At 34.0% G+C, this 70,921-nt stretch overlaps 10 protein-coding genes and 1 non-coding gene across 11 annotated transcripts; 2 read left to right on the top strand and 9 right to left on the bottom strand.

Annotated features, from left to right (window-relative positions):
* The first annotated feature begins 10,687 nt into the window (after positions 1-10,687).
* Positions 10,688-10,794, top strand: LOC131176779 (small nucleolar RNA R71). The gene has a single exon (XR_009146679.1). It is a non-coding gene; the product is annotated as a small nucleolar RNA R71 (small nucleolar RNA).
* Positions 10,795-16,131: 5,337 nt separating this feature from the next.
* Positions 16,132-18,238, top strand: LOC110660230 (ankyrin repeat-containing protein BDA1). The gene is made up of 3 exons (XM_058141815.1): positions 16,132-16,206; positions 16,295-16,971; positions 17,252-18,238. The coding sequence occupies exons 1-3, from the start codon at positions 16,152-16,154 to the stop codon at positions 17,843-17,845; spliced, it is 1,326 nt and encodes a 441-aa protein (XP_057997798.1). The 5' UTR covers positions 16,132-16,151; the 3' UTR covers positions 17,846-18,238.
* A 14,467-nt stretch (positions 18,239-32,705) lies between these two features.
* On the bottom strand, positions 32,706-34,675 carry LOC131168754 (60S ribosomal protein L23a-like). Its single transcript, XM_058141814.1, has 3 exons — positions 34,577-34,675; positions 33,145-33,508; positions 32,706-32,939 (listed from the first exon to the last, which is right to left on the bottom strand). Exons 1-3 carry the CDS (start codon positions 34,590-34,592, stop codon positions 32,855-32,857), a joined length of 465 nt encoding a protein of 154 aa, XP_057997797.1. The 5' UTR covers positions 34,593-34,675; the 3' UTR covers positions 32,706-32,854.
* A 1,150-nt stretch (positions 34,676-35,825) lies between these two features.
* Positions 35,826-36,886, bottom strand: LOC110660220 (auxin-responsive protein SAUR62). Its single transcript, XM_058141806.1, is given in 1 exon segment — positions 35,826-36,886. A coding segment is annotated over 1 exon segment (447 nt). The 5' UTR covers positions 36,884-36,886; the 3' UTR covers positions 35,826-36,436.
* A 2,526-nt stretch (positions 36,887-39,412) lies between these two features.
* On the bottom strand, positions 39,413-39,981 carry LOC110660217 (auxin-responsive protein SAUR68-like). The gene has a single exon (XM_021818432.2). The coding sequence runs from the start codon at positions 39,979-39,981 to the stop codon at positions 39,538-39,540; it is 444 nt and encodes a 147-aa protein (XP_021674124.1). The 3' UTR covers positions 39,413-39,537.
* Positions 39,982-40,933: 952 nt separating this feature from the next.
* On the bottom strand, positions 40,934-42,922 carry LOC131176776 (auxin-responsive protein SAUR68-like). Its single transcript, XM_058141810.1, has 2 exons — positions 42,678-42,922; positions 40,934-41,150 (listed from the first exon to the last, which is right to left on the bottom strand). Exons 1-2 carry the CDS (start codon positions 42,920-42,922, stop codon positions 40,934-40,936), a joined length of 462 nt encoding a protein of 153 aa, XP_057997793.1.
* A 468-nt stretch (positions 42,923-43,390) lies between these two features.
* LOC131168743 (auxin-responsive protein SAUR68-like) lies at positions 43,391-44,443 on the bottom strand. The gene has a single exon (XM_058141808.1). The coding sequence runs from the start codon at positions 43,922-43,924 to the stop codon at positions 43,478-43,480; it is 447 nt and encodes a 148-aa protein (XP_057997791.1). The 5' UTR covers positions 43,925-44,443; the 3' UTR covers positions 43,391-43,477.
* A 152-nt stretch (positions 44,444-44,595) lies between these two features.
* On the bottom strand, positions 44,596-66,648 carry LOC131176774 (uncharacterized). Its single transcript, XM_058141807.1, has 3 exons — positions 66,599-66,648; positions 44,970-45,621; positions 44,596-44,834 (listed from the first exon to the last, which is right to left on the bottom strand). Exons 2-3 carry the CDS (start codon positions 45,594-45,596, stop codon positions 44,736-44,738), a joined length of 726 nt encoding a protein of 241 aa, XP_057997790.1. The 5' UTR covers positions 45,597-45,621; positions 66,599-66,648; the 3' UTR covers positions 44,596-44,735.
* LOC131176775 (uncharacterized) lies at positions 53,868-54,767 on the bottom strand. Its single transcript, XM_058141809.1, has 3 exons — positions 54,618-54,767; positions 54,227-54,550; positions 53,868-54,074 (listed from the first exon to the last, which is right to left on the bottom strand). Exons 1-3 carry the CDS (start codon positions 54,765-54,767, stop codon positions 53,868-53,870), a joined length of 681 nt encoding a protein of 226 aa, XP_057997792.1.
* Positions 59,341-60,627, bottom strand: LOC110660226 (uncharacterized). The gene is made up of 3 exons (XM_021818445.2): positions 60,550-60,627; positions 59,809-60,476; positions 59,341-59,642 (listed from the first exon to the last, which is right to left on the bottom strand). The coding sequence occupies exons 2-3, from the start codon at positions 60,454-60,456 to the stop codon at positions 59,544-59,546; spliced, it is 747 nt and encodes a 248-aa protein (XP_021674137.2). The 5' UTR covers positions 60,457-60,476; positions 60,550-60,627; the 3' UTR covers positions 59,341-59,543.
* Positions 65,965-66,453, bottom strand: LOC110660215 (auxin-responsive protein SAUR68-like). The gene has a single exon (XM_021818431.2). The coding sequence runs from the start codon at positions 66,451-66,453 to the stop codon at positions 65,965-65,967; it is 489 nt and encodes a 162-aa protein (XP_021674123.2).
* Positions 66,649-70,921: the final 4,273 nt, after the last annotated feature.

Here is a 70,921-nt window from a genome sequence, read left to right as displayed (position 1 = left end):
GAGATGGTGACACATGGCATCATGGTTTGTCATTTGTCTTCCTATCATGCAAGATGATCAAAGTCAAGATTAAGTCTAGTTTTGACACTTGGCTTAATGTGATTAAGTCAATTAAAATTAAGATGCAATCAGGGGATGACATGTGGCTAGGGTTTTAAGCGATGACCTAATTATATAATGTGATGTTATGAAAGAATAAAACACATTCTATTTTTTTATCTCATAGGTGCCGCCACCTCTATGCCTTCTTGCTCTCTTCTTCTTCTTCTCTCATCAATTCAAAGTGAATTGCCCATATTCTCTTGAATTAAAATCGCTAGAATTGTTTCTAGTATCCTTTATACATCTACAACCACTCTAAAGGCAAATCTCTAATTTCTAATTGGTTGGCAAGGCTTGAGAAGCTGTTCAAGGGGCTGCCATTGGTGATCTTAGTGTGTACAAACTAGAGGGACAACATTTGGGGTCCTAGGCGCTTCACAAAGGTACCAATCACATCTACAGTGCATCAAAAGGTTAGTGCATATATTCTTGTATCAATCTAGGGTTCTAATGAATTAATTTGTTAATTCTAAAATCTTAAATGTCAAATGTAGATGCTAATACATATTAAAAGTGTTTTAATATGCAATTGAACATTGAAATCAATTAGGTATATAATGAATCTTGCATGATGCATGAGACCCTAGAAGAAAAATTTTGAATTCAATGTTCTAATTTAATAATTTTCATGCTTCCGATCCTTCATTGACAACTTCTTTCCCCCAAGAATCATTCTCATTGTTCTAATTGTTTACACCATTACCACCACAACCAATTCTAACTCTTTCCTTAACCATTTCTATTTCAACTTTAGCTGCTCTCAAAGCTTCTTTTCTTTTTCTAGTTTCTTTCTTATTGGCTCTATAGAACTTCTCAATTTTAGGATTATATAAAAGAGATGTGTCACTTGTGCTTTTGGCTTTTCTCATAAAAGATTAAAAAGTACCTAAAAAAATATTAAAACATAAAGGAAAAAGATAATATAAAAATAAAATCCATGAACAAGTAAAATAATCAAGAATTCAACCTTAAACAAGCAACTCCTTGGCAACAGTGCCAAAAACTTGATGTAGGCCAACCGCAAGTGCACGGGTCGTTCAAGTAGTATAGAAAAGTTATCGTTCCGTCGAAGATTTTTATTATAAATTCTATTTTTGATATAAAAATATATTAATCTAAACTAAATTTGGACTAACAACTAATTAAATGAAAAGGTTGAGAATTAAAATAAATATTTGCGAATTTAATAAAGAAATAGCTTAAGTGGGAAAATTCACTAAAATTATGAGAAATAAATTGAGCTAAATGAAATATGCCAATAATAAAGGTGTTAAGCACTTAAAAACAATTAACAATTAATAATGGTAAAAAGCGATTATGGAGTTTTGGAATTTATATTTAAGCTATTTTGGGATTTTAATTGGTTAGCCAAACATATGATAATTATAAGTTTCAAGGAGATTAATTCTCAAATCCTTTGAAAACTTTTTTGAGTGAGACAAAGAGTGCCTTGGTTAATTCAATTCTACTTTTGCGGAGTTTAAAATTAACCAAGACCCATTAAGTTCTTTAATCAATCTATTAATCCTCTTAATCCTTTGTTTATTTCTAGATCTAAGTTAATTACATTCAATTTCTTGATTATCTATCACTAGGTTTTTTCCTTTTGGTGCTTTAACTAAGGATTAAGAACATAACTTAGTGGGATCTTATACTAAGCATGTCATTATGTATACAAGAAATGGATAAAACTCCATAATAACCATAAAATCTGGTCTAACCAGTTCAAATCCATAAAATATCTTAAATATTAAACACCCAAATCCAGAATCTTAAAAAGAACTACTCACTAATCATGTTTATGCAAATATTCTAGCAAAAGAAGAAGTAAAAGATGAAAAGAAAGCTAAAACTAAAGAAACCCGATGAAGGAATGAAGAAGGCGGAAAATGAAGAAGAATCGAAGCTTCAGATGGAAATAATGAGGTTGTCGGCTCCTGCTCTCCTTTTTTCCAAATCTTTCTTCTTTTAGCAAAAATGAGGTAATAATGCTTTTATATCCCCTAACCTAAAATGGACTAAAAATGGTGTATGGTGAGATCGTATACACGTGTGACAAAATCTTGCTTCATCAGCCAATTAATGAGAGAGTGCATGGTCAAAACTGTGCCCATGCAGCATCTTATACGAAGTCAGAACTAGGGACAATAAGTAAAGACAGGTTTGCATGGCCATACAAGTTTTTATGCATGTTTTGGTAAGCTTTAGAGAATTTTTGTGAAGGTGCATAGGTTATTTGGAAGGTTATGCACATTTGGGCAAGTCTGAAAGATTTTTCAGTCAACTGCGTAGGCTATTGCATAACCTATGCATGAAGCTATGCAAGTTTCGGCAGGTTTAAGTTCATCCTCCGTGAAGGTGCATAGGCCATGTAGGAAGCTATGCACATTTTGGCAGTCTTGCAATATTTCTCTGGTCTCTTATATAAGATGGTGCATAGCCCATGCACCAGGCTACGCAACTTTCGGCAGCTTAAGAATTTCTTGCATTTTCTGAATACAAACTGCATAGGCTATGCAGCTCCTTAGGCAACTTTCGGCAGCCTTCAAAATATTTAATTTTTAGGCTTTATTTTTGGCATTTTTGGATCTAGAATTTACTCTTCACTCTCATAATTATCTTTTAGTCCTTCAAGAATACTATTTTACTTACAAAATGAAATAAAATTATGAATTAATCCAAAAATAACCAATAAAATTAACTAAAAATGGCTAACAAAAGAATAAAATAACTATGAAACTTAACCTAAATGACTATATAAAATGCTTATATCATTCTCAATCTTCTTCATGGTAGACTCAATAGTTAGTGGATACTTAAGAATCTGATAGTAGTCCAACTTGTTTCTTGGTGGTGCCCTGATGCGAGAATACATTGGGTTTCTCTTCTTCGTCAATGTCTTGGGCTGGTGGAATGTGACCTTTGTCCTGATCTTCTTAGCTTTCTTCTTAAAGGTTGGTCCTGATTTTATAGCCTTGGCAGCTTTCACGGCTTGTGCCTTTGGATTAGTCTTTTTGGTAGCATCAGTTTTTGTAGCAATAAATAAAAACAAGATACATAATACATATTTTTGAGATTAAAGGAGTAAAAAGCAAACATGAGTACAAGAATGCATTTGAAAACTCCATGTCCAGAGCCAACAAACTCAAAATCACTATAAGCAGAATAAACAATTCCATTGAGTTTTTTTTTTTTTTTTTAATTTTGTCTAATATTATAGCCTATGGAAATAAAAAAAAAAATTAATTTTAGAAATAATTGATGTGGCCCAACCGCAAGTGCACGGGTCATACAAGTAATATAGAAAAGATATCGTTCCCACGAGGAGTTGTGTTAATGATCAAATTTTTGATATAAAAATTGACTAATTTGAACTATTTTTGAAATGAAAGCAATAAATTGATAGATGTTGAAGTGTGAAATCTATATGTGCAAAATTAATAATCTATTCAACAATGTAATGATTTAACTAAATTTGCATCAAATTAAAATAAGCAAATTGAAATATGGCAAGATTTAAAATGACAAGTAATTAAATTCGATTAGAAATTCACAATGATAAATGAGGCGATTTCGGAGTTCGAGGGTTCATATTTAAGCTATTTTGGGATTTTTAAATTGGTTACCCAATCTTATAGAATTTACGGGTTTTAAGGAGATTAATTCTTAAATCTTTTGAATACTCTTTCGAGTGGGACAAAGAGTGCCTTAATCAATCTAATCCTACTTTTGTGGAGTTAAAATTAATCAAGACCCATTAAGTTTCTTAATTAATCTATAAATCCTCTTAATCCTTAGTCTATTTCTAGATCTAAGTTAATTAAGTCCAATTTCTTGATTATCTATCACAAGGTTTTCTCCTTTCGATGCCTCAACCATGGATTAAAAATAATACTTAATGGGATCCTACACTAAGCATGTCATTGAGCACACAAAAAATGAATAAAACTTCATTAAAACCACAAAATATAGATTACCCAATCAAAATCTATAAAATATCTCAAATATTACATCCTCACTCCAGAATCTAATGAAAACTACTCACTATCCATAATATTTACAATAAATTCTGAGTTAATATGGAAATAAATCTTAAATCTAAGCTAAGAACTAAGAAACCCAATATAAGAAAAGTAGAAAAAAGGGAAGAAAGGAAGAAGACTCTAAATCTGGTCTAGAAATTGAGAGGTGACGTTTTGCTCTCTATTTTTTGACTCTTCCCCTGCTGTTGCTCCTTTTTTGTCTCCTCCCTTTCTTCTTCTTGCTAAAATGAGATAAGGGCCTATTTATATCTTTTTCTAACAAGTAGCCCTAAAATGGTGTGTTTGAGGTGTAGTTTTCATGAGAAAATCTTCTGCCAGCTCATTATGAAGACTCTATGAAACTGCATAAGTGGACTGCATAAGTTATGCAGTCCCTTATGCAGTTTTCGGCAGGTTTTTGGGCCCTCTGTGTGAAGCTGCATAAGCAAGGAATAAGTCTGCATAAGTCATGCAGTGACTTATGCAAATTTCGACAGGAATGAAAAAATTGCTTCTTCTCCCTGTGCAGAACTGCACAACTTATGCGGCAAGTTATGCACAATTTGGCCACTGTATTCTTCAACTTTTCAGCTTTGTTTTTGACATCTTTGGCTATAGGAATCACTCCTCACTGGCATAATTTCTTTTTAGTCCCTCAAAAATACCATTTTACCTACAAAACAAAGCAAAAATTACAATTTAATCCAAAAATTGATAATTATGAAAAACTATCTAAATAACGAATAAAATTAGCTAAAAGTGACTAACAAATAAATAAAATGGCCATGAAATTAAACCTAAATGACTATGCAAAATACATGTATCAAATACCCCCAAACTCAAATCTTTGCTTGTCCTCAAGCAAACTTTAAAAATATAATGCAATTTTAGGGGGTGCCTTGTCCAAAGAGCTATGAAAAATCACCTATTAAAGTAACTTAACATACCTTTAGCCATACCAACAATCCATATACCCATCCTTCAAGATGCAAAGAATCTAATGCTTATCCAAGCTTTCACCGCTTAGCCATCAAGTCAATTATCATCCAAAATTCCCAAACCAACCAATCAAAAGAGAGAGTCATGCTCAAAAAGAATTCTAGAACAATCAATAGCCAAAGTGTCTCTATATAGAATGATGGAATTTAATGAGTGAATGAATAAATTTCCAATCCCATAGGCAAATTCCCTACTCCTATCTCCACTAATGTAGCAAGTACTATCAAGAGATCAAAGGTCTTTTTAGGAATGTAATGGGGCTATGGGGTTCAAAATGAGGCTAAGAAGAAAAAGGGTAAAAAGGATTCAAAGCATGAGAATATTTTCAATCTTGAAAACATAAGGTACACCTCTTATTACCCCTTTTTTTTCTCTTTTTTTCTTTTTTTATAAAGAGGAGAGAAATACACAATGAGAATTTTCAATTGCCAGCATATTTTACAAAATACATAAAATGGAGGGACACTTTGATACTTTAAGCTTGTATCTTGTATCTTTTCTTGATGATTGTCCCCAAAAATACCACCCCCAAACTCATTTCCTTTAATTACTTCGGGTGAATTTCTTTTCATTTGAATGATAATAATGAAAAGTACATACATACTTGCATTTTTACATCATGATAAGTATTTCTTCTCCCTTTTATTATTATTTTTTTCCATTTTTTTTGTTTTTTTTATTTTTTTATTTTTTTTATAATGTACCTAATATTATAAATAATTATTCTCATGAAAAGGGTTAGAGTGTTTGGTTCATTGGCTAGGTAGCAATAAGGGTTTCAAGAAAAATTATGAATATAAAGGCTTAAAGGGTTTTACAAGAGTTAGTTGTAATAAAGGAAAGGTTAAAAGTTTAAAATAAGAGGTTTGCAATCAAAGAATGCCTAATCATCTCCCTTTTCAAGTACAAGCTAGTATTTCGCCTTGAAAGGTTTAGAAAATTTGTTTTAGGATTGTTGAGACATCACTTGACTACCTTTTATCTAATAACTCCCTCTAAACACTCCAATCTCTAAAGGACTAGTTGGGTGGCTTTTTGGCTAAGAAGATATAGGCAAGGGATAAACACTTCAAAACTTTGCACCTCTTAGGAAACTTTCGATCCACAAACCCAACTTAAGATAAGTCGAGTCACTCTCATAGGCAACTTCTCATTACTCAAGGGATTTGGCAAAAGATTTTATTTCATGATGCATGATTCCTAAAAATGAGCAATGCATTAACTAAATGGACGAAATCTATTTGTGTGCAATGTGTACAATTTCTAAGTGATGTATAATGTGTATGTGCATGTGTTATGTATTTGTATGTATGGATGTGTATGTAAAATATTTACAATATATATATAAATGGAATGGGATGAGATGTTCTTATACTCAAAATGTGAAAAATGTAGCAAAAATCAAAATGCACACCCCCAAACTCAAAATTGGACATTGTCCTCAATGTCTAAGGCAGTGCAGCATGAAAACTCAAAGCAAAGAGGAATAACCAGGAATAGTTAAATTTAAAAGCAAAAAGAAAGAGTTACCTGGTATAGAGCAGTGTTTTATCATCTAAAATGTGAATTTAAAAGATGATGGTGATGCATAAGAAAGCTGCACAAGTTATGCAGAATAAATGCTTTACAGAACAGGTGCATAAGGAGAGTGCATAAGCTATGCAGTATGGCATGAGTTGCATAAGGGACTGCACAGGCTATGCAGAACATTTGCATAAGGAGTTTCACAGCTTGTGCAGTATATTGAAAAGCTGCAGCATAATGATATATCAAGGAAAAACTTGAAAACACCAGCAGAGGTATGTAAATATATATAATGTATTGACAAGTATGCACAAAGGGGCAGCAAAGGCAATGAGAAGCAATGAAAAATCAATGGAATAGCCATCCAATTGTATTTCAAGAAAATAGAATTCAAGACAAACTAAAATTATTCCAGCACATCTAAAAAGAAAAGCTCCTAGAAGTTGAACAAGAGCAAGATAAAAATTAATCTATTTCTATGGTTTTGCCCTTGTCCAAAGGTGCTGCTAGAGGACTGGATGGAGCTGGCTGCTGCTGAAGGGGTGGTTCTGGAGGAGGTGATGGAGGTGGAGGTGGCATACCCAGAAAAGCCATGAGCTACTTCATCATCTCTTTTAACTCTTGAGTAATGAGGAGGACGTGAACAGTAATGATGGGAAGTGGGAGGTGGGAAAATGGGTAGTGCAAAAATTTTGATTTGCACAGGATGTGCGAATTTGTGCACAAGGGGAAAATGATGTGCATAAGTCATGTAGGTTCTTATGCAAGTTTTGGTAAGAATGGGGAGTCTGAAAAGTTGGTCGTGCAAAAGTGCATAACTTATGCACTCTCTTATGCAAGTTTCGGCAGAAATGGAAATCCCAGAAAATTTGGTTATGCAATAGTGCATAAGCTGTGCACTTGGTTATGCGGAATTCAGGAGAAATGAAAATGCAGGATTTGAAGTTATGCAAGAATGCATAAGTTATGCACACACTTATGCAAGTTTCGGCAGAAAAGAAAAATGGTAAAAAATTGTGGCGGTGCAGAATTGCATAAGTTATGTACTCTTTTATGCAGTTTTCGGCAAGAAATGAAATGACAAAAATTTGGTTATGCAGGATTGCATAAGTTATGCAAGAGCTTATGCAGGTTTCGGCAGAAAAGAAAAATGGCAAAAAATTGTGATCTAAAAGCTGCATAAGTTATGCAGTTACTTATGCACATTTCAACAAGATTTAGATTACAATAAAAAAGGCTTTGCAAGTTTGAAAAATACATGAGAATGAAGAAATGTAATCCTGTGAAGCATAAATCATGAGAAATTATCATAAAAAACACATCAATATATGCAGAATCCATCACAATTGCACCATACAAGCTTGTAGAAGTAAGTTCTGCATAAGAGACATTTGTGAATTATGCCATTTCAACTCAAACCCTGCAAATTAACATTCTAGCACATTAAAGCTCAATAAAAATCTGCACAAAGTTGTACTTATCCGCAAAAGAAAATAGGCTCCTCAAGTTATGCCAATAAAATGCAGCATGTGCACATTGAATCACACAACCCAAATAAGTTCAAAACCACTAAAATGACCCACTTACCATCATATTAACATGATAAGCACAGATATATAAAAGATACATGCCCAACCTCAACAAAGAAGCAAATAGCATATGCTGCAGACCCTTTTTGCTGAAAATTTTTTTCTGCATAAGCCAAGAAGGGGTCCTGCACAGGAAGCAATGAAAATAAATCAATCTCAGAAGAGTTAATGGATAAAATATCAGATTAAGAGTTACTCCCCAGCAGTGCAACAACCTTCATCCATTGAAATACATCTACAAAAGACAAAATTCAACAATGTCAAAAATTGAATTTGGGGAGATTTAAGACAAAAACAAAAGTAATGCAAATAAAAGTAAATCAACAAAAACAAAATAAAGAACTTGGGGTGCCTCCCAAGAGCGCTAATTTATAGTCCTTAGCTGGACTCTTGTCATGTTTCATGGTGGCTGGAATTGGAATTTATTGCCTCTGTTTCCAATAGGTGCTTCAATGAATCTATACTTCATTTTCTTTCCATCACATGAGAAGATCCTTGTTGCTTTGTCTAAAAATCTGACCATTTCTTTCTTGACAACCTTTGGTGCATCTTTTTCTTTGAGAGATGGTTGCTTTACTTCACTTTTCTCCACTTGCTCAACTTGAAAGATTGGTGCCATAGGACAAGGTGGATTACTATTCAAATATTGTGCAAATGCAGCCTCTTTTTGATTTTCATCATTGATACTCCCTTCATGGATAAGACAACTTTCAAGAGAAGCCTTCGGATAGCTCTTTCTAAAGTGCTCTTTTACTAACTCATCAACTATATCAATTCTCAAACAAGAGTCTACATCTTCATGTTGCTTCTTCTTATCATTGCCAATGTTGAAGACTAAATGATCCTCTCCGACTCTGAGAGTAAGCTTTTCACCTTTCACGTCAATCAAAGCACCAGCTGTAGCTAGGAAAGGCCTCCCCAAAATGATTGGCATATGAGAATCCTCTTCCATGTCCAAAATGACAAAGTCAACTGGGATGTAGAATTTTCCAACCTTCAGTGGTACATTCTCCAAGATCCCTTCTGGATACTTAATTGATCTGTCTGCCAACTGAAGAGAAATGTGGGTTGGCTTAAGATCTCCCATGTTGAGCTTCTCATAGATGGAGAGGGGCATAAGGCTTACACTAGCCCCTAAATCACATAAAGCTTTTATAGAACATGATTCCCCAATGTGGCATGGAATTGAAAAACTCCCTGGATCCTTGAGCTTTGGAGGAAGTTTCCTTTGGAGGATAGCACTGCATTCCTCAGTTAAGGCTACAGTCTCATAATCTTCAAGTCTCCTCTTATTTGAGAGAATTTCTTTCAGAAACTTAGCATAAGAAGGCATTTGGGAAAGAGCATCAATAAAAGGCACATTTATATATAGCTTCTTCAAAACCTCTAAGAACTTCCCAAATTGCTTATCAAGCTTGGCTTTTTGAAATCTCTGTGGAAAGGGAAGCTGTGGCTTGTAAGGCTCTGGAGGTATGTATTTCTCTTCTTTCTCTTCAACCTCCTCTTTACCTTTTCTTGCACTCTCTTTTTCACTCTCTTGTTTTTCATCTCCCTCAACATCTTCCTCATTTTCTCTCTTCTCAACTTTTTCACTCTTCTCATTATGCACTATTTTACCACTCCTCAGTGTGATGGCATGACATTGCTCCCTTGGATTTTCTGTTTGACTAGGAAGTTTCCCCATAGATTTGGTACTTGATGAGCATGCTTGTTGTGCAATCTGATTTTCCAGCATCCTATTGTGTGTTTGCATTTGTTCCAGCCTTGCTTTCATCTCTCTCATCTCTTCATCATGCTTAGTTTGGTTAGCAAGAATTTGTTGTAATAAAGCTTCTGTGGTAGAACTTTGTTCTTGCTGTTTTGGTGGAGGATTCATGTTTCTCTGCTGAAAATTAGGCAATGGTTGCCTATTTTGCTGATATGGAATTCCTTGTTGCTGTTGTGGTTGAAGATTCTGATTTGGGACTTGATTTTGCTGATTTCCCCATGAAAAGTTGGGATGATTCCTCCAAGTTGGATTATAAGTCTAAGAGTAAGGATTCCCCATTTGTTTGTTTCCATAATTACTAACATATGCAGCTTGCTCTCCATAGTCTACTCCACAGCTGGTAGTTCCTTCTGCATAAGCAACTTGTTGTGAACTTCTAGATGGTGATGATGAACTAACCAGCATACTTAAATCTTCCATCTTCTTAGCCAAAACATTTGTAAGTGCATCAAACTTTGCATTAATCATGTTGAATGGATCAAGGTCATACATTCCAGCAGCTTGCCTCTTTTGAGTTAGAGCTGGTCCTCTTGGACTACTCCAAAGATGAGTATTCTTTGTAATTTTCTCCAATAGCTCATAAGCTTCATCTTCATGCTTCATAATAAATTCTCCTCCTGTTTGAGCATCAATAATCCCTCTAATTGCAGGAGTAAAAATTATAATTTATCATCCATTTTGGAATGGCATGATGTGGGCATTGTCTCTCTAATTCCTTCCATCTCATCCATGATTCATAGAGAGTTTCATCTTCTCTTGGTCTGAAAGCTGTCATTTGATTCCTCAATTCTTGAGTTTTTCCAGGTGGAAAATATTGTGCAAGAAATGCATCAGTGAGTTGCTCCTAATTTGTAATAGAGTTGTGAGGTAAAGAATCAAGCCAATCCAATGCTCTATCCTTCAAAGAGAATGGGAATAGCTTCAATCTTGCTGCATCATCAGATACTCCAGGTTGTTTTTGCATATCACAAATCATTGCAAACTTCTTTAGATGTGTGTGTGGATTTTCAGAAGGATGTCCCCCAAATTGGGAATTTTGAATCATTTGAAGAACTCCAAAATCCATCTTGTAGCTATTTGCATCAATTCTTGGTCTTGCTATACTCTCTCTCAAGTCATCAAAATGAGGAAATACATGATCCATCATACTTCCCCTAGGCACATTAGCATTTACAACCTCTTCACCATGAGCTGCATTTTCATTATTTCGATCATTTTCAGCATTACCTTCACCAATTCTAATTCTTTCATCAGCCATTTCTATTTCAATTTCAGTTACTCTCTAGGCTTCTTTCCTTTTTCTGGTTTCTTTCTTGTTAGCTCTACAAAATTTCTCAATTTCAGAATTAAACAATAAGGATGTGTCACTTGTGCTTCTAGCTCTTCTCATAAAAGATTAAGAGTCCCTAAAAAGAACAAACAAACACAAAATGAAAAGATAACAAAGATAAAACTATAAACAACTAAAATAATCAAGAATTCAATCTTAAACAAATAACTTCCCAGCAATGGCACCAAAAACTTGATGTGGCCCAACCGCAAGTGCACAGGTCGTACAAGTAATATAGAAAAGATATCGTTCCCACGAGGAGTTGTGTTAATGATCAAATTTTTGATATAAAAATTGATTAATTTAAACTATTTTTGAAATTAAAGGAATAAATTGATGGATGTTGAAGTGTGAAATCTATATGTGCAAAATTAATAATCTATTCAACAATGTAATGATTTAATTAAATTTGCATCAAATTAAAATAAGCAAATTGAAATATGGCAACATTTAAAATGGCAAGTAATTAAATTTGATTAGAAATTAATAATAATAAAAGAGGCGATTCCGGAGTTCGGTGGTTCATATTCAAGCTATTTTGGGATTTTTAAATTGGTTACCCAATCTTATGAAATTTACGGGTTTTAAGGAGATTAATTCTTAAATCCTTTGAATACTCTTTCGAGTGGGACAAAGAGTGCCTTAATCAATCTAATCCTACTTTCGTGGAGTTAAAATTAATCAAGACCCATTAAGTTCCTTAATTAATCTGTAAATCCTCTTAATCCTTAGTCTATTTCTAGATCTAAGTTAATTAAGTCCAATTTCTTGATTATCTATCACAAGGTTTTCTCCTTTCGGTGCTTCAACCATGGATTAAAAATAATACTTAATGGGATCCTACACTAAGCATGTCATTGAGCACACAAGAAATGAATAAAACTTCATTAAAACCACAAAATATGGATTACCCAATCAAAATCCACAAAATATCTCAAATATTACATCCCCACTCCAGAATCTAATGAAAACTACTCACTATCCATAATATTTACAATAAATTCTGAGTTAATATGGAAATAAATCTTAAATCTAAGCTAAGAACTAAGAAACCCAATACAAGAAAGGTAGAAAATAGGGAAGAAAGGAAGAAAACTCCAAATCTGGTCTAGAAATAGAGAGGTGACATTTTGCTCTTTATTTTCTGACTCTTCCCCTGCTGCTGCTCCTTTTTTGTCTCCTCCCTTTCTTCTTCTTGCCAAAATGAGATAAGGGCCTATTTATATCTTTTTCTAACAAGTAGCCCTAAAATGGTGTGTTTGAGGTGTAGTTTTCATGAGGAAATCTTCTGCCAGCTCATTATGAAGACTCTATGAAACTGCATAAGTGGACTGCATAAGTTATGCAGTCCCTTATGCAGTTTTCGGCAGGTTTTTGGGCCCTCTGTGTGAAGCTGCATAAGCAAGGAATAAGTCTGCATAAGTCATGCAGTGACTTATGCAGATTTCGGCAGGAATGGAAAAATTGCTTCTTCTCCCTGTGCAGAACTGCACAACTTATGCGGCAAGTTATGCGCAATTTGGCCACTGTATTCTTCAACTTTCAAGCTTTGTTTTTGACATCTTTGGCTATAGGAATCACTCCTCACTGGCATAATTTCTTTTTAGTCCCTCAAAAACACCATTTTACCTACAAAACAAAGCAAAAATTACAATTTAATTAAAAAATTGACAATTATGAAAAACTATCTAAATAACGAATAAAATTAGCTAAAAGTGACTAACAAATAAATAAAATGGCCATGAAATTAAACCTAAATGACTATGCAAAATACATGTATCAATAATATCTTGATATTTCCAATTCTTCTTTCTCTGAACAAAAACTGAAAACTAGCTATCATGATAATTTAGTAATGAATAGTCCTAATACAACATCTTCCTTCTCCTTTTAAGATTACCAGTTCGACTAACACCAGATGTAACACCCCAATTTTTCAAAAAATATAAATATGGAAATAAAATTTATAAAATTTTAGGGGGATAAAGTAAATTTTGGAATTGAAATTAAAAGTAAAGTTTTAAAAGGTTTGGGTGAAAATGGAAATTTGAAAGAGTTAAAGGATTAAAACTGATATTTTATTTAAAAGGTTGATGGCTAGCCCAACCCATGTGATGGTCTCTCTAGAACGTAAAAGAAAAAAAAACAAAAGGGAAAGAAGAATTGAGAGAGAGGAAAAGAGGCGAAGAAGAGAAGGAGGAAGGAAGGATGACCAGATTGTTTAAGAGTTTTTTCGACAAGAAAGGACACCAACAAAAACAAAACAAGGATTTTGGTCAGGGATACAAGAAATTAAAGAGAAAAATAAAGAAAGAATGTGAATAGGAGCAGAAGTAAGAGATTTATCAGAGTAGCAGTTCTTTCTTTCATTCTGGTGAGTTTGGTAGATTTTTTACCATTAATTTTTGGAGATGTTTAAGATCTACATGTATAGAAATTATGGTCAAATTTTGGTAATTTTTCATTGGTTGGATTTGGAGATTTAAGTTATTGAATCTATGCTGTTTGGATTAGAATTATGAATTTTTGTGCTACTGAAATTTGAGAAAATTAAATAGTTAAAATGCTTAGAAAATTATGAAATTTTGCAGAGATGATATTTAGAATGTTAGGGCTGTTGTATTAAAATTTGGTGATTTTGGACTTGTGGTTTATGAAATATAAATTGTTTTGTACGAGTTATTTGAGTAAGAATTATTTTAAAAATTCAGAATTTGAAGGGTTTGATAGATATTTAGATATCTCATGATGTAAAAATAATATGATGCTAAAATTTTTTTTACTGATATTGTATTTGAATATCTTGTACATATGGTTTTGAAATTTATCTAACAGTTAGAATATTATATATAAATTTGAATATACAAATTGTAATATTTGATATTAAGGATTAGTTTAGGTTGAATGCATTATTTTGATAGAATTAAAATTAATTTGAGATTGATATGGATATTTTAGATTTTACCATTATATAGCATGTATGTTGAAATTGATTATCTACTTTATTCATCATGTCCTAAAAAATTTATTATTGAATTTATTCATGTAGTTTTTTGTTCTCTAGTTTCCTTTATTGCATAATGTGTATTGTAAATGCTAACTTATCAAACTTTTCCCTAGAAACTCACCCGTCCTAACTTACCAGTTTTGCATGTGATATAAGTTGAAGTTGAGTCTCAATTTGATAGTTTTAGATGCTCTGATTGGCTACACTCCATGATTCTAAGAGGCAAAGCAATAATTATTTTCAATTGAAATAAGAGTGTTACAGTAGATGTACGCTTGTACAAATTAAATAGTTAAGACAATTTTTGTTATAAGCTAGAGGCATATTTTTAAGATTTAAGAAAACCATATAACAATTAGGCTGTGAAAAATCATGAGCTTGTGTTTAGATGGATGGATCTGAAATTTTGAGTTTTGAAAATGATGATGCATGATTTTCTTTTATTCATTAGATTCACAGAAAATATAATTAATATTACCATAAAATTGACTCATTTACAAAGTGAGTCAATGCGCAGCATCCTTGAAATTTCCTCTTAATTTCCATTTGAATTGATTTCACATGACACAATTTTTAATAAAATTCTTGTAATAAGAGAGATGATAGAGTACCAAAAAAATTAATGATGTCAATGTCCCTATCTATACTTAGTCAACTATGGAGTTGGTGGTGGTGAGAGTGTGCCTGAGTGGGTTATATAAGATTAAGGGCTCTGTTGAAATCATCATAATTTTAGCAACTGTCCAATGTTATCCCTAACTAATGTACGTGTGTTATTTCCTTCAACAAAAAAAAAAAAAAAGAAAAAAAAAATCTATCAAGTTAGTGAAGACATATGTGGGAAAAGAAAAATTATACAATAAAATTGATACATATACAATAATTTCATTATAACTATTGAATATGGTGATTTTTACATAAATCTTATCATGATTAATAATTATAATTAAATCATTATATGTTCAATAATAATTATTGTACTAAATAAAAATTTGTGAGAAAGGGGACAAAGTGGAGATATTGTCTTGAACAATATTAATAGAAATGATGGGTAATTTAGTCTTTTCCAAGTGATTTAATGGCAATTATATTAAATTTTGAATGAAAAACTAATTTTTTTGATGGAATAAAATATTAGAAAGGCAATCATCAGGCTTTAAAAGCATAAGATCGATTCGTGTATTTTAACACATTTTTAAAGCTAATTTATAAATTTTTTATAAATTATAATCATTATTTTAATTTTATAACTAAAAATTAGACTTATTTGAATTTAAATAAAAAAATGAATTAATTAGGTCTAAAGAAGAAATTAAGCTGAATTAGGCAGGCTAGTATGTGGCCATTATTTTTTTGTGAGAAATATCTATTAAATAACTAGTGTGTTGCTGTGATTTTTATAACCAGAGTGTGTGGCTATAATTTTTCTTTGTTACCAATAAATACCACTCCCCCTATCAATCAAGCAGAAGTAGGAAGAGTGAGGCGTGTGAGAAATGTCACACACTAATCTAATTCATTTTATAACTAAAAATTAATCTAATTAGAAATGTCATACATTAATCTAATTCATTTTATAACTAAAAATTAGACTTATTTGAATTTAAATAATAAAAATGGATTAATTAGGTTTAAAGAAGAAATTAAGCTGAATTAGACATGCAAGTGTGTGGCTATCATTTTTTTGTGAGAAATATCTATTAAACAACAAGTGTGTGGCTATAATTTTTCTTTGTTACCAATAAATACTACTCCCCCTATCAATCAAGCAGAGGTAGGAAGAGTGAGGTGTGTGAGAGGAAATAAGTGTATGGTGAGCTTGATTATAAAAGTTATTTTGATACTTGATAATAAAAATTCAACAGGTTTTTGCTGCTTTCACTTTCTCTAGTTCTTTTTTTCTTATTTTCTTTTTGTCATTAATTAATAGTGATTCTTTTTCTCCCCCTTCAGCTTGCTTGCTCGATTGGTTCATGAGTATGGACCAGAGGTTGACTGAGGCGGCTCAAATACAAGATATTGGTGAGAGATTGAGGCAGGCCGCTCGAGCAGGAGATATTGACGCGTTGTATGCTCTAATCCGTGAAGATGCTCGTGTTTTGGAACGTGTCGATGAGGTGCCTTTTGTTGACACTCCATTGCATATAGCTGCATCTGCAGGACATATTCAATTTGCTATGGAGATAGTGAACTTGAAGGCATCGTTTACCAGGAAGCTAAACCCAGATGGGTTTAGCCCCATGCACCTTGCTTTGCAGAATGAGGACATGGTAATGGTGATGTGGCTCATAGATGTTGATGGAAGCCTCGTCCGTGTCAAAGGAAAAGGGGGTTTCACTCCTTTGCATCATGCAGCTGAAAATGGAAACTTGTCTATTTTGAGAGAATGTTTTACAGGTTGCCCCGAATCTATAAAAGATGTTACCTTCCAAGGCGACACTGCTTTACACATTGCAGTAAAGAAACACCAAAAGGATGCTTTTGAATTTTTGTTGATGGAATGGCTTAGGAGTTCTTCATTCGAAGATGCAGATTTTTGGGAAGTAGAGCTCCTCAACTGGAAAAACAAGGAAGGTAAAACCGTTCTGCACATTGCTGCTTCGGAGGATAGATGGGAAGATCGACATCAGGTGTGCCTAGCTTCCAACCAAAATTTACTACTCACATTGGGTTTGAGTTTTCCATATATAAAAATATAAAATCTCTTTTGTATATTTTGTTACTGAATTAATTAATTAATTAATTAATTCTTCTTGACTTGCCAAAGATATTTTGGGGAAAAGGAGATTTTATTGATAGATAGAGTGAATTGAACAGAAGCTGATATAACATTACATAGGGTGCAAATATCCAACCCATGAATTAATTATGTTGTTGCATATCTTTGACTAAATAGCAATGTCTGTGTAGGTGCTAAAAATGTTGCTGGGATGTCATGCTAGAACTGATATAAAAGATCTTGCTGGTTTGACGGCTATGGAAATCCTGAAAGGCCAAGTTGGATTAACGGAAAAACAAATTTGGAATATGCAAGTAGCCGGCGCAAGATTATCGTTTCCATTAATATTATTACATATATTATATAAAAGAGTAATATCTTCATTAATATTATTATATAAAAGTGTGATATCTCCTAGACATTCAGTCCGTCAGGAAGCTCGGACATCGAGATTGAAGTCAAGGTCTTGGGTGTGGAAATTATTTCGGCGTAGGAAATGGAAATCAAGTGAGAGGCGCAATACAGAGCTGTTAGTTGACACGCTGATTTTAACAGCCATGTACCAGGCATCACTGAGTCCACCTGGTGGTCTTTGGCAGGGCACTGCAGATATTAATTTGCCTATTCGTGTCAGTAATTCTTCTACTTCTGTGGCAACTTCTCCACACTTCACGGGTACATCAGTAATGTCTCGGACCAACCTTCTTACATTTTGCATTGCATTCACTGGCTTGTTCACCCTTAACAGCTTGGCGAATAATTTCAAATCTTACGCAAGACTATAGCGAATTATCGTTTAGCATTTTTTCTGTTTATTGGTTGATGGGTTCCTACACGTTTTCAATGGTAGTCATAACACCGCCGAAGGCTGATGGCAACTCTAGCTTTAGAATCTTATTTACTTTTTATTACTATGCAATATTTTTGCTTGGAACCCTCATAGGGTTTGTTCTTTACTACTTAGCATTACCTAGTGAGCCTAGAGTAAAACGCAGAAGACCTCGTCAGACAATTCTTGGCAGGAAAGAATGGTGGTAATAGATATACAGATATTGGGACATTCTTGTATTGTCTAGTGTACTGTGAATTCAAGATATAATTTAAAATAGGCAAAATCTACATGTTCATATATTAATTGGCGATGGATCAATTCTAAATAAATTTTGTTATAGATCTCAGTTTTTTTTTTTTTTTTTGGGATAAGCAAGGTTTTATTGATAATTAGAAATAAAACATTAAAATGCACTAAGCTGAGGCCTAGATGCCAAATCCATGCCAATAGGCATATCCCTTACACCCACACCTAAAAGGCACAAACAACAAAGTGCAAGCCAAAAAGCACAACACCAAGACCACAAATTCAGCAAAACAGTCCGTGTAAGAAGTAGAACAAATGACAGAACAAACTACAAAGACAAACAACAATACCCAGAGACGAACAAAACCAATACAAAGAAAAAACAAGTAACGCTACCAACCCAAAGAAACTAAAAGAAAGCAATAAACTCAGTATCACGAATCTCTTGCCACTTGGAAGTACCTCTGTAAGATTGAGATCACTAACCAATGATTGAAAATTAGACATCCCAGTTGACGAACCAATCCCATTCTTCCTATCCGAACTTCTCAAGGTTTGGTCAACAATCAACAAAATAGGACCCGAATTGAGCCTTAATTCATCAAGAATCTCCTTTCATAAAATCTTCTGCTTATGGTAATCACATGGGGCATAGGCAAAACCCATGGATACTTCAAAATTACAAGGTACAAGAATGCCAAAGAGTAAAATACACCAACCAAAAATGCAGTGATGAGTGACCATAACAAAGTCTTTGTTCCAAACAACCAGCAAGCCACCCAAATGGTTATCTGCATTCACAATTGACCAGTACCATTTGCCTATAGCCCAAGCTCTCCGAATATTAACAAAGGATAGAAAGTTGCTTTTTATCTCTAAAGCAGCAGTAATAACAACTTTGTGCGTGAAAATTTGAGAGTTGTGACTTCTTACTTGAACCACCTAAACCTCTGCAATTCCAAGATAAGATAGAAGACATGATAAAGGATCACAGCCAAGGAAGATACCCTAGCCCTCCTGGTTGTGGCCTAGAAAACGCCTTCAAGAATGATTGCTGAAAAGAGCAAGATCACTAGAAATATTATCCTCAAAATTACCAACCAAAGCTCTTTCTTCACCTTCAAAATTTAAACCAAGTTCTCTCCCAAATTGTAACGTTAAAGCAGCTTCTATGGTAGGTGAAAGAGCCGTTTAAGAGATTTGCTTGGCTAAGTTAATTTTATTCATCTTTTCTTTTTTTTTTCACTATCTATGGAACAATGAACTTTACAAGTACAGTGGACTCTTGAGGCTTTTGGGCTGGTTTCCTTTTGGTTTTAAGTTTTCCCTCTGATGCATGCTTTGGATAAAGATCCCAAATATCGTTAATAGGCCTATTTTTTCTCCTTTATTTTCAGTTTCAACGCTCTTTTCAACTTGAAATGAGATAGAGGAACCTCCTCTTCAGTCTCTGAAATCACTTGACGGGCTTGATGCTTGGCCCATGGGAAGAGCTAGAAATGGAGTTTTGGTCCATACAATTGGATGAGTATAGATTAGAGTCTTGCCTAAGATGCTAGAAAGGTCCTGACATCACCAAGCTGGGAGGTTCTTGACGTATTTGGTAGCGCCAGCTCACTAATATTTAAAGCATTAAAGTGTTCAGCCGGTGAAGTGTATAACATCCTCAATTCAAACTTTGCACATGCTCCCTCTTTTGTTGTGCCAATCATTCTGGCATTCACTCCCCTAGCATCCTGTTCTCGAATGGGAGACAAAAGCATTGGAGAGATTGAAGGAGATAGTTGGCCTTCCTGTTACACCGCAGTCTCTTAAATATCACCATGCATAGAGCAGACATCACTAGCACCATCGTTGATACCTTCCAGGTTTGTGGTACCAAGTGTATTATGAACTCGTTCCATGCCACCACATTCCTCCACATCATCATCTTCCCCAGAGGAAGAAGCAGGAGAGGTGTTTCTCTTACGTAGCACTGAAACTGGAGGATGAAAAAGTTCAAAACATGGCTCTTCAAGGGCCAAGATGTTATGTCGAAGGCTGCCAATATCCACACTCATGAGCTTATTGATTTGTTCTCGAGAGTCTATGACCATTAATCATCTTGCAAAATCAAGTCTAGTTTTCATTTGAGTTATTCTGTCCACGGAGATAAAGTTGCCACAGAGGTTTCCAACCCATTTGAAGAAATCCCAGTTCCAAACTTTAAGTGGAACACCCTGAAGTCGAAGCCAAATTAATCATTTGGATGGCGTAAAAGAGGGATCCCACGGCTTACAATCAATAACCTATCGATCCAACCATTGCTCTACATGGATAGAAAACATTCCATAATTTCTAATGACTCAAAGGTCAAAAGAACCATGTCACCACTACGGGGGAATATTGATATGGATAAGACCCTTTCTGCCAGAAAATGTGCCTTCAAATTAGGAAGAAAGTGAATGTCTCGAAGAGCGCCAATTTGATCTATTAAGCCATTCAGTGTTTTCATTTTTAGATTTCTTTGGTGCATTAAATCGTCCTCCTAATATAAGGTGTGTATGACTGGATTCAGGCAGTGGTCAGCCAGGGCAGATGTCAAAAGCTCCCACCCTTGTATTTGGCTCTTTAGGTTGTTCAGATGAACTACTCGGATGATCGCCAGAAGTGTTTTTTTTTTTTTTTTAACCCGCTAGATTTGCTTGCTTTTAGGAAGGCCACCAGCATTGTTGTACCTAGAACTTTTTGTAGAAATAACGGACTTTTTGCTCTTAGTTCCGTTCCCCTATGAACTCCGTCTACTTGTTGAAGAGTAACTCCTCGCATACCTTGACTTAAATGCTCGAAGTTTAAAGGACCCAATCCAAAGACCATTTAAATCCATCAACAAATCTGTTAAGTGTCCCATAAAAGGCACACGATAAATCCAAATCTTCTTCGGAATGAAAACATCAATAATCGTTCCAAATTGGGAGAAAGAATCACAAAAATCCTAAGGACTCCAACATGTGGAAAATTTTCAAAATTTATTGTAACTAGGAAAGTTTCCTTTCTACCATAGGCATTGATTCTGCTTGCGATGATGATGAAGATTAGGAGTTTGACGGCGGTTTGAGGAATTTGGTTGGGATGGTGGGTGGGCACCATACTTTTTTTTTTTTTTTGAAATTTGCTTGTGATTTAACAATATATATCATCATATTGTTGACGTTCTTCTATAAATAGTATCTTAACTAATTAGCTTTCTTTGTAGATGTCAGCAGGATAATATGTATGTTAGTAAACATAATATGAATTGCCATATATCTTGGAGAAATTATATTTGAAATTACAAGTTATTTTTGCTATGGAGATTACATCGAACTAGCAAATGGAAATCGAGCGAGACGCTCAATACAGAGCTAGTAGCTGATATCATAGTTTTTAAACCTAGTCCGGCCATAGAACCGATGAAAATATAGAATTAAGAGCTTGAAATTCAATCGGGATTTAATTAGGATTTAACCGGTATACTATTAAATAAATATTATAAAATTATTAATAACAATACTTTATTATAATTAATAATTTTATTTATTTTTAAATAATTATTAAAATAAATTTGGTTAAATTTTAATATACAAATACTGTTTTAAAAAAATGTTTAAGATTTTTTATTAAACTTTTAAATAATAATATTGAATTATTTATAATAAATAAATCTTTTAAATTAAAATTTTTTATAATAATTTTATACATATCAATGAAAAACAAATATTAAATTATTAAATTATATAAGATGCTAATAATAATAATAATATAAAAAGATAATTCAAATTAACATACTAGTATAATTTATTTTTCTTTGCAAACTTGGACTTGTTTGTCCTAACAACTTCCCGAATGACCTCATATCTTATCCAAGATGGCAGCGGAGTATCATTTGCTTTTGTATTTGTTTATTGTTTAGTAGGTTCTTACTTGTTTTCATTGGTTATCATATCACTGTATAAGGATAATAAGCAAATTAGGTTCTTACTTGTTGAACTACTCGCCGAATTCATCTCCAAAGCACATAATTTACTATGTGAGGACCAAGTGCTAGTACTTAACACTGATAACTCGCAGGTGATGGAGCACAAAAAGTGAGTTTTTGATGGCAAAAGTATATCCTCCAGAAGGTTTGACCCATCAACAGTCAAAGCAACCTTGGAGAAAGCATAGAATGCACACAAAGGATTCAATGTCATCATTAAAAAGGTGAATACCTTTATTTTTACTTTTGAGCATGAAATAGATGTCAAATTCATTCTGGAAAATAGACCATGAAATATTCAAAATCAACATCTAGCTCTACAAGAGTGGCCGCCTGACTTGAGTTTTGAGCAGCTGGTCTTCACTCACTCACCCTTTTGGGTTCAAGTACCCGGGCTACCACCTAATCAAGTAAACTCTCCTAATGCTCAAATTATCGAAAATATGTTGGGGAAATTAGTGGAAGTAGACTTAACTCAAGAGGGACTCATCGGATATCCAATTTTTCTTAGACTCCGGGTAGAAATAGTAGTTGATAAACTATTCCTTATTGGGTTCTACAATAAGAAGGAGGGAGGACTAACTCAGTGGATCAACTTCAAAAATGAGAAACTCCCATATTTATATTACTCTTGTGATGTAATGAAATACATTAGTAGAAGTTGCGCTTTGGTGATTCAACAAGTCTAGGAGGAGGGTCCTTAAGAAGGGAATTTATCTACTCACAAAAGCATATTTGGTCTTAAGTTGCGTGCACTACCTATCAATCCAAAACCCAAAAATGTCTTAACCTCTCCAAATCCCCTTGTAGCCTAGTCCAATAGCAATCTGGAAAAACACACAACAATAGGGGACACATCATGCTCACAAGCCCTTCTCTCTTTAAAGACCGATCTTACAACTTTGAAAAAACCCAATCCCCTTCTAACCCACCCTATGCCGAAAACATCACTGCAAATCATGCCCCATTTATAAAATCCAAACCAAAATCAGCTACAAGCAGCAAATACTTCATCTTTTTTCCAATCGAAACCTAACAACCCAAGTTTTACTTCTTCTGGAAAAACATCAGCCAAACCCTCACCACTGTAAAGAGCTTTCCTTACTAGTATAACCTCGAGCAGTGTAATGTGTTACACCCTCATAAATGAGCTCCCAAAAGTCCAATTTTTTACTACGAGGTTACCTGTAGAGTGAGGTTCGACGGGTGTAATTCCTTATGGGGGCAAGAGGGAGGTACGTGTTGATGGCAGGCAACACGGTCAGAAATGGAATTTTTAGCTAAACAGGCCTACCGGGCGAGCTGGAGAGCAGTTGGCCTGCTGTAGGAGCAAATAAGGTTAAGTCTGCGAGCTAAGCCCCAAAATGAGGTTCACTGCGGGCATTGGGCCTGCTGGGCCGAGGAGCACCCCAAAATGAGGTTCAAGAAGGCCTAACGCGGGCCCGAAGTCCAATCGGGTGCATGGGAGCAACAAGCAGGCGAGCCAGGCCCAAACGAGGTTCACCCGTGCTGGCAGCCCGCCAAAACGAGGTTCACCGCCAGTTTTCTGCCAGCTAGCCCATTTTCAAATTTTGGCCGCCAAAGGAAGTTCCAACTCGACCGAAGCACTATAAATAGGGGTTTTGGGGCTCATTTTCATGCATAGAGTGATTCACAAAGCTCCTTGTACACTTAGGCAATTTTCTAGCTCTCTTATGAAGCTTTATAAAGCTATTTTTCTTGAGTTATAAAATTACTTCCCTTTTGCCAAATTGTCCCAAGTGTGTTTTTCACTTTATTATCATACTCTCACCATCTTTCACCTTTATCACACATTTTAGTCTATTTCATATAGACTACTTGAGTTGAGAGGCTGACTTAGTCTTGTCAATTGACTAAATGTCGCACTGTTTAAGCCTAGTTTGAGGTGAGCAAACACTTACTCCGTGACAAGTGGTATCAGAGCTTCAGTTTGCTATTGGGGTGATAATGTCTGACCCAAGTGAGGTTATTCCCGGGACCAGTGTTGCTCCTGGAGGAGAGGAGCAAGGAGGCGGTAGACGGAAAGGGAGAGGCAAGTCAAGGGATCCTGGCCGAGCTAGGGAGGAATTGGGAGACTTTGAAGCTCATCTCGCCAAAGTCGAACTGCACCTCATAGAGGGAGAGGAGAAGTTAGAGCAGATGGACACCCACCTGGAGGAGCTCGATGTGAAAATGGAGGAGCTTTGCGAGGAGTTGCATGGTGCCTTAGACTCAGCAGTCGACAAGTTAGCCAGTGAAGGTAAGTCCTTACGCCTTTCTCATCTAAATAATTATGCTGCTTTAAGGGATGAAAATAGGTCCCTTAGGGAATAAGTAGATAGGGTAGAAAAAGAGAATACCCATCTAAGGGGAGAGTTGGATAAGGTGTTAGGGAAGTTAAAAGAGGTAGAGCAATAAGTCTCTCTTGTTGCCATGGCCGTAGTACAAGGAGGAGGGGCCAATACTTTGGGGGTTACCATGGCTATGCCCTCATGCGTAGAAGTTCTTAAGCCTAATAGTTTTAAAGGCTCTAGGGATGCTAAGGAGATAGATAACTTCCTTTGGAGTCTTGAGCAGTACTTTAGGGCGCTGGGCATCGCTGATGATGCTAGGAAGATAAATCATGCCCCCCTGTATCTAGTAAATACTGCTATGGTGTGGTGGAGGAGGAGACAAGCAAATAGAGAGAAGGGCTTGTGTAACATCAACACATGGGAAGATTTCAAGAAGGAGCTAAAACGGCAATTCTACCCCAAGAATGTTGCTAAAGATTCTCAGGCCAGACTTAGGCGCTTGTCTCAGAAGGGGAGCATACAGGACTATGTCAAAGAATTTTCAGAGACGCTCCTGGAGATTCCAGACTATCCAGACCAGGAAGCCTTCTATGCTTTCCTTAATAGCTTGCAACACTAGGCCAAGATGGAAGTGGAGAGGCGAAGAGCTGACAACCTTGCTTCAGCCATTGCAATAGCTGAGTCCTTGCTGGAGTACAAGAAAAGTGACAAGGACAAAGAGAAGGACAAGGGCAAGAACAAGCCATACAAGGGAAAGAGTGGGGGAGATTTTTCACACAACTCATGCCCCACACACACCAAGGAAGGAGGGTCCAAGAAGTTCAAAGAATTCAAGCGGCAGGAGGGACCTTCTAAAGGCCAACACTTCAAGAAGAATGGAGACAGGCCACCACTCAAATGCTTCCTATGTGACAGACCACACCGGGCGCGGGACTACCCAATGAAGGCTGGTCTTTCTGCACTAGTGGAGCAAGTAAATGCCAGTCCTTAACCAAAGGAAGGTGTCAGCATGGGATCTCTACAGCTTGCAGTTGTTCAAGCAAAGCCGAAGGAGACTATAAAGGAGAAGATGGGACGCCTCTTTGTGCAAGCATCTCTTGGAGGAAAAGTGGTAAGAGCTCTAGTCAATACTAGTGCTTCTGATAATTTTCTTAAACTTGAGGAAATGCAGCGCTTGGGGATTCGATTCACACCAGAGAGGGGTTGGCTTAAAGCTGTCAACTCCAACCCAAGTCCAATCCATGGAGTAGCTCATGGTGTGCCAGTTAAACTAGGTGAGTGGCACGACAACTTGGACTTTTCCATTATCTCTATGGATGATTATGCTTGTGTTCTTGGTGTGGATTTCATGGATAAGGTTAAGGCTATCCCCATCCCCTTTGTAAATAGTATGTGTATCTTGAATGAGGGAGGTTCATGTACTGTCCCCCTATCAAGGGGAAAAGTGGGGAATGCCACCCTTTCGGCTATGCAAATTGCTAAAGGGATTAGGTGTGATGAGCCTACTTATTTGGTGGCATTAAGGCATGATGAGGAGCCACCAAAGCCTATCTTGCCGAGGGAAATTGAAGTTGTTTTGGATGAATTCCATGATGTTATGCCACAAGAGCTGCCAAAAAGACTTCCTCCAAAAAGGGAAGTTGATCATCGTATCAAACCCTTATCATTATAAAGAGCTTTCCTTACTAGTATAACCTTGAGCAGTGTAATGTATCACACCCTCACAAATAAGTTCTCGAAAGTCCTTTTTTTTTTCCTCAAGGTTACCTGTAGAGTGAGGTTCAACGGGTGTAATTCGTTGTGGGGGCAAGAGGGAGGTACATGTTGATGGCAGGCAACATGGGCGAAAATGAAATTTTTAGCCAAATAGGCCTACCAGGCGAGCTAGAGAGTAATCGGGCTGCTGATGGAGCAAATGAGGTTAAGTCTGCGAGCCAAGCCCCAAAATGAGGTTCACTGCAGGCATTGGGCATGCTGGACTGAGGAGCGCCCCAAAATGAGGTTCAGGAAGGCCTAACGGGTGCATGGGAGCAACAGGTAGGCGAACTAGGCCCAAACGAGGTTCACTCGCGCTGGCAGCCCGCCAAAACTAGGTTCACCACTAGTTTTCTGCTAGCCTGCCCATTTTCAAATTTTGGCTGCCAAAGGGAGTTCCAACTCGGCCAAAGCACTATAAATAGGGGTCTTAGGGCTCATTTTCATGCATAAAGTGATTCACAAAGCTCCTTTTACACTTAGGCAATTTTCTAGCTCTCTTGTGAAGCTTTAGGCTTGTAAAGCTATTTTTCTTGAGTTATAAAATTACTTCCCTTTTGCCAAATTGTCCCAAGTGTGTTTTTCACTTTATTTTCATACTCTCACCATCTTTCACCTTTATCACCCATTTTAGTCTATTTCATATAGACTACTTGAGTTGAGAGGCTGACTTAGTCTTGCCAATTAACTAAGTGCCGCACGGTTTAAGCCTAGTTTGAGGTGAGCAAACACTTATTCCCTGACAAATGGCATTGAGCTATGAGCCCAACCCTTCTGAATGTCTGTCCTTATACCAAATCCCTTACCATATGCAAAATTATCTTATTGAATGTGGAATGCACAATGTCAATGCTATTGCCCTTCTCCAAAAAAATCCATTTTATCCCATCTCTTTCATTTTGGAACATTAATTGTTGTACAAGACCTCTAAGAAACCACTCACTCCTCCCAAGTTCAACCTAAAAATAAAGAAGAAGAGGGTTCAAACAAAAGAAAGGAGCACATGAAGGGCTTTAATACTTCTTCCCAATCTCTGTTAAAAGAAAATGGGGCCTCGGGTGTTGATAAGTTAGGCCCATCTTCGAACCCAGCAACTAAATAAGCTACCACACAAGATATATATCGACCAAACACTCAACTATCTATTTGGGCTAGTAGGAAACTAGAAGCTGACCCACCAAATGATGTTTGCATTTCACTGCCTGATATCTCATTCGAGACTTATCTCCCTTTGGACACAATGGTCCATCTTGCAATTGATCTCTTTAAGCCCACATTTGGTGCCCACCTGAAGTCAATTCCAGAAGAAGAAACACCATTAGGAAATGTAGAACCTTCATCCCTAGACCAACATATTCAATCAAACAACAAGGTGCAAGAGAAGCAGAAATGGAAGAGACTTGCTAGGACAAAGCATTCGACTGTGGAACTTGTGGAAATCCAATCATCTATTGAGATTGATACAGAAAGATCATGCGTGGAAATAGTTTAATGAATGAGAAAAGAAATAAGCAGGAGGAGGAACCTGTGGGGGAACCGAAGAAGTAATGTGTGAATGATCTAACTACTGACGAGGTAAAGGTAGCCAACCTAAAATGGCCCAAATAGATTAATAAGAATGCTAAGTTGGAATTATTAGGGTTTGGGGAAACCCCTGACAATCCACACACTTAAAGGAATCTACAAATTCCATTCCCTTAACTTATTCTTCTTAATTGAGACAAATAATAAAGAACCTTTTATCAAGAAGCAAACGTGGAAATGCAATCTTCACAACCTATTTATAGTAGAACCTCATGGGTTAGCTGGTGGACTTTGTTTGGCATGGAATGATGATTCTGATGTGGAAGTTATTTTCTTTGATAATTTCTTCATCCATGTAAAAGCCAAATTGGCTAATGTTTCATTCAATTGGGACCTTTTCTTTTTTTGTATATCAGTTGCGAAAAGGAAATTATGAAGGATCAATTTGCTTATCTCCTGGATTATAGTTCTTGCTTGCATGATGCTATTCTTTTAATTGGTGATTTTAATGCTATTTTATCATTAAATGAGAAAAGAGTTGAGGATAGTGGTGCACGCACAAAGATTAATACTTTCCAAAACTTTGTGACTAGTATGGGAAAATTGGATTTAAGTTTCACTAGTCCAGCTATGACTTCGAATAATAGAAGGAGTGGTCATACCAATGTGAAAGAAAGAATTGATAGAGCTCTTGCTACACCCTCTTGGATTCAATTCTTTTCTAGCTTAATAATTTCTCACTTGGAGGATAGAGATTCAGACCATTGGCCTATTCTTCTCCAATTGTACTAGCCTTCTCCTAAGCCAAACAGAAATTTCTATTATGATGCTTGGTGGTGTCATTATCTCAAGAAGCTTCAGATTTGGTTTCTTCTGTATGGATGGGCAATAATTTTGGCAGGAATCTATCTCAGGTGCATGCATAACTAGAGACTTGTAAAAAAGCTCTCTGAATTAACATAGATGAAACAATCAGAATTCAAACTCCCATATCCAAGCCTTGGAAGCTCAGCCAGATGAACTAAAGCAAAATATGGTATCTTGGAATGGGGACCCGGTGCGGCAGTTAGAGAAGGACTGAATTAAAAAAGGAAGAATTATTTTAGGCTCAAAAAGCCAAGCAAGATTAGCTTGTGCAGGGGATAAGAACACTGCTTTCTTTCACTCAAAAGTGATCCAAAGGTAAAGGAGGAGCTCCATCACTGTTTTGCAAGATAATTTCAGTATATGGGGGTATTCATTTGATGAAATCAAATCTATTGCTGTTGATTATTTTCAGGGAATCTATACATCCTCCAAACTGAGCAATTTCTTTCAAGTTACTAATGGGATCACCCCGCACATCACGTTGGAGATGAATGACCAGCTGATAAAACATTTTCTCGAGGGGAAACCAAAAGGGCAGTATCTTCCATTCTTCCTTGTAAAGCTCTAAGAAGTCATGACATCACTAGCCTCTTCTTCCATAAGTACTGGAACACAACTGAGAATGAAATTTACACTTCTGCTCAACATTTTTTCCAAACTAGAGAGATGCCGCAAAATGTTAATCTCACACTCATATCTCTCATACCTAAAGTAGCTCAGGGATCATCTATGAAAAACTTACGCCACATTGGGCTTTGTTCTGTGTTCTATAAAATTATTCCCAAAGTGCTAACTTTCATATTATAGCCAATCATGCCTCACATTGTTAGTAAAGAACAATGTGTTTTTGCTAAAGGGAGATTGATTTCTGACAATATTCTGACTTGCCATGAATTGATGAACCACCTTAGAACAAAGACAAAGGGTAGAAATTATGAAATGGCTCTGAAATTAGACATTAGTAAAGCTTATGAGTGTGTTGAATGGAATTACTCACAGCACATTATGAAGAAATTGGGTTTCCATGATCAACGGATCTTTTGGATTCTAAAATGCATTACCACTGTCACATACACTTTGTAGACCATTGGCCACAGAGCGGGACTCATTCGCCCTTTTAGGGGATTGAGGCAGGGTGATCCCCTCTCTCCCTATCTCTTCTTATCATGTGCAGAGGGGTTTCTCATATGCTTGCTTCTTTTAGTCTCCAAGGGATTTCTATTGCCAAACATGCCCCTTCGATTACTCACCTACTCTTTGCTGATGATTCAATCATTTTCTCTAAAGCCACAACTAGGGGTGTGCAGTTTTCGGTTTTAACTGAAAAACCGAACCGAACCGATTAATTCGGTTCAATCGGTTCGGTTTTAAAATTTAATCGGTTCGGTTCGGTTTATAATTTTGATAATTTCGGTTAATCGGTTGATTATTTTCATAAAAAATCAAAAACCGAACCAAGAAATTATTAATATATATAGGAAATCAAAAAAATCGAATCGAACGATCGAACGAATCAAATCAAAGAAAATCGAACCGAACCTAAAGATTTTGAGTTTTTGATTTAATTTTTTTTAGTTTTTATGTTTTTATTATTTAGATTTAATGTTAAAAATATGAAATTTTATAAATTTCGGTTTGATCGGTTTAAAACCGAACCGAACCGAAATTTATCGGTTCGATTCGGTTCGATTTTTAAAATTTTCGATTTTCGGTTTTCGGTTTTATCGGTTCGGTTCGGTTCGGAACCGAACCGACCGTTTGCACACCCCTAGCCACAACTAGAGAGTACACTGTATTTTGAATATTCTTAATGTTTATTCTAGGCCGAGTGGGCAATTTATCAATTATAGCAACTCATCTCTTTTCTTTAGTAGAAACACCTCTCATGGGGTTTGAATGGCTATTTCTCATGTGTTGCACATCCAAAATGTTGGTGGCTTGGATAAATTTCTAGGGCTTCTATCCATTGTTTCTAAATCTAAATCTCAAACTTTTGCAACTATATATTAAACAAAAGATTAGGAACAAATTGGCTGTGTGGAAAAAAAAATTGTTATCTCAAGGAGGGAAGGAAGTGTTAATTAAATCGATGGTAGCTGCCATCCCAGTATATGCTATGGCATGTTTTAAACTTCCTATCTCTCTCTGTTAGGAAATTAATAGTTTAGTGGCAAACTTCTGGTGTGGCCAAAGAAAGGATGAAAGGAAGCAACATTGGGTCTCTTGGCAGAGTATGAATGTAAGTAAATTTTTTGGAGGTTTGGGGTTTTATGATCTTAATAGCTTTAATCAAGCCCTCCTTGCGAAACAGGGATGGTGTCCTTGCGAAACAGGGATGGTGTATCTTAAGGAACCTAATTCTCTTCTTGCTCGGGTTCTTAAGGGGAAATACTTCCCTTACTCTTCCTTCATTCTTGAATGCTTCAACTGGAGGCAATGCTTCTTGGGGTTGGCAAAGCCTTTTTTGGCGCAGAGAGCTTCTAAGTCAAGGTATTGGATGGCATATGAAAAACGGTTCCTCAATTTTGCGTAAGGAACAAGTGGATTCCCGACTCCTTTCCTAGTGCCCCGAGAATTAGAGATAATCTTAACCCGAGTATTCATTGGGCTTCTCAGTTGGTGGATTGGGTTCAGTTTCAATGGGACACTAATGTGCTTCGATAGATCTTCCAAGATGAGGAAATTCGGAATATTCTTGCAATTTCTATCAATTTGATTAACAGGGAAGATCGTATTGTTTGGCATTTCACAAAGGATGGAACCTGCTCAATGAAATCTGGTTACCACCTAGCCCAATTTTCTAAAATTGATCACTCATTTTCCTCTCTGGCAGGCCAAGTCCAATTTCAATTATGAATAATGCAGCCTTTTGGAAGCAAATTTGGAGACTTCGTCTCCCCCCTAAGTTGGCTGTGTTTTTATGGCGCTTTCTGAAAGAGAAGCTTCCAATAAATGTAGTGCTAAAAATCATTTTCCCCATTTCTCTGATGAATGTCCAGCTTGTGGAAGGAAGGAAACCTTCAGGCATCTGTTTTTTCTTGCCCATCTACAATAGCAATATGGCTGCATTCTTCTAATCTTGCAAGCATTTCTATGATGGATTGTTGGTGTGAAATATTCTCCGAAATTGCTAATCGTGTGCAAGGACAGGAACTCATTCAGCTGTCTGTTTTTTAACTAGCAAATTTGGAAAAATAAACGCAAGCGAATTTTCAAGGGCGATCCTCTCCCTTATCAGCAAGTCATTCAAGCTGTTCAAATGCACTTTGATGATTTCCTTACAGCTCAAGATGGTCCCACTCAACGGATTCAATCCGATCGTCATGACCATATCTAGACTCCTCCAATGGGTATGGTTAAAATCAACTCTGATGCCACTACTTGCATCCAACGCAACTTTGGAACCATAGCTGCCGTTGCTAGAGATGATGACGGCGGGCCTTTTGGATGGAGCCGCAAAAAGATTAAAGGAATCACTGATCCCCTTATCCTGGAATGTATAGCGTGTAGAGAAGCTACTATTTTGGCAAAAAGCAGACATTTTTGCAGAATCATGGTGGAAGAAGATTCCCAAGTGGTTATCAACAGCATAAGTGGAGCCTTGATCCCTCAAAGTATCCACGGTCTCGTAAACGATGTGTTATCTGTGTCTCAAGATTTTAATTTTGTATCTTTTGATTTCATTGGAAGGTCGGGTAACAAAATGACACACTCTTTAGTAGCTAAATCTCTAGCGTATGATTCCTTTTTGTGTAATCCAATGGCCCAAATAGTCTTTATATTTTCTCTTCGGCTTACCTAGACTGTTCAATGAAAGATGTCCTTTTTAGAAAAAAAAAAAAAAAGGAAAAAAAATCACGTGACGCCTCGCAATAGGAAAGAATGGTGGGATTGTTGACGTTCTTCCATGGTACCATAACTCTTATGTATGTGTTACCATATGCATTGGAGAATTATATTTAGAACTAGAAATTATTTTTGTAAACAGGGATACCTATTATTTCTTTTTTTGGTTTATATAATTTTCCTTTTTTTTTTAGTTGGCTTTTTCGTTTATTATTACCAATCTTTGAATGCAGCGAACAAAGATTGAAAAATTGGCCATATCAAATAAATTTTAAATGAAAGAGTTAAAACAGAAATTATAGTTCTCAAAATATTTTAAAGAAAACAAACGTGATATTGGGGCCCTAAATCACTTAATTACTCATAACAAAACTGTCAACAAAACAATATGTTGGTATCACTTTGCTGGTGATCTAACTCACAAAACCATAATTTAGATGATGCCAATCTTGTTTGCCACATCCAAGGCATCATAATCTGGAGTCAACCTTACATATGCCTTCTTAGTTCCATCAGGCCTGCATTAGAATAAGAATTGGTAAGGATACAATTGAGAGGACACTAAATGTAAATCATGACTCCACATCTCAGCCATTTAAACAAAAGAATAAACTAATTGCTAAGTTCCTAAAAAGTAGGAATCAACAAAGCAATATCAAGCTAGTTTTATTAATTTACTTCCAATAATACCAAAATGCTTCAGCATACAAAATACATAGTTACCTGATCAAAGTATTGACTTTCTTGGTGTGAATGTCATACATCTTCTTCACTGCATCTTTGATCTTCTTCTTGTCAGCACGAATGTCAACAATAAACACAAGTGTGTTGTTGTCCTCAATCTTCTTCATGGCAGACTCAGTAGTTAGTGGATACTTCAGAATCTGATAGTGGTCCAACTTGTTTCTTGGTGGTGCGCTGATGCGAGGATACTTTGGGTTTCTCTCCTTCTTCAATGTCTTGGGCCGGTGAAATGTGACCTTTGTCCTGATCTTCTTAGCTTTCTTCTTAAATGTTGGTCCTGATTTCACAGCCTTGGCAGCTTTGACGGCTTGCGCCTTTGGATCATTCTTTTTGGTAGCATCAGCTGCAAGAAGTGAAGACAAGTTTTTGTAGCACCAAATAAAAACCAGATACAGGACGCATATTTCTGAGATTAAAGGAGGTAAAAAGTAGACGAGCACAAGAATGCATTTGAAAACTCCATGTCCAAGGCCAGGCCAATAAACTCAAAATCACAATAAGCTGAGCAAACATCAATTGCTGTGGCAAAAATGTGCATTCTACTGAGATTTCTTTTTTTCAAATTTTGTCCAATATTAGAGCCTATGAAAACAAAAAATAATTTTAATTTTAGAAACAATATCTTAATATTTCCAATTCTTTCTCTACACAAAAATATAAGACTGGCTATCATGATAATTTAGTGATTAATAGTTTCCTGTCCTAATACAGCATCTTCCTTCTCCTTTTACGATTACCAGTTTGGCCAACACAGATTACACTTATAGCCTTATACAAATTAAATAGCTAAGACAGTTTTTGTTATTCATTTTAAAAAATACTATATATTGATGCATTTAATTAGATTTAAAGACACTAGGTTAAAATCTTAAATGTGAATAAAAACCTCATTTGAATATGGATTAGAAATAGCTAATAAAAAAGTCATTACCCCAAATATGACACCAATCTCATTCAAGAATTTAATTAATTAACAAATAAGTTAACTTTCAACTACAAATTTAAATCACTAACTTGAAGTCTTTCCATTCAAACATAGCACATCCATTGCATACAACAATCGGGCAACATTCAAGGAATTGTCACCATATAAAAACAGCCCCAACAACTAATAGACAGGCAACACACTACTATTAGAAACTAACACGCTACCATTGGAAACAACCAAGAAAGCCAATTTACACGGTCAAGAATACACCCTTAATAAGCAAAAACAAGACTACAGCTAGGGACATAAAATATAAATTATCCGAAAAAAGGCTAGTCTTTTGAAGTCCTAACAGAAACCCAAACCTCAATTTCTATTAAGATCAGAAAACTAGCTCCATGCGAACATATAGACAATATAATAATGCACCCAAATAGAAAATTAAAAAAAAAAAAAAGGCAAAACCAGAAGTAAAGAGCGTACCTTTAGCCGCACCCATGGATTAAAATTCTTTTTAAAGAACGCCCAATCCTGGTAAAACCGAAAATCAAAGCTCAGCATCAAAGACACTTCAAACCAAATAAATATTTAGGTATAATCAGCTTAGATCCATACTGACTTCAATTAATTTTAAGCAATCAATAGATCTACAAACTAACTTTTACACTAAAGAAAACTATTAAGGGTTCATATAAAACTTGTATTGCTATCAAATCACACTTAGATGACAGAGAAAGCAGTGAGCAGTGGGTAATAGACGGATTAAGGAGCACAAATGAAGATAATTCACAGAGAAAATATAAGAGAACTGACCTGAGAAGTTGCAGCCCTGTCTCGTAGGGTTTTGAAAAGAGACGATAAAATGGTACCTTATAAGGACTACCGAAATTACCGTTTCACCCTTAATGGGTTATGGGCTGGGTTTCTTCATGAGGTGTTGTGTTAGGCCTGGCTTTTTCATATGTATTTTTTATTTTTATTTTTTTTTTACTATTTTTCTCAATTTATACAAAAAAAAAACCTTCAATAATTCATCAGAATTATTTAAAAATAAAAGAAATTCAAACAATAAAAATTTGTATTGTATATTATTTGATGGATTTTTAAAATGTTATGACTTTTTAATTCTTAAATTTAACAACATTTTAATTCTTAAATAATTTAAGTTAACCAAATCAAATTTAATTTTAAATTTAAATATTAAAAAATAATCAAGAAAAATGTTGAAACGTTTTGATTTATTATTTGAAAGAAATTTCATTGGAAATATTATTCAAAAATAAATTTTCATTAAAATTTTTTTTATATATTTGAATATGATTCAAATTTATTTTTTTTTTAAATTAAAGAACAAAATAAGTAAAAAAAATGTAAATTTTATAGAGGTTTTGATATTGAAAAAAAAATGTAAAATATGATATAATTGAAAAAAATAAATAAATAAAAGAAACTAGAAACCATGGAGCTTGAATAAATGATCAGTTCTTTATATATGTAACTATAGCAGCTCAAAGCTACAAATTGCTAATTGATGGCATGTTGAAGATTCAGAGATGATGAATAACAACTACTAGCTATGGAAGTCCATGATGCTCTCTTTACATCTCTAGAAACATGCTGTTGTTTGATCAAAACAATTGCATATTCCAAAAGCCCTGCCTCGCATAGTAATGTAAGAGATTCATTGCTCACCAATCCAAACTCTTCCTCTGCCATTTGGAATAGTTTTCTGATAATTTCATTGTCAAGAAATTCCAATGGAAGCAAAAAACCGTTTTTGATTGGAAGAGTACACTGCAAAGTGGCCCTTCTTAGCTTTTTCAGATGTGCTGCAACTGCTTGTATCCGTGCTTCCAATGGTTTGTGGCAGCGTGATTCTTTTTGCCTGATGGTAGCCAGGTTCTGCTATTTTCTTGCTAATTTAAGGAGTTTCTTGGGACTGATCATCTTGTCTATGAAGGCAAAGAAAGAACGATCTATGAGAAGAAGCAAAGGAGCTGAAGCTGAAGAGGTTTAGATATTGGAGTAGTGAATTCTAATGCTGTGATGAGTAGAAGGGAAAGGAAGTGGGTTTATTATATATGCACAAACTCAAGACACAAGTCTTGTTATTGGAGTTCCCACAATGCAAGGATAAAGAGGAGATTATGAGGACAACACAAGGATAAAGACGCAAACAGTAAGAGAGCAAAATTAGTAATGTTGAGATTTTTGTTATTTCTATAAATTATACCAAATTGAAAATTATTTTCAATTGAGAGTTAACTAAGCAGGAACAAAAATTTTGAGATGCTTGGTTAGGTACACTTGTATATCCATGTTTACAAATCTAATTCTAACTCTTCAGAAACTGCAAATTGGTAATTGATGGATTGTTGGTTGATGTTGGAGATGCAAAGATGATGAAAAACAGCCACTAGCTATAGACGTCAACAATGCTTTCTCCACATCTCTGGTAACATTCTGTTTGATCAAAATAATTACATATTCCATAAGCTTTGCATCACATGTCAATGTAAGATGCTCTGTGGCTGGTAATCCGAACTATTCTTCTGCCATGTTGAATAGCTCTCTAATAATTTCATTGTTAAGATATTCCAAAGGAAGCAAAAAGCATTTTTTATCAGCAGAGTACTCAACAAAATGGCCTTTCTTGACCTCTGTTGGTGTGTTAGGACTTCTTGGATCTATGCTTGCAATGGTTTGTGGCAACGTGATTCTTTTTCGACTGATAGCAGCTAGCTTCTGCCATTTCCTTGCCAAATTCAGAAGCTTCTTGGCAGTGATCATCTTGTTAGTCTATGAACTGAACAGAGAGATTTTGATAGGAAGAAAGCTTTAGATTTTGGAATACTAAATGTTAATCCTGTGATGTGTAGAAGGGAAAGTAAGTGACTTGATTATATATTTACTAGGTCAGAGACAACTTATCGCTTGTTGCTCTCACAATGCAGAAGTACATGGAAGCAAGACCATGTGATTGTTAGTTGCGAGAGATTGTTGTGAGGCTTTCATGTTTTCTTCTGTTTGACCATCAACCCAACAAGGTGGACCATAGGGGAGCCATATCTATGTACTTCAAGAGTGGACAAAGAATGGTGGGTAATGACCACATATCACAAGTCATTGCAAGCTATATCAACCACAAACTATGGAGATAAATAACAAGCCAATATGAATCTAGACCTACTTTTGATAGCTGCATTTAATGAATTCCAATCTATTTTCAAGAAACTCAGTTATTGGTGAAATCAATAAAGTTTTTACAAGTTTGGCTCTATAGTCTACACATATACAAGGTAGAAACAATGCAAGTTGGAAACGTAATGTCTAGGAACTGCCAGACATATAATTGGTGGTTCATATCTGAAATGGAACTACTTATAATTTGGATGCCATTCTTGAATTTAAGATCAATTTTTTTGGAATTTTAATGAAGAATTGTGTAGGTTAATGCATTTTATCTCTGATCACCCTGTGCTGGTGTGATACTTATAATATAGAATATTTTGGTCTTGTTGTATATAGGTGTGTCTGTCTCGATTGCTAGGCCAAACTCCTCAAATTGTATTACAAAAGTAACTTCAATTGTTAAGGCATTGACTTGCTTAGTTTGTTTGATTACCATTTTCTTTAAACTTACTGATGATGAATCAATTCAAATCAAATTGGATTGTACGCTTACCTCAAAGTCTTGTCCGCTTTGACCCTTAAGTCTCATGGTTTTGTCCTTGAAAAGAGCTCTCAAGAGGGAGGGGTGTGCTTGGCTTTACAAGGTTTTAGCCTCCTTGACTCTAAGTTGGGATTTTGCATATGATATTTGGAGTCTTGAGCTTATTTTTCTCTATTTAACTTCTTTATATTATTTACTTATTATATTATTATATTTAGATGTTAATGTATTATTGCCTTATTGCCTGAAATGAGCACTTTCGAGGAGCAATTTTTTGAGAGCAGAGACCTTTCATGAGCCTTCCTTCACCTTATGAGACCATCTCCTCCCTCGATTCTCTCTTTGTAAACAAGATTTCTTCCTCGTAAACGCTCAACACGTCCTCTTCCAAGTACCCAATCTTCACAACTTCTTCGAATGGATCCAATAGCCGTAAAAAAAAAAAAAGGAAGAAGAGGGTAAAAAAGAAAAAGAGGAGAAAGAAGAATGGAGAGGCTAGCTCGGTCGAATCAGAGAGAAGATCATTTTTATTTAGAGCTATGAGGAGCTATTACAAAATAATTATTATACAAAAAGGAATTAAAAATAAAAATAAATGAAAAATTGCTGATCACAAATGGAGAATAAATGGCAATAGAACTATTAAAAAGATTCCTTCGAAAAGAAAACTATTTTGGCATGCAGGATTTTGCACTTTTTGCAATCTCTAAAGCCTAAAGGTCTAACCCATCGTCTACACGAGTCACGTATAAATCCACTACATGCTGTGTACTTTCCTCATCAATATTGTTAGTGATTCCAAATCGATTATGCATCACATTATGTAATTTTAGTCTTTTTTTATCGCTTTTACTCTAATCTCACTTCTACTACTTTACTTTTAATGGTTCTAATTCTTCTGTCATGGGTTCCTGAGGTTCCGACCCGACAATTTTTCTTTTCATCTGTTTTTTTTTTACCAAAATTTCTTTTAAAATTTTTTTCTAGTAAGTAAACTTCGCTTACTTAAATTAACTCGCTTTTTTTTTTTTTTTTTGTTTTTTTCCAAGATCTTACGATGAAGCGACATATATAGTAGACGTGAGTCGTGTCTCTCTCTACATTAAAAAAAAAAATCATGTACCGCTATTTATTTGCAAAAGATCTTTTAACTCTTCAAGCTCATTATAGATTGGGCATCATCATCTATCACTTTCTCTCTTGGTGCGTTACACATTGTACATAGTATTCCCCTCTAACTCAAATACTGCACTTTTGTAAAGACTAGAACTTTTAGATTGTTTTTTTAGGCTTTTACTTGTTTGTCTCTTTGTTATATGTCTAATATAGATATTTCCAGTTAATATGGTAAACTTGTTATGGAAATTAGTAAATGAATAAGTAGACACATAAAAATGTTGCACGCAGAAATAATAATGGTAAATTAATATTTCCCCCCAGGCTACACTACTCCGTGCCTACATTTCAAAATCACACGCACAGAGACAATGAATAGACACCTGAAGAACTTTGAGATGAATTAGTTTTGAAATCCACCCAGGTTTGTGAAAAAGATTAATATACTTCACCATGTTTAGTAAGTTACATGTCATACTCTTGAGATTGTTCACCAAGCATACATTTATGAGTTAAATTATATGAACAAATGTAATATAATCATTTTAGTCACTGATGTTGTTTCACTGCAGATGATCAAATTTACATTGTGGATTGTTGAATGATATGACACATAGATCACAGTAGTAAGAATTATTTACAAAATTGAACTATTTTAATAGGCAGAAATGAGCAATTGTTGGCCTGTATGTCCTTGATGGAAACCAACAGACAATGAGCAGCAATTGCTTTCTATGGACATAAGCAAAGCTTTCTCTATGTCTTTAGATAAACCCCTTTTGATGAGTGAAACCATATACTCCATGAACACAGCATCACATGGCAATTCAATAGGACCTCCACTTGGTAGCCCAAACACTTCTTCAGACATCTTAAGTAGCTCTTTGATGATATTATTGTTGAGATATGCTATAGGAATAGTAAATCGCTTATGATCATTGGTGTAGATAACAAAATTTCCTTTACCAATTGATGATGTAGTAGAACAATCTGCATTCTGGTTGCTACAGATCCGAGGAAAAGAAATTCTTTTCCTCCTTATGGCAGTTGTCCTTTGCCACTTTCTTGCTAATTTGATGAGCTTATTTGGGCTAATCATGCTTCTTGTTCTATATTGGTAGGGGTATTGAGAACTTAAGATGGAATTAACTTGAGTGAAGGGCAAAGAAGTGGGCAGTATATATAGTTAAAAAGGTTTGGGACACTCCATATCATGTAGCTTTCCTTATATTGTTATTTTCAATGTAGAAATATATGGTCAGTTAATTTAGAGGAGAAACATAGGGTTGTTGGCGTAGTTATTTATGTTTAACAACTTTTGGACTATTAAGGTAGCAGAATTTGGTTGTAATCTCGTTTTGTCTTTTGGTTCAAGGACACAACAAGTCCTATTCATTTCTTTAGCATGCCATAAATCACAATGTCTTTATGACAAAAGCCTTATGGCATCAGATTCTTCAATTTTTGCAAAACACTCTGAACAACCTATACTAAGATTCTGGTGAACTACCAAAATTTTTCCAAGCAATAGAATTTTTGTGAATTATCATATGGTTTTGATGAGACTTAGATGGCCGGTGAGGTAAAGATACAAACAAGAGGGCCAACAAAGCAAAATTACAAGGTTTGGTATTTTGTCAACTTCCATAAAGATTAGCAATAGTATAACATTATAGGAGGTAGTAGATATCTTTCGTCATCCACTCATTTCTAATTCTCCGGAAAACAATAGTGCATGGTACCTTAAACTTTGATTTCAGTTGGTAATCTCAATTAGTGAGTGGAAGCTTGTTATTTTGTGTGTTATTCTTGGAAGTCAAAATGATAAATGTCTTGGCTAATTTATTGGACACTACTAAGCATGGAAAAGAAAATTTTAAGATTTCTGATAAATTTTATAAATTTACATTTGTATTCTATGCTCACAAATCTAACTATAACTCTTCAAAAACTGCAAATTGATTACTGCTTGTTTGTTACTTGATCTTGAAGATAGAGAGAGTGGAAAACAACCACTAGATATGGACGTCAGGAAAGCATTCTCCACTTCTCTAGTAACCTGCTGTTTGATCAAAGCAATTGCATATTCCATAAGTTGTGAGAGGCCTCATACTTTGCAATTCGGGTTCTTCTTCTTCCATGTTGATTAGCTTTTTGATCATATCATTGTTAAGATATTCCAAAGGAAAAAGATAACGTTTTTTATCTGCTGAGTACACAACAGAATGGCTCTTCTCAGCCACTAGTGATGTGTACAACTGATGGTATCTGTGATTCCAAAAGTTTGTGAAAATGTAAGCGAGCTTCTGCCATTTCCTTGCCAATTTGAGGAATTTCCTAGGGCTGGTCATCTTGTCACTTTATAAACTGAAGTGAAAAATTTATGGGAGAGAGTGGATGAGAGCTGTAGATTGTAGGTTGCTGAATGCTAATCTTGTGATTGGTAATAAGGCCAAATGACTTGACTATAGATATTCACATGGGAGACAAGAGTCTCTTTCATGGAGCTCCCACAATGCAGGGTTACATGGGAAGGAACACCATGTAATAGGCGACTGTGAGAGCCTCTTTTTGCTTATGTTTGATAGTCATCCCATCCTTGGGTATGGCTGTTTCTTTACTTGTATCTCATATTTGGTTACGGACTAACTTTATCACTATAAATCAAATCCTAAGCTGTAACTTGCTTAGTAATATTGAGAAAATTTTGTTTTTCTCCTCTTCTCTTGGTGTTAATCGCATTCTACTTAGTATTCCTTACTAACTCAAACCAGCATTTTTGTTAATCAGCTTTTCAATGTTGTTCTGTTAGGTTCTTATTTGTTTTACTCGCTGCCATTTGTCTGCTATTGATATGCCTAAAATAATGGTTTGTAAATTTGTAAATGAACAAGTAGACACATTAAAATGAAACACATAGAAGTAATATATAGACACTGAAGGCATATTGAGATGAATCAGTTTCTGGAATTCAACTAGGTTTATGAAGAAGCATAGCATACTTGTTGGATTTGAAGGAAGAAAAACTAAGAACAGATTTATGCTAGAACAATAGGAGAGAAAAAAAAACATAAATTCATTAGTAAAACAGAGGATTTACATATACAAATTTAAAGATTTTTTTCATCCTTTTCCTCCTTATTTTCTTAACTCTCTAAAACTCTCTTTTCAGCTCTCTCAAAGCCTCTATGCTCTCTCTATTTCCAGCAGCAACACTCACTATTTCCAGCAGCAGCACTCTCTTCCTTTTATATGGAAAGAATGCTTTCTTTAGTTAACATAGCCCATACTTGCACCATGCTTGGGTATGGCTGTTTCTTTACTCATACACATATATTTTTATCTACTAAATCTCATCAACTCCAGCAATACTTCAATATGTTGAATGAGTTTCCTATCATACTTTTGACAATTTTCTCCAAGCAGACACTCGTGTCTTTACATCAACATTGTTGGATTACATGAAGTCCCATATAATCATTTTAGCCGCTGATGTTTTTCATTTGACATAATCTATTTTCCATTATGAATTGCTGAATGATTTAACACATATATTACACTGTAATAAGGATCAGTTACAAAATTGAACTACTTCAATAAGCAAAAATGAGCAGTTGTTGACTCGTATGTCCTTGATGTAAACCAACAGATGTTGAGCAGCAACTGGTTTCCATAGACATAAGCAAAGCTTTCTCTTTGTCTTTAACTAAACCCTTTTTGATGATTGAAACCACATACTCCATGAACACAGCATCAAATGGCAATTTGATAGGACCTTAACTTGATAGCCCATACACTTCTTCAGACATCTTCAATAGCTCTTTCATGATGTTATTGTTGAGATATGCTTGAGGAACAGTAAATCGCTTTTGATCTCTGGTGTAGATAACAAAATTTCCTGTAGTAGTTGAAGTTGATGTATTAGAAGATTTAGCGTTTCTGTTGGTGTTGATCTTAGGAAAAGAAATTCTATTCCTCCTCATGGCACTTCTCCTTTGCCACTTTCTTGCAATTTTGATGAGCTTCTTTGGGCTAATCATGCTTCTTGTTCTATGTTGGAAGAAGATATTTAGATCTTAAGACAATATTGAGTTGATCAGTAAATGGAAAAGCAGTGGGTAGTAAATATAGTAAAAAGGTTTGGGAGTTGGGACATTCCATATCATGTAGCTTTCCCTGTGCTCTTGTTATTTTCAATGTAGAAATAGGTGGTTAGTTAATTCAGGGGAGATACCTTGGGTTGTTAGCATAGTTATTTATGTTTAACAACTTATTTCCTATAGTGAAGATGAGTATTGTTTGCATTCTCATTTTGTCTTCTGGTTCAAGGACACTACAAGGTCACAAATCACAAGGCCTCCAAGCTTTAGGAGAAAATTTTATAAATTAATGGGAGATTTTTTTTGAGGTTTTAAGAATTTGGATTTCTGTTAGTAATGTCGAGTGTAGAGCATGAGCATGTTATTTTGCATTTTCAGCTGATGGGCTTAATGCATATTGGACAAAAATAAGCATGAAAAATATTTTGAGACTTTTGATAAATTGTATGAAAATACGCTATTGTGTGCGTTATTTACAAATCTAATTATAACTCTTCAAAAACTGCAAATTGGTAACTGGTTGCTAGTTACTTGATCTTGCAGACAGAAAGACAGTGAAAAACAATAGCTAGATATGGATGTCAAGAAAGCATTCTCAACATCTCTAGTAGCCTGCTGTTTGATCAAACCAAATGCATATCCCATAAGCTCTGTGTCACATGGCAGTGTGAGAGGCCCCTTGTTTTGCAATCCAAATTCTTCTTCTGCCATGTTGAGCAGCTGTTTGATGATTTCATTTTTAAGATATTCTAATGGAAGAAGGAAACATTTTTTATCTGCTGAATACACAGCAAAATGGCCCTTTTCAGACATTGGTGATGTGCTGCAGTTGCTAGTATTAGTAATTCCAATGGTTTGTGGCAATGTAATTCTCTTTCGCTTGATTGCAGCCAGCTTTTGCCATTTCCTTGACAATTTAAGCAGTTTCTTGTTACTGATCATCTTGCTACTCTATAAAATGAATGGAAAGATTTATGGGAGAAAGTGGAGGAGAACTTGAGATTTTTGAGTGTGAATGCTAACCCTGTGATGGTTAGTAAGGCTAAATAGCTGGACTATATATATATTCAGAGGAAGACATGGTCCCTCACAATTGAAGGTCACATGGGAAGCAACACCATGTGATAGGTGGATGTAAGAGCCTTTTGGGGAGGTGGGCATGTTTGCTACTGTTCATAATCATCCCATCAAGGTGGAACAAGGTGGTGTCATATCTATATCCTTTTGCCATGTAATTTACTAGCAAAATTGATACTCTGATCTCTGTTTATTGCTTTTAATGTTTGCTGATCTAAAACTATTTATAAAATTTGGTTAGGTTGTGTAAGACTGATTCTGTTGTCGACATGGATAGGCCAAGTTGGACCCAATATGTCCAAGAATTGCCAAAACAGGTATTCATGGAAATTGTATCTGACAGTGATGTGTGTGTGTGTGCTCTGTAACAGCATTGCTTATTAATAGGATGCTATTTGAGACTTCAGCAAAATTTCCACAACATGGTTCAACTAGCTGAATTTAAGTTCTGATCTTTTTTTTCCTTTTGGTTGAAGGACACAACAGGCCTTATCAGTACAAAAGGTTATCAAGCAAAATACTGACAGCCAAGGCAGTGCAAAAACAAGATCAATATACTCTTAATTATATAGAAGGGACGGCATGGCAATTGACAACAGTAAGTAACTAAATATCACCTCCCTCAAAACAAGGTTAATTAGCATTAGTAAAGATCATACATATGTCCAACACAGTTTCATTTTGGTGCTGCAGCATCCTTGATCTCATCCTTAGCAAGGAAGACAGTGGTAAGAGCTGCTTTTGACTGCAGAGAAGCCTTCAACAATTCCAGACCCTGCAACAGAAACGCAATTAAGGACTAAAACCAATATTAATTGCATGCTATATTGCTTAATGTTCATGCTGCTATTGGAATAAATGAAGAAAAAAGAAACAAATTGTTAATATAATGGGTTGAAATTAAACATGCCTCATCAATGCCAAATTGAACCGTTTTCTCCTTAAGTGCACTAAAACCATTAACACTAAACTTGTTTAGCAGAGCAACACCGGAGATCATTGACATTGGTGACACTGACAAATCATCAGTCACCATGTACGTAACCAAGCCCTTCACAAAACCTCCCTCACTACCACTTGCTGTATTATTATCATTGATAACAATAAACTGCGGTTCAAAGGTCATTGGTGCATTGCAGTAACTACAAGGAGCATCTTTCCGATCAGTAACACACCGGTGGTGATAATTAGAACAACCATACACCTTTCGTCTTGCCCCAGGTTGGAGATGATCAATGTCAGGCAGCAAGAGAGGCATATTTGCCAGCTGGCTCAACGGCACAGTGGGTTTCAGAAGTGAATCCTTACTTTGATATGGTTGCATGTAAGCTTCATCAAGGTTTTCAAGGCTCTCGTGAAGATTTCCTATGCAGCCAACCATTGCTGGTTTTTTGAGCAGCCTAATTATGGTTCCTACAGGCAAAGACAGGAGGGCGAAGAGGAAATCCACAAAATCTTTTCCAGCCTCTGCAAAAAGGACTCTGTTCGCTTTCTTGTCGATCAATAGCTTCAAGCTTACTTTGTTCTCGGCAGCCATTCTTAATTGATATATAGCACGATATCTGTATTTACAGACACATATAGTTAATCTAATTATTTTTTTCTTCCAAGAAAGAGAATGATTTAATTATCGAGAGGAGAGACATATATTTGACCATAAAAGGCAGAAGGAGATGAATGTACCTATGCTTTGGCGCGTCAAGTTCCTAGCTAAACACCTACGGAGTTGTGAATGAAGCCAGAGGTGATATATATAGAAGTGGGCAATAGAAGGTAACTGAAAGTAACGTATGTTCAACAGTTGTAACGTTCTTGCATATATCCCATCAAGATTATAACAAAATCGTCGTTATATGTATAACAAGATCGACATATGTATATTGATTGTACTAAATAAAAATTATTTACTAGAGAAGAAAGAGCAATGTGAATATTAATTTATTTATGATCTATTTAATTAAATAAAAAACATATTTGTCATAAATAAAATCTGAACCTTTAATTTTTTTTCAAAAAAATATAAATCCTTTTATAAATTTTCAATTTTAATAATCTAACTTTTTAATTTTATCAATTTAATTATAAACTTTAACATTACTTTCAATTTTGCACAGGTATCCCGATTAGCTCACTTAAAAACGCTGATTATATTAAAAAATACATTTTCTAAATTTATGGGATTCATAATTCTTTGAAATATATATATTTTTAATTAAACATAATAATTGATCACCATTACTGTTATTGTTCTTATGGCTGCATTGTTTCACAAAAAATATTTTTTTATTTTTTGCGATGTTTCACAAAAAATATTTTTTATTTAAAAAATATTTTTTTGCATTTTTTAATATTTAATATACTAAAAATATAAGTAAACAAAAAATATAATAACACTTTTATATATATATATACACACCGTTAGTTCAACAATCAAATTGCAACCAACAATGTAAAATATTTTCATAAAAAATATTATTTTAAAAATATTTTTCATGAAAAATATTTTTATATATAAATTATTTTTTACAAAATAAATTAACTGGTCTAATGTGCTATCTAAATTTATAAATTTCTAATTATTAAAAGATTAACCTTAGCTGTCAATTAACCCGATTGCTAAAACTAAAGGAATATTAAAATTGATAAATTAAATTGATAAAATTAAAAATGAATCCAAATTTTCCTTTTTATTTTTATTTTTTAAAAACCCTGAAAAAAATATTTTATCATTTCACATTTTAATTAGAGTATATATGGCTTTATATATATATATATATATATATATATATATATATATATATATATGAAAATTTTTCTTAATTTTCAAGAACTTAGCCTGGAAGGAGCTAAGGACGACGGATGACTCAGGACTCACTTTGCTTCCCTTTGTCTCTCTTTCTCTTTCTCTTATATTTGGTCTTTTCTCTTTAGCTTTATTTCTAACTTTTTGGTCACTCACTTTTTTTTTTTATTAAAGATATTGTCATTCTTGTCTTTTTTAACTTCCTTCTTTTCATCCTTTTCAACCATAAGATGCACAAATTAATTTTAATTTTATTTATATAATACAATATCATTAATAAAAAATATTATATATTGTTAATGCAAAATTTTAATTAATGTTATGATTGTATGTAAAATGCAGTGATTAAAAAAATAATAATTTAATAATAAAATTTTAATTAAATATTTCTGGCATTACTTTTTTAAAAATATGAGGTGAATAATATATAGTTTTTTTTTTTTAATTTTAGCTAAAATTCAATTGGAAACTCGATGCTTAACTCCTCATTAATTCGTGGCATTTGTCATTACATGGGGAAATTTTTTTTTTTTAGAAGGAGATTAGGGAGTATAGACTCGAAATTACCAAGTGAATGATATATTTTCAATATCAGATTGAAACAGGTTAGCTAGAAAGTATTATACAGGTTAAATGCAGATGTCTGAGCAACTAAAATAATTTATAATAATTAAATTTAATTGAAAAAGAAAATTATATGAGCAATTAATTAATATTATGTAACACCCAAATTTAATTAATTCAAATAAATTTGAATTCTAAATTAAGAGTCCAAAATTTTAATTAAGTTATTTTAATAGTTGAATTAGGAATTATTTAAACCCTTTAGCCACTTTTGTGTCCCTCCCACATGGGATACTACAAATTAATATAAGAAAATCATGTTAAAAAAAAAAATGAAGATCTCTTCACATGAAAGCGAACATTGGAAAGTTGCTGAAAATGAAGAAGAAGAAAGAAGAAGAAACAAGCACTGTTATGAAAACTTTTCGACTTTTTAAGACGTCCATCAGTGTCCTATTTGGAATTGCAATGGTACACACTCAGATCAATCACAACTTATTGCTTAGGAGAGAAGTTTGTCACCAAAGCTTGTTCACCGAGAATTTTCTTACCTACACCTAGTCTATCATGAATATAAAATAGACCATATTTGATAGCATTTACTTATTAAATATATGAATTGTAAGTGGGTTTAAGAAAGAGTTTTCAATGGAAAAGCATTAACTCTAAAGAGATTCTAGTGCATAGCCAAAAGAAATGCCATTACATTAATTACAAACTATAATCTCCCTCAAAATAAGGATAATTAGAATTAGGAAATATCATATACATCCAACATAATTTCAATTTGGTTCAGGAGCATTTATCCTTGATCTCATTCTTAGCGAGGAAGACATTAGTAAGAGCTGCTTTTGACTGGAGAGAAGCCTTCAACAATTCCAGACCCTGCTAAAGAAACACAATTAAGGGCTAAAACCAATATTAGTTACAAATCACTCTAAATCAGTGATTTGAACCAAAAGCTGGCTCTCAATTGCGTGCTAATGGGCAATTGATTCTCCTGATAGACTATTAAAAAAAATCCTAAGTGTAATAAGTTGAAGTTAAACGTGCCTCATCAATGCCAAACTCAACCATTTTCTCGTTTAGTCCACAAAAACCCTTAACACTAAACTTGTTCAGCAGAGCAACACCAGAGATCATTGACATTGGTGACACTGAAAATCATCTGTGACCATGTACGTAACCAGACCCTTCACAAAGCCTCCCTCATTACTACTAGTTGCTGTATTACTAGCTGATGTATTACTTTTATTAGTGCCAATAAACGTCAGTGCCAATAAATGGCTGTATAGGCAGCAAGAGAGGCACATTTGCGAGCTGGGTTAATCGCACAGTGGGTTTCAGAAGTGAATCCTTACTTTGATATGGTTGCATGTAAGCTTCATTGAGGTTTTCAAGGCTTTCACAAACATTTCCTATACAGCCAACCATTGCTGGTTTTTTGAGCAGCCTAATTACAGTACCTACTGGCAACGAAAGGAGGGTGAAGAGGAAATCCACAAAATCTTTTCCATCTTCTGCAAAATGGACCTCGTTCGCTTTCCTGTCGATCTGCAGGCTTACTTTGTTCTCGTTAGCCATTCTTGATATAAACCTGGTGCTTTTGCGCGTCAAGTTCTAATTAGGAACTCATGAATGAAGCCACAGGTGATATATGACATATAGGAGTCGGCAATGGGAGAGATACGATTTGGGCCATCCAAAGAGAGTAGATGATAAGGTTTATCGGTTAGCTAGCTCAATATCTTGTTGAATGTATAGTTATCCTCATCTCATGTAACTGATAATTGACGTTAATTGAAACACTACAAGATTTTTCCAGATTATAAACAGATTTTTCTTTTGATAATGTAGAAAAATCCATTTGTAAAATTATTTTACAAACCGAACAAAAATGGTTCATATAACCCTTTGTTTGTAATTTTTCACAAACAAATTTAAAATCTTTGTAAATTCAAACAGATTTTGAATCCATTTGTAATGTTAAAAAAAAAAAAAAAAACAGAATTTTTCCCTTCAAAATTTACCAAAATTTGCAAACAGTTACAAACGGATTTTGTAATCCATTTGTAGTTAAAATTAAAGGCAGGATTTTTAAAAAAATGGCAGATTTGTTCTATTTAAATTTACGAACGGTTTTTGGAATCTGTTTGTAAAATTCAACATAAGCAAAAAGTCAATGAACACCCGGAGAGAAGCCTCCACGTTGAGGCAAGATTACTATCATTTCTGTCTACGCACCTACTAAGGGCTGAGTCAATGAGTGGATGAACATCAGCTTTTAGAGCTTAGTTTCCAGACTCTACTCACTACAACTACACTTGCTTCATGGCTTGATTGTTTGCCCCACCCTAAGTTGGTTGAAGTCGATCCTGCACCCATAGGTTATAAACAAATAGATTTCCAATCTATTTGTAAATTGCTATACTTAAAAAAATAAGTTTTAGATTTACAAACGGATTTTAAATCCATTTGTAAATTGCAAGCTGATTTATTTATAAATTGCTTTACTTTAAAAAAAAAAGTTTTAGAATCTATTTGCAAATTACAAATAGATTTGCAATCTATTTGTAAATCTAAAACTTTTTTTTTAAGCAAAGCAATTTACAAATGGATTTTTCAAATCCATTTGTAAATCTTAGTTTTATTTTTTATTCAGAAACTTGCAAATGGATTGAAAATCTGTTTATAAATTGCAAATGGATTTCAAACAGATTTTCAATCCATTTGTAAATTGTTTTACTTAAAAAAAAAAAAGTTTTAGATTTACAAACAGATTTTCAATCCGTTTGTAAATTGAACAATTTCTTTTTTTTATTGTGATATTCGTTTGTAAAATTCATTTGTATTTGGGTAAATACTTGTAGTGAAATAAAGTTTAAATATGTCTATAGTTTTTTTCACATGTTTAAATGAATCAATCTAAAATCTTTTTATCTAAATTAGGCTTTTAAACTTTTCATTTAAACCTAAATTAGTAATACTCTAATTAAATATGGGTATGAACTTTGTGGAGGTTAGGGTAATTATAATTAGGGTAAAAACTATTTTATTTTTTTCTATTTCTTTTTGCACTAGGTTTTAGTCCCTCCATCTTCTACCAATGCACTGCTTCTCTTCCTCCTCATCCGCCTAATAGTGGGTCCCTTTTGGGTGGATTGTGTATAAGATTTTGATTTTTGCAAGTCCTGAGCTTATAACATTGAAAGGTTTTCTTTAGACCTGGGCAGCCTCAATTAGTCAATTGTATGTGTGTTTTTCTAGTTTGTGATATCCATTTAAGCTTTCTGAGTTGGTAGGGTACTCTATTCTAGCATGGCAAGGAAAACGGTCTCATTTGGGGGTGGTAGCTCGCGAGGTGCAATTTAAGGGGTCGGTTTAAAGGCACGAGTGAGACACCAAAAAGCCCACCAACACTATTCTCTACTTAGTTTGATCCTGATGTGAAGCTTTGTGATTCTATGTAGTGAAAGTTTCTCTGGGCCCTGAGGTAGTGCTTCAAGCAGTGGAGTTGGGAAACCTGAGGGTAGAAGTGCTGGATTGTGCTGTCCCTCACGGCTAAGAGAGTGACACGCCATCTAGGCTCTCCTCATCTCTTGATGTTCTCCCATGGGCCTATGATTTCTATGTTATCCTAGTCTTGTGCTTCAAGTTTTTGTGTGAAATTTAGCTTGTTGCCTTTTGTTCCTATGAATTAGACTGTTGATGATTGAAATCCGATGAAGGTGCAAGTGTTTGAGTGGGATGGTTCGTCTTTGTAGCATTTGTGCCTCATCTGCTTTTAGGTTCATGGGTTCAAGTGCAACCCACCTTAACTAGGGGTTTCTACTTGCCTTTGCCTATATGGATTGGGATGTTTTGTTAGCTAGACTTATGTTGAACCTTGGGTTTTTTTTTTTTGGTCCTATAGACTAGTTGCAATGTGCTTTCTGTTTGGACCTCTCTCACTAAAATCAGGCTTTAAGTCTTGCTATTAATGAATTTCATTCCACCTTTTGGCAAAAAATTTATTATATATTATTTTTATGTAATAATATTAAAAATATTAATATATATAAATAATATATTATTTTATATAAAATTAAAATTATTTAAAAGTAAAACAAAAATCCATCATAAACAAAAATCCATCATTTATCTGCTCTTTCAAAATCTTTGATTCACTAAACAAGCAAACCTAAAACTAAAATCAAAGCCAAAATTTATTCTTCCCTCCTTCAAAACTTTAGAATCAACTTAAATTTTGAAAATGAAGCAGGGTGTAAAGTGCAGAAGCAGGGAGCACCCAAGTAGTTCTCATTGCTCACTATCAGTTCTTGCTGCTAGGGGTGAGCATTATTCGGTTCAAACTGAAACGAACTGCCTTAATTCAGTAATTTGGTTTGGTTTTTAAAAATAATTCGGTTTGATTCAGTTTTATATTATAAAAATTTCGGTTATTTAGGTTCGGTTTAGTTTTAAAGAGAAAAAATCGATTAAACCGAACTGAACGGAATAGTTTTATTGATTTTTTGAATTGATTTATTTTTATGGGAAATTTATAAATTATATGTAATTATATATATATATATATATAAATTGTTTAATTTCATTTATTAATAGTTATTAGGTTCAAATCAATGTCAAAATCAGATTAAATAACTTGGAAAACAAGTCTAAATTAAAAAATCAATTAAAAATCAAAACTGATCGGTTTGAATCGAATCGAACCGAAATAGAGCGATTCGATTCGATTCAATTTTTCATCTATTTCGATTCGATTTCTAAAATTTATAATTCAATTTTTATAATTTAATTTAATTTGATTCGATTCGATTTAAACTGAATACTCACTCTTACCAATTCGCGTCCCAAGCAAGATCTACAGATGCAGCAAGACCCACTAGTAGACATCATTGTCCTTCAGTCTTAATATTGCCTTCCTTGCCTTAATATTAGTGATGTTAAAGAAATCGAGGATGCAAATCTTGTTGCTTGAACATGATGGCGGCCAAAGCTGTGAAATTGGTTATCTGGTGAACAGGGGCGGACGTGGGTGCATGATAAGAGGGGGCCTGGCCTCACCCCACGCCACCGCCCATCCTCCACCACCACCCCCAACCACACCCCACCCCCCCCCCCCGCCCCCCTTCGCTAATTTTTTTTTTAAATTATATGTTAAGCTTCTCCTTTAAAGAAATTAAAGTTTTAATAATTTTTATATTTAAATTATCAAAAATTTTAATTTTGGTGATTAATTTTATAAGTGTCTCTAACAAGAATAATCAAATTTAATATTTAAAATTAATTTTACAACTAATTATGAAAATAATTAAATATTAAAACTTAAAAATCTATTTTTTTATGCATAAAAATTTGCATTTATTTCTTTTATTTCTATAGAGTCAAAATTTTTAGTTGTTATTTATTATAGTAATTATAAATTATTATTTAAAACTATAATTAATTTAAAAATATCTTTATACACACTTAAACTTTTAAAATCTATTTTATGATATTTTCAATGATGTGTTTGACTCACAATTTCTTAAACAATAAGTTTAATAATCATATAATATAATTACTTATTCTTAGTGCAATTTTAGATCAAAAGAAACGTGTGTATCATTTATAATTAAATGACATTTGTCAATTGACGATAAAGTTCTCTTCAACTGCTTATTGTATATATATTAAAAAAATTGCTAAAAAGGTTACTATAAATTCAATTATAGATAATTTTCTTGACATACTGGGCTCTTTTTTTAATATGCTATATATGATAGTGAAATAAATTGATATTTAAATGTTGACCCCTCCATTCCTGCGTCCACCCCTGCTGGTGAACCTTTTTGGCGTTGAAGAAGTCTAACAGGATGTGCAGGGAGAGAATATTCTTGATGGTGTATAAGCAAGGCGATTGGCAAAGAGATCAAAGAGGGCGGTTAATACAAGACAACATTGGTTTTGCCCTATCCATCACATGTCACCCAGTAGCATCTCTGTGTTAAACTCACTTCATCAAAGTATTTGCAATGGAAAGTTCAACTTCTTCTTTTGCTTAATGGCTATAATCTTGCTCTAATGTCCATTGAATCTTGACCAACCTTGGATGACAACGGACCTAATCCTGATTTTTTTAGTGCTTTCAACAGGACCAACTTATATTGAGTAGGATAGTTTGCTCCATGTCTGAGCCTCTTCTACCGCAAATCGTCGGCTCTACTGCCGCTAAAAGAGGCCTAGAACAAGCCAACCACCATTTTCTCTTTTGGGTCATGCACTCAAGTACTTCAACTTCGAAAACAGTTGAAGCATCTCATTAAAGGCGCTGATACTGTTAGCACTTATATGAGGCATGGTCACATGTAATAGAAGAATCCCTTGTTAGTGATATCCTTCAAAGATTTGGCAGTAATTATCTACCATTTATACGTGCTATTGAGGCTCAAAATGCACTTAAATCCTGTGACGATCTTTATCCTTTCTACTGAGTGAGGAGACCCAATTAAAGGTGGAATCTCTCCTTATCACGCCCAATGTACCACCAAAAACACATATAGCAACCAAAAACACCAACACCTCAATCCTTGATCTCATCCTTAGCAAGGAAACACTAGTAAGAGCTGCTTTAGACTGGAGAGAAGCCTTCAACAATTCCAGACCCTGCTAAAAAGCACAAAAGAAACACTATTAAGGGAATTGCATGATATATTGCCTTATAACAAACATGCATTAACCTTATGACTCAGTTTATTAATAACAAATTCTTTATCTTCATGTTATTAGAAACTAGCATAAGTATAAGTTAAACAAACCTCATCAATGCCAAACTCAACCATTTTCCCTTTAAGTGCACTAAAACCCTTAACATTAAACTTGTTCAGCAGAGCAACACCAGAGATCATTGACATTGGTGACACTGACAAATCATCAGTCACCATGTACGTAACCATTCCCTTCATAAAACCTTCCTCACTACTACTAGTTGCTGTATTACTAGCGGATGTATTATTATTATTGGTGCCAATAAATGGCAGTTCATAAGTCGTTGAAGCACTGCATTTACTGCAAGGTGCACCTCTCCGAGCAGTAACACACCGATGGTGATAATTTAAACAAACATAAACTATTCTTCCTGCCTTAGGTTGTATGTGATAAGTGTCAGTGTCAGCCAACCATTTCTGGTTTTTTTAGCAGCCTAAATACAGTTCCTACAGGCAAAGAAAGGAGGATGAAGAGGAAATCCACAAAGTCTTTTTCGGCTTCTGCAAAAAGGACTTTGTTCGTCTTCTTGTCGATCAATAGCTTCAAGTTCACTTTCTTCTTGGTATCTATTCTTGATAATGCATTGCTCATATCTGCATTTATAATTAATCTAATTATTTTGTTTTCAGAATTCAGAAAAGAAAAAAACACACACACACAGATCGAGATGGAGAGACATATATATGAACATAAACCGCAGAACGAGATGAATTAATGCACCGGCCGGGTGCCTGCTGCTTTGGCTCGTCAAGTTCTAGTTAAAAATTCACACTGAATTGTGAATGAAGCCAGAGGTGTTCTATAATATATACAGTTTTGGTATGCCAGAGGGGGAAGGGAGGTGTGAATATTCATTTATTTATCATATGTTTTTATCAATTTAATTCACAAATTTTAATATTAATTACTTTTAATTTTAGAAATCAGTTCAATTGACAATTAATGTGATCCAAATTAGTAAAATTGATATAATGATTAAATTAAATTTTTGGGATTCAAAATCTCTATAATATATATATATATATTAGTCTTAAATGTGTTTTCCAAATACCAAAGGTAAGAGCAGCTTATAGGGTTATAATTTTTTAGAGACCAAAAAAAAAATTATGCTAACGGTGAGGAATAAATTTTGATTAATTATTTTAATAATTAATTTTAACTTAACAAAGGGTACAATAGTCTTTTTGCCTAAACTAACGGCAATTAGGTTACAAATTAATATAGAGTGACCTTGAATTTTAACAGAAGAAAAAGTAATTAGGGACTAAATTGTTTAATTTTACAAAATATATACAGGAATTAAATTGTGATTAATAGTAAAATTTAAGAATTAAATAATAATTTTTTTTAAATAAAAAATTGTTAAATTTATAAATTAAATCTATAAAATTGAAAAAAATTCTTAATTTTCAAGAACTTAGATTGGAAGTAAGGATGACTGATGACTTGGTTACACATAACTAACTTTCTTTCTCTTTTCCCTTCTTCTTCCTCTGTTTTCTTTTCTATCTTTTATATAAAAAAATGTAATTCTTGTCTTTAAACTCCTTTCTTTTCATTCTTTGCAACTAGACATCAATCCATGAGATGTAAAAATTAATTTTAATTTTATTTATTTAATATAATATAAATAAAAACATATTTAAATATTATATTTTATAATGTTAATGCAACTTTTTAATGTTATGATATAAAGTTCAATGATGAAAAAATAATAATTTATTTTTAAAAAATATTTTTCATATTTTAAAACACTAAAATAATAGTCAATGCAATGCCTAATATAAAAAAAGCCAAGTTAAAAAATGACTTTCTCTTTTTAAAAGAGATAATTATTTTCTATTTTATAGACTTTGATAATCTTATAAAATGTAAAAACACTTATATATACATGATATAAATACATACCATTAATTTAATACTACAGCTAAATAATAAAAAATATTTTCATAAAAAATTGTTTTTTTAATAAATATTTTTTACAAAAAATATTTTCATATACAAATTATTTTTCACAAACAAAATAAATGGAGTCTTAATCATAAAATTGTAATTATATATTTTTGGCATTCTTACAAAAAATATGATGTAACACCCCTAATTTTTAAATTTATTATTTTTCAGTAAATATTGATATTTTATTTTATTTGAATTTTAGGAAATTATTTAAAATTTTTCAAAATTTTTGGACCTCGTTTTCGGTCCCAATACAAAGTAAAAATTTAAAATTTTGTATCCTGAATCGGACAGGCCAAATCGAACCGGACCGGACCGATCAAATCGGACCGGCCTTTCTTTTCTTCTTCTTATCTTCCCCGCGCGTCCCAACCATCCTTCCTCTCTCTCCCGTTTTCTCTCTCCTCCCTCCTCACCAAGCCGCCGCCACCCAGCCCTCCCCACCTCGGCCGTGGCGCCACCCACCTCCACCCATCGAACACGCCGCCTATAACGTTGGGAAACGCTCCGGCCGCGCGATGTGTAGTGCTGCTGCTTTCCCGTAAATCGCCGATCCACGACCACCGCTACCGGGTCTTGTGTCAAACACCATCTACACCTCGAGAGCTGTCCATAGACACCAAGAACACCAAAATCCATCAAGCGGTTTGTCCAATTTTTGTTCGGAAAGTTTTAGCCCATTTTGACTTTTGGGCTAGATTTCTCGCAAACCGTGAACCCCACGAGAAAATCGAGAGTACCAGAGCGCTCCACTAGTCGAGAGCTTCGCGGCAATATAAATTTCAAAATTTTCCGACACCGTTTTTTAATGGATCCCACGAAACTTCATAGTATTTTTTCAAGTATTAAATAAGCTTAGAAAATTCCGTAAAATTTATGTACTAACCCCCGTATTATGGGCTTCGTGTAGGTATCTTCAATTCGCGGAAAATTCGACAGTTGTCCGGTTCAGGAAATTCGCCACACTGACGGTTATCGAAAAAGTCTTGGAATCGATCGAGATTTTAGCTACCCCACGTTGTCGACGCCCGAGCACGCCCAGTCGGAATCGGCATAGGTAAACCCGAACCTTGTTTTTTTCGTAATTTCCTAGTGCTTAAATGGGATTAAAAATCCATAAAATATTCGTGATTGCTCAGAAAATTATGATTCTTTTTGCATTAGCCTAGTAATATTGCTAAGGCCCGCGGGGCAAAGTTTTAGAATTTTTAGAGTTTATTTGGGTGATTTTTGCAAAAAGGATCAATTATAAGGACTAAACTGTAAATTTATATATTGTGATTGATGACAGTTTGGATGGACCCAGGCGGAGCTGTGTGATGTGATTGAGTTGTGGGTGTATGGTTGGTGGATATAGAAGTGTGTTTTAAACCCATTTGCAGGTTGGGTAGGTCCTAGGTATAGGGAGACTACTGAATTTTCAGCACGACTTAGGACGTCTTTGGTCTTTTTCTTAGTGTATTGAGTCAAATTTATTAAATGATTGTAATAAAATTATCAGGTAAGCCGGGACAGCCTTCTTCCTCAGCCCACCCGCCACAGTGACTGCTGTCAAGTCTGTGAGTAAAATATTAATTTTAATTGTAATTTCGATATTATTATATGCATATTTATTGGATTAGATGAGGAGCGGAGCTCCCATTTATTTATGACATATTGAGTATATGGAGGGTGAGCTCCCCAATTGATTATATATTGTGTTTACAGGTCGAGTGAATCAAAAACTCCCCGTTGAAATATCCATTTTATGGAGACTCTATCCGGTTGAATTCTTGAAATTGGGCCCAAATGGGCCTTAGAGTTGGGTTAAGGAATAGTTAGGCTTACTATGGGCCTCGGGGCCTTAGGTCGCCCAAGTCCTAGTGCCGTTCCGTCCAATAGGTTGGGTTGTGACATATGAGATAAATGATATATAAAGTTATAGTTTTTTAAACAATTCTCTATTTTTTTTTCTTTTATAATATTATACTTAGCATTGACAAAATATCAATCAATTCACAATTAACGCTCATATAATATTTATTTTTCAACTAAATTTAATTATTATAAATTGTTTGAGTTGCTTATATTTATGCATTTCATGATCATTTGCAATTGATTGAAAATTATAATAATACAAAGATAAAAATTATATGATCAAGTAATTGTGATTTGATTTAGACATTATATAACAATACAAATTCAATTGACCTAACTAATTGTAGGCTCTAAATTAATTAGAGATTTTAAATAATTAAATTATTTTAATAATTGAATTAAGGATTATTTAAATCCTTTAGCTACTTTTGTATCCCACTGATTGGGATGGTCTACACATTAAAATAAATTATTGGGATAGTGTACACATTAGAAAAAATTATGTTAAAAAAAAAATTGAAGACCTTCACATGAAAGAAAACATTGAAAAGTGGCTGAAAATGAAGAAGAAGAAGAAACAAGCATAGACACCTAAGTTATTGCAATGGATACACACTCAGATCCAGCACAATTTATGAGATAAGCTTGTTTTAATACAAGGATCTTCATTTTAACGAAATAAAAGATGTAATTCTCATTTTAGCCAAATTTAAATTCAACTTCTTACTGTGTTAATCAGGCATTTGTTGAGTTGGCTTGATGGAACTCTATTAATGCCTAAACTAGGATTAACTTGAACAAATGACAATGTTTTATGCTAATATTTTTCAAAAAATTTTGCCTACTTTCTCAACCTCCCCTCTATCCTTTCTATTTCCTTTCCTCTCCCCTCTCAGATCATTTGCTGAATGGCTTCCTGGATCAATTTTTTGAATAAGCAATTCCTAAAATACAAGAATTGGATCACAGTGCACATAATTTTAGTTGCCATCCAAATTCTAATGGATGATCAAGTGGAGGTGGGATTGCAATGTTATATATATAATGTGAAGTGTTCAACTGTACATACATGGAACAAATAGAAATTTCAAAACAGAGTAAAACGGAGTTAATGTAATTCTCTTTCACTTGATTGCAGCTGGCTTTGGCCATTTACTTATAAGGGTGTTTAATTAATCACTAAAAAGTGTCGAGCCTGGGTAGTATTTTGGTAAAACCTTCCCAACAATGACAATTCCAGGATTCGAACCCCCTGATCTAGGTAAAATCCGCCTGAGGTTCAATTCCACACCACTGATTCAACCATTTCTTGGTGCTCAAACAAGGAATTTAATCTCAGTGCACATGGAAATAGCAAAAAGAAAATATTTAATTAGCAGTTGTAAGATTCATGAAAATGTTAATTGAAACTTCAACAACTACCAACCAAGATGGTGCAAAAACAAGATCAATTTACTCTTAATTATATATAAAGTACGGCAGGGCAATCGACAACGGTAAATAACTAATTATCAACTCCCTCAAAACAAGGAAAGATCATATTCCAACATAGTTTCAATTTGGTGATGCAGCATCCTTGATCTCATCCTTAGCTAGGAAGACACTAGTAAGAGCTGCTTTTGACTGGAGAGAAGCCTTCAACAATTCCAGACCCTGCTAAAGATAAAAAAAATTAAGGGCTAAAACCAATATTAATTGTATGCTATATTGCCATTTAGCTTAGCTTGATTCAACGATTAAAAGCATAATTTTCCTTATCGACTACAAAAAAATAAAAAATAAAAAATTCCTAAAGGTAATGAGTTGAAGTTAAACATACCTCATCAATGCCAAACTCAACCATCTTCTCATTAAGTGCGCTAAAACCCTTAACACTAAACTTGTTCAGCAGAGCAACACCAGAGACCATTGACAATGGTGACACTGACAAATCATCAGTCACCATGTATGTAACCAGGCCCTTCACCAAACCTCCCTCACTATTACTAGTTGCTGTATCACTAGCTGATGTATTATTTGGATTGGTGCCAATAAACGGCAGTTCATAAGTCATTGAACAACCGCAGTTACTACAACGAGAACCTCTCTGATCGGTAACGCACCGGTGGTTACTATAATTAGAACAACCATACAACTTTCGTCCTGCCTCAGGTTTTAGAGGACGAGTGTCAGGCAGCAAGAGAGGCACATGTGCGAGCTGGGTTAATGGCACAGTGGGTTTTAGAAGAGAGTCCTTGCTTTGATTTGGCTGTATATAAGCTTCGTTAAGGTTTTCAAGGCTCTCGTAAAGATTTCCTATACAGCCAACCATTGCTGGTTTTTTAAGCAGCCTAATCACAGTACCTACAGGCAAAGAGAGAAGGGTGAAGAGGAAATCTACAAAATCTTTTCCAGCTTCTGCGAAAAGGACTTTGTTCGCCTTCTTGTCGATCAATAGCTTCAACCTTACTTTGTTTTTGGTAGCCATTCTTGATATGAAGCTGATATCTGCATTTAAACACATAATTAATTAATCTAATTATTTTTTCCGAATATAAAACGCAGAACGCGATGAATGTACCTGGTGCTTAGGCTTGTCAAGTTCCGGTTAAAAGCTCATGAAAGAAGCCAGAGGTGATATATGTTGCATGTGGCTCCCTCCAACATGGACTATTAAAAAAAAAAGGTTTAAAATTCAAAAAATATGTGTGCTGGTACCAAGCTGTAAATGCTTAGTACCAAAGGAACCAATTCTTAAGTCTTAAGAATATTGATTCATGTCCAGTTATCCAATGAGGAGATAATTTAATCACCGCTAGGCACAGTGCAACTATTTTAAAAATGTGTGGGAGAGTTGTTCTAAAACTAAAGTGAGTGTTACAAGATGGTGAAAAATTGAGAGCCAGTATTGTAAATTTAGAAATTATTTTCTAAAGGAGGAGTGACGAAAATGGTGAAGAAAATTTTGTGAGTTTTTTTGGAAAACACTTTTGAGTATCATTATTTTTTGTAGATCACATTTGTACTCTTTTTACAGGTTTTATTTGGAGTTTGACTCATGGACGTAACCCAAAATTAAGAGTGAACCACATTAAATTTTTGTGTGCGATTTTATTTATTATTACTATAGTATTTATTTTTTATTATTTAATTTGAGTTATTTTCCCCAATAAGTGCTATTGATTACTACCTCAAGTGCTACAGAAATGGAGGCAAAGACAAGTAAAATGGTCAATATAAATGGTGTGAATTACTACATATGGAGAAATAAGACGAATGATCTCTTATTTGTGATGAAATTGCATTTACCAGTGTTTGTTACAAATAAATCCAAAGACAAAACAGATGAGGATTGGGTATTTGAGCATGAGTAGGCATGTAGCTTCATCCGACAGTTTGTCAAAGATAATGTGTTCAATCATATTTGTAGTAAGACTCATGCCCGGACATTGTGGAACAAACTTGAGGAACTTTATGCTTCAAAGACCGGCAAGAACAAATTATTTTATTTGACAAATCATCAGTCACCATGTATGTAACCAAGCCCTTCACGAAACCTCCCTCACTACCATTGGTTGCTGTATTCCTTACTAACTCAAACCAGCATTTTTGTTGATCAGCTTTTCAATGCTGTTCTGTTAGGTTCTTATTTGTTTTTCTCACTGCCATTTGTCTGCTATTGATATGTCTAAAATAATGGTTTGTAAATTTGTAAATGAACAAGTAGACGCATTAAAATGAAACACATAGAAGTAATATATAGACACTGAAGGCATATTGAGATGAATCAGTTTCTGGAATTCAACTAGGTTTATGAAGAGGCATAGCATACTAGTTGGATTTGATGGAAGAAAACAAAGAACAGATTTATGCTAGAACAATAGGAGAGAAAAAACATAAATTCATTAGTAAAACAGGGATTTACATATACAAATTTAAAGATTTTTTCTTCATTTCTTCCTCATTTTCTTAACTCTCTAAAACTCTCTTTCCAGCTCTCTCAAAGTCTCTATGCTCTCTCTATTTCCAGCAGCAACACTCACTATTTCCAGCAGCAGCGCTCTCTTCCTTTAATATGGAAAGAATGCTTTCTTTAGTTAACATAGCCCATACTTGCACCATGCTTGGGTATGGCTGTTTCTTTACTTGTACACGTATATTTTACCTACTAAATCTCATCAGCTCCAACAATACTTCAATATGTTGAATGAGTTTCCTATCATACTTTGACAGTTTTCTCCAAGCAGACACTAGTGTCTTTACATCAACGTTGCTGCATTGCATGAAGTCCCATATAATCATTTTAGCCACTGATGTTTTTCATTCGACATAATCTATTTTCCATTATGAATTGCTGAATGATTTAGCACATATATTACACTGTAATAAGGATTAGTTACAAAATTGAACTACTTCAATAAGCAAAATGAGCAGTTGTTGACTCGTATGTCCTTGATGTAAACCAACAGATGTTGAGCAGCAACTGGTTTCCATAGACATAAGCAAAGCTTTCTCTATATCTTTAACTAAACCCTTTTTGATGATTGAAACCACATACTCCATGAACACAGCATCAAATGGCAATTTGATAGGACCTTCACTTGATAGCCCATACACTTCTTCAGACATCTTCAATAGCTCTTTCATGATGTTATTGTTGAGATATGCTAGAGGAACAGTAAATCGCTTTTGATCTCTGGTGTAGATAACAAAATTTCCTGTAGTAGTTGATGTTGATGTATTAGAAGATTTAGCGTCTCTGTTGGTGCTGATCTTAGGAAAAGAAATTCTATTCCTCCTCATGGCACTTCTCCTTTGCCACTTTCTTGCAATTTTGATGAGCTTCTTTGGGCTAATCATGCTTCTTGTTCTATGTTGGAAGAAGAGATTTAGATCTTAAGACAATATTGAGTTGATCAGTAAATGGAAAAGCAGTGGGTAGTAAATATAGTGAAAAGGTTTGGGAGTTGGGACATTCCATATCGTGTAGCTTTCCTTGTGCTGTTGTTATTTTCAATGTAGAAATAGGTGGTTAGTTAATTTAGAGGAGATACCTTGGGTTGTTAGCATAGTTATTTATGTTTAACAACTTGTTTCCTACAGTGAAGATGAATATTGTAACACCCTCAAAATTTTAAATTTTATTATTTTATGAGTGTTATGGATATTTTAATTTTATTTAAATGTTAAGAAATTATTTGAGATTTTTCGGATTTTCAAAATCGGGTCCGATTTTCCAAAAATATAAACTTTGATGATTTTTAAAAATTAATTTAAAGACCACGTGGCAAAACTAAAAATATATTTGGAGTTTATGAATTTTTCTAAATTTTCTGAAATTTTTTCGAAAATTTTGGACCTCGTTTTCGGTCCCGAGGCAGAGTAAAAATTCAAAATTTTGTATCCTGAATCGAACCGGCCGAATCGAACGGACCGGATCGGACCGATCGAATCGGACCGGCCTTTTCTTTTTCTTCTTTCTCTTCCTCCCGCGCGTCCGACCTCCTCCCCTTCTCTCTCTCTTTTCTCTCTCCTCCCTCCTCCCCTTGCCGCGCCGCCACCTCCCCTGCCTCTCCACCTCCCCGGCGCGCCACCTGCCTCCCCATGGCGGCCGCTGGAGCGGAAAACGTCTCTGCGGACGCGCAACGCGCGGCCGGTCGTCTTCTGGCGAAATGGGCCGGTAAATCGCCACCAATCGGACCGGGTCTTATGTCTAAACTCATCTACTCGTCGAGAGCTTTCCATAGACACCAAGAACACCGAAATCCGTAGTGCGGTTTGTCCGATTTTTGCCCCGGGAAGTTTTTAGCCCATTTCGACTTTTGAGCTAGATTTCTCGTAAACCGTGAACCCCACGAGAAAACCGAGAGTACCAGAGCGCTTCACTCGTCGAGAGCTTCGCGGCAACATAAATTTCGAATTTTTCTGACACCGTTTTTCGGTGGGTCCCATGGAACTTCGCAGTGTTTTTCCGAGCATTAAATGAGCTTAGAAAATTCTGAAAAATTTATGTGCTAACCCCTGTGTTGTGGGCTTCGTGTAGGTATCCTCAATTCGCGGAAATTCAACAGTTGTCCGGGTCTGTGAATTTCCGGCCAGACAGACCCATTACCGGAAAAGTCTCCGAATTGGATCGAGGTTTTGGCTACCCCACCATTGTCAGATGTCCCAAGCGCGTCCCCGAAGTCGAAATTGGCAAAGGTAAACCCGAACCTTGCTTTTTTGTAATTTTCTAGTGCTTAAATAGGATTAAAAATTTATAAAATATTCGTGGTAGCTTAGAAAATTATGATTCTTTTTGCAATAGCCTAGCAATATTGCTAAGGACCGCGGGGCAAAGTTTTAGAATTTTTAGAGCTTGTTTGGGCAGTTTTTGCAAAAATAATCAATTATAAGGACTAAATTAAAATTTTACATATTGTGATGGATGACTGATTTAATGGGCCCAGGAGGGACTGTGTGGTGTGATGTGATTGAGTTGTGGATATATGGATTCTGAGTATAGAAGTGTGTTTTGAGCCCTTTTGCAGGATGGGTAGGTCCTAGGTATAGGGGAGACTCTACCGGATTTTCGACACAACTTATGACGTATTTGGTCTTTTTCTTTGTTTGTATTGAGTCAAATTTATTAAATTATTGTAATAAAATTGTCAGGTGAGCCGATGACCTTTCTTCCTCCGCCTCAGTACATGATCATTGTCAAGTCTGTGAGTAAAATATTAATTTTAATTGTAATTTCGATATTATTATATGTTCAAGCATGCCCATGCATTACTTATATGCATATATTTATGTAGTTAAACTCTAGGCACGATTTATGTTGCATTCATAATGGGCTTAAAGTGCCATGGATGTTGTTGTGGTAATTTGGAGCAAAGGCGTGCGTTGGCGTGTGTGTGATGTGGTGTGGACTATGGATAGGACGGTAGTCACGCTTGAGTTCTTCCCGATCCTTCAGGTAGTCACGGCTTGAGTTCTTCGCTAGGACCTCGATTTGGTTTATTAGTTTAAAGTCCACTTGAGTTCTTGACGCACCAAGGTTGGATTTAAGAGGATCGTATAGGATCGCTCCCATATATTATTAATGATGTTACAGGGTGTGTGAGTGCTACAAATTACATTTTTGATGTTATGATGTGAAATTATTGCTGGTGTTGCATTTTACTCTATATAGGGTGCATTAGTTTTAGATAGTTATAGAGATTATGGTTAAAATTGATATTTTACTCTGAGTCGAACGCTCACTGCTCAATATTTTTCAGTGCCACAGAGGATATTTTTGAGGTTAACTCGCTTTTCTCCCTCGCAGTCATTTATTAATGTCTCAGATAAACACGTTAACTCTAGAATTTCCGCATGTGTTAGAAGTATTTATTGAATTGGGTTTGTAATATAAATTTTTACTTTGGACTCAGAACTTATTATGGTATGCATGATTGATGGACTCCCATTTATTTTATGATGATTTGTGTATGTGGAGGGTGAGCCGAGCTCCCAATTGATATATATTGTGTTTATGGTCGGGTGAGCCAAAACTCCCGCTGAAAGGTCCATTTTATGGCCGGACTCTGTCCGGTTGATTTCTTGAAATTGGGCCCAAATCGGCCTTAGAGTTGGGTTAAGTAATAGTTAGGCTTACTACGGGCGGCCTCGGCTTGTCGCCTGTGTCCTAGTGCAGTCCGGCCCATAGGTTGGGTCGTGACAAATATTGTTTGCATTCTCATTTTGTCTTTTGGTTCAAGGACACTACAAGGTCACAAATCACAAGGTCTCCAAGCTTTAGGAGAAAATTTTATAAATTAATGGGAGATTTTTTTTGAGGTTTTAAGAATTTGGATTACTGTTAGTAATGTCAGTGTAGAGCATGAGCATGTTATTTTGCATTTTCAACTGATTGGCTAATGCATATTGGACAAAAATAAGCATGAAAAACATTTTGAGACTTTTGATAAATTGTATGAAAATAAGCTATTGTGTGCCTTATTTACAAATCTAATTATAACTCTTCAAAACTGCAAATTGGCAGCTGGTTGCTAGTTACTTGATCTTGCAGACAGAAAGACTGAAAACAATGGCTAGTTATGGATGTCAAGAAAGCATTCTCAACATCTCTAGTAGCCTGCTGTTTGATCAAACCAAATGCATATCCCATATGCTCTGTGTCACATGGCAGTGTGAGAGGCCCCTTGTTTTGCAATCCAAATTCTTCTTCGGCCATGTTGAACAGCTGTTTGATGATTTCATTTCTAAGATATTCTAATGGAAGAAGGAAACCTTTTTTATCTGCTGAATACACAGCAAAATGGCCCTTTTCAGACACTGGTGATGTGCAGTTGCTAGTATTAGTAATTCCAATGGCATGTGGCAATGTAATTCTCTTTCGCTTGATTGCAGCCAGCTTTTGCCATTTCCTTGCCAATTTAAGGAGTTTATTCGCTTTCTTGTCAATCAATAGCTTCAAGCTTACTTTGTTCTCGGCAGCCATTCTTAATTGATATATAGCACGATATCTGCATTTACAGACACATATAGTTAATCTAATTATTTTTTCTTCCAAGAAAGAGAATAATTTAATTATCGAGAGGAGAGACATATATTTGACCATAAAAGGCAGAAGGAGATGAATGTACCTGTGCTTTGGCGCGTCAAGTTCCTAGTTATAAAAGTTACTGAGTTGTGAATGAACTTACTGAGTTGTGAATATATATATAGAAGTGGGCAATAGAAGGTAAATGAAAGTAATGTATGTACAACATTTGTAACGTTATTACATATATCCCATTATATATATATTGATTTTTATTAATAAAAATTTAGAGAAGAAAGGGCGATGTAAATATTAATTTATTTATGATTTATTTAATTAAATAAAAAATATATTTATCATAAATAAAATCTGAACCTTTAATTTTTTTTCAAAAAAATATAAACCCTTTTATGAATTTTCAATTTTAATGATTTAATCTTTCAATTTTATCAATTTAATTATAAACTTTCACATTACTTTCAATTAGCACAGGTATCCCAATTAGCTCACTTAAAACGCTGATTATATTAAAAAATACATTTTCTAAATTTGTGGGATTCATATTTCTTTGAAAAATATATATTTTTCATTAAACGTAATAATTAATCACCATTCCTATTATTGTTCTTAAGGCTGCGATGTTTCACAAAAAATATTTTTTATTTAAAAATATTTTTGCATTTACTAAAAATATACTAAAAATATAAGTAAAAAAAAATAAATAATAACACTTTTATATATATATACCATTAGTTCAACGATCAACATTGAAATATTTTCATAAAAATATTATTTTAAAAATATTTTTACATAAAATATTTTCATATATAAATTATTTTTATGAAATAAATTAACGAAGTTTAAATTTGTTGTCTAAATTTATAAATTTCTAATTATCAAAAGATTAACCTTAGCAATCAATTAATCAATTAACTTGATTGCTAAAATTAAAGGAATATTAAAATTGATAAATTAAAAATGAGTGAAAATTTTTATTTTTATTTTTCAAAAACCCTAAAAAATTATTTTATCATTTCACATTTTAATTAGAGTATATATAGCTTTATTGTAAAATTTTCAAGTATATATATATGAAAAAATTTCTTAATTTTCAAGAACTTAGCCTGGAAGGAACTAAGGACGACGGATGACTCAGGACTCACTTTGCTTCCCTTTGTCTCTCTTTCTCTTTCTCTTATATTTGGTCTTTTCTCATTAGCTTTGTTTCTAACTTTTTTGTCACTCACTTTTCTTTTCTTTTTTATTATTAAAGATATTGCCATTCTTGTCTTTTTTAACTTCCTTCTTTTCATCCTTTTCAACCATAAGATGCACAAATTAATTTTAATTTTATTTATATAATACAATATTATTAATAAAAAATATTTTATATTGTTAATGCAAAATTTTAATTAATTTAATGTATGTAATTTAAATGATTAAAAAAATAATAAAAAAATCATAAATAATTTTTAAATTTTAATTTAATTATTCTTTTTTTACTTTTTAAAATAAAAATAATATTTTTTTTTTTTTTTTTATTTTTCAAATTTTGATTTTTTTTCTTTTTAAACGTTATTTTTTTTTTTTGTTTTTTTATACTTAGCATTATATATATATATATATATATATATATATATTGAGTAAATATTAATTTATTTATGATTTATTTAATTAAATAAAAAAATATATTTATCATAAATAAAATCTGAACCTTTAATTTTTTTTCAAAAAAATATAAACCCTTTTATGAATTTTCAATTTTAATAATTTAACCTTTCAATTTTATCAATTTAATTATAAACTTTAACATTACTTTCAATTAGCACAGGTATCCCAATTAGCTCACTTAAAACGCTGATTATATTAAAAAATACATTTTCTAAATTTGTGGGATTCATAATTCTTTGAAAAATATATAATTTTCATTAAATCGTAATAATTAATCACCATTCCTATTATTGTTCTTAAGGCTGCGATGTTTCACAAAAAATATTTTTTATTTAAAAATATTTTTTTGCATTTTTTAATATTTAATATACTAAAAATATAAGTAAACAAAAATATAATAAACACTTTTTTACATATATGATACTCATTAGTTCAATTGTGATCAACATTAGAGATAGATAATATTTTTTTTAGCAAATATTATTTTAAATATTTTTATATAAAATATTCTTTTTCATATATAAATTGCTTTTATGAAATAAATGAATTAAGTTTGAATTTGTTGTCTAAATTTATATAAATCTTAATTACTAAAAGATATTAACCTAGCAATCAATAACCTGATTACAAAATTAAAGTAAATATTAAAATTGATAAATTAAAATGAGTTAAAATTTTACATTTATTTAAAAACTGTAAAATTATTTGATTAATACACATTTTAATTAGAGTATATATAGGTTTTTTATTATAAAATTTTTTAAAATATATATAGCATCTTATTTTATTAGAATCCATTTGAAGGAACTATGACGCATTGGATGACTCCAGACCACTACATATTTCTCTTTGTCTCTTTTCTTTCTTATATTTGTCTTTTCATTAGCTTTGTTTCTAATCTCTTTTGTTTACCATTCTCTCTTTTCTTTTTCTTTTATTATTAAAGATATTATTATTTTGTCCTTTTTAATAACTTCTCCTTCTTTCATCCTTTCAACCATAAGATGCACAAATTAATTTTAATTTATTTATATAAACAATATTATTAATAAAAAAATATTTATATTGTTAATGCAAATTTTAATTAATGTTATGATTGTATAAATGCAATGATTTAAAAATAATAATTTCTTAATCATAATTTAATAAATATTTGGCATTATTTTTTAAAAATATGATAGAAATAATATAGAGTTTTATTTTAACATGATCTTCCTTAAATTTCTTTTCAAGTTAAACGTTGGCAGTCATTTTTCCTTTGTAATATTATACTGGTAGCATTGAGTTTATATATATATTGAGTTTATAATATAAAGTTGTAAAATATTATATTTAATTAAAAAATGAAAAGTCATAGGAAATTTTAAGGATATTAGTATCAATGTTGTGGAAAGAATATATGTGAATCCATCTTTTGATTTGTGAAGAACAAGGATTTTGTTTGAAAAAAGAGGAAAAATCTTTATATTTACTTCTTCCAGAATTTAAACTATGACCTTCCAATTTTAAAATATATTATTTTTAGCTAAAATTCAATTGGAAACTTGGATGCTTAACTCCTCATTAATTCGTGGCATTTGTCATTATATGGGAAATTTTTTTTTTTTCTTAGTAGGAGATTAGTGGGGAGAGGCAGAGACTCAGAAATTGTACCAGAGTAGAATGATATATTTTCCAATATCATAATAAAACAGGTTAGCTAGAAAAGTAGTATTATACAGGTTAAATGCAGATGTCTGAGCAACTAAAATAATTTATATAATAATTGAGAATTTAATTGAGAAAAAAGAAAATTATATGAGCAATTGATTAATATTATGTAACACCCTAAATTTAATTAATTGAAATAAATTTGAATTCTAAATTAACAGTCCAAAAATTTTAATTAAGTTATTTTAATAGTTAAATTAGGAATTATTTAAACCCTTTAGCCACTTTTGTATCCTCTTCTCCCATATGAGGATACTACATAATTAATATAAGAAAAATAAGAAAAATTGAAGATCTCTTCACATGAAAGCGAAACATTGGAAAGTTGCTAGTGTGAAAATGAAGAAGAAGTTAGAGAAAGAAGAAACAAGCGACTGTTATGCAGAAACTTTTCACGACTCTTTTAAGATGTGTCCATCAGTGTCCTTATTTGGATTTGCAATGGCACACACCAGATCAATCACAACTTATTTACGCTAGGAGAGAAGTTTGTCACCAAAGCTTGTTCACCACTGAGAATTTCTTACCTACACCTAAGTGTGGATATGTGTGTATGACCATATATGATAGGATTTTACTTATTAAAATATATGAAATTGTAAGTAAGTTATACTGAAGAACACTCCTAATTTTTTAAATTTCATTATTTTTTTGGGCAAATATTGATGTTTTTAATTTTATTAAAAATTTTTAGTTAATTATTTGAGATTTTCACAGATTTTCTTGAAAATCCTCAGTTTGATTTTAGAAATATAAAACTTTGATAATTTTTTAAAAATTAATTTAAAGACCCATTGATGCCAAAACTAAAAATATATTTGGAGTCTACAAATTTTTTTCTGAGTTTTCTAGAATTTTTAGAATTTTGGGCCTCGTTTTCGGTCCCAAAATGAGTAAAAATTTAAAATTTTATATCTGAATGAGCCAGGCCAAGATGAACCGAGCCGGATCGGGCCCGGTGGGTCCCGGGCCGCTCCTTCTTCCTTTTCTTCCTCCGGCGCGTCCAGGCCCCTCGCTCTTTCTCTCCGTTTTTCTCTCTCCTCAT

This window comes from Hevea brasiliensis, unplaced genomic scaffold, assembly GCF_030052815.1.
Source record: "Hevea brasiliensis isolate MT/VB/25A 57/8 unplaced genomic scaffold, ASM3005281v1 Scaf236, whole genome shotgun sequence".
NCBI classification, from domain to species: domain Eukaryota; kingdom Viridiplantae; phylum Streptophyta; class Magnoliopsida; order Malpighiales; family Euphorbiaceae; genus Hevea; species Hevea brasiliensis.
Note: the sequence above shows the minus strand (reverse complement) of the source record. Positions and strands in the feature narration are given on the sequence as shown.

Bases quoted from the DNA above. Each gene is read 5' to 3' on its own strand.
- LOC110660230 (XM_058141815.1), top strand. From the start codon at position 16,152: ATGGTGAGCTTGATTATAAAAGTTATTTTGATACTTGATAATAAAAAT. The intron at 16,207-16,294 runs GTTTTTGCTGCT...CTCCCCCTTCAG, and splicing joins TGATAATAAAAATTCAACAG to CTTGCTTGCTCGATTGGTTC. The intron at 16,972-17,251 runs GTGTGCCTAGCT...ATGTCTGTGTAG, and splicing joins GATGGGAAGATCGACATCAG to GTGCTAAAAATGTTGCTGGG.
- LOC131168754 (XM_058141814.1), bottom strand. The intron at 32,940-33,144 runs GTAACTATGTAT...ATTCTAATGCAG, and splicing joins AAAGTCAATACTTTGATCAG to GCCTGATGGAACTAAGAAGG.
- LOC110660217 (XM_021818432.2), bottom strand. From the start codon at position 39,981: ATGATTAGCCCAAATAAGCTCATCAAATTAGCAAGAAAGTGGCAAAGG.
- LOC131176776 (XM_058141810.1), bottom strand. From the start codon at position 42,922: ATGATTAGCCCAAAGAAGCTCATCAAAATTGCAAGAAAGTGGCAAAGG. The intron at 41,151-42,677 runs GTATGGGCTATC...TTGGAATCACAG, and splicing joins TTGAAGATGTCTGAAGAAGT to ATACCATCAGTTGTACACAT.
- LOC131168743 (XM_058141808.1), bottom strand. From the start codon at position 43,924: ATGATCAGTAACAAGAAACTGCTTAAATTGTCAAGGAAATGGCAAAAG.
- LOC131176774 (XM_058141807.1), bottom strand. From the start codon at position 45,596: ATGGCTGCCGAGAACAAAGTAAGCTTGAAGCTATTGATCGACAAGAAA. The intron at 44,835-44,969 runs GCATGTTTAATT...TTTCTGTTGCAG, and splicing joins TTCAATTTGGCATTGATGAG to GGTCTGGAATTGTTGAAGGC.
- LOC131176775 (XM_058141809.1), bottom strand. From the start codon at position 54,767: ATGAGCAATGCATTATCAAGAATAGATACCAAGAAGAAAGTGAACTTG. The intron at 54,551-54,617 runs GTATTTAGGCTG...ATACAACCTAAG, and splicing joins TTTCTTTGCCTGTAGGAACT to GCAGGAAGAATAGTTTATGT. The intron at 54,075-54,226 runs GTTTGTTTAACT...GCTTTTTAGCAG, and splicing joins TTGAGTTTGGCATTGATGAG to GGTCTGGAATTGTTGAAGGC.
- LOC110660226 (XM_021818445.2), bottom strand. From the start codon at position 60,456: ATGGCTACCAAAAACAAAGTAAGGTTGAAGCTATTGATCGACAAGAAG. The intron at 59,643-59,808 runs GTATGTTTAACT...TATCTTTAGCAG, and splicing joins TTGAGTTTGGCATTGATGAG to GGTCTGGAATTGTTGAAGGC.
- LOC110660215 (XM_021818431.2), bottom strand. From the start codon at position 66,453: ATGGCTGCCGAGAACAAAGTAAGCTTGAAGCTATTGATTGACAAGAAA.